This window comes from Pan troglodytes, chromosome X (genome assembly GCF_028858775.2).
Source record: "Pan troglodytes isolate AG18354 chromosome X, NHGRI_mPanTro3-v2.0_pri, whole genome shotgun sequence".
In the NCBI taxonomy this organism is placed as follows: domain Eukaryota; kingdom Metazoa; phylum Chordata; class Mammalia; order Primates; family Hominidae; genus Pan; species Pan troglodytes.
The window spans coordinates 39,692,523-39,760,527 of record NC_072421.2 but is presented as its reverse complement, the minus strand read 5'-3'; the positions used below and the strand labels follow the sequence as shown (position 1 = coordinate 39,760,527).

The 68,005-nt window shown below is 43.0% G+C and overlaps 1 long non-coding RNA gene across 1 annotated transcript; it reads left to right on the top strand.

The window, feature by feature from the left end:
* Positions 1 to 7,277: 7,277 nt before the first annotated feature.
* On the top strand, positions 7,278 to 29,675 carry LOC104003870 (uncharacterized). The gene is made up of 4 exons (XR_676650.2): positions 7,278 to 7,417; positions 12,710 to 12,871; positions 26,730 to 26,988; positions 28,464 to 29,675. It is a non-coding gene; the product is annotated as an uncharacterized LOC104003870 (long non-coding RNA).
* Positions 29,676 to 68,005: the final 38,330 nt, after the last annotated feature.

Sequence of the window (68,005 nt, the reverse complement as noted above, 5' to 3'; positions counted from 1 at the left end):
ACACAGAACTAGATGGCTCCGATTCTAAATAGAAAAATGTGTTAGAGGTCTTTGCCGATACAAAGAGCCAAAACGAAGGTTTCAGCTGGTGGTGTTCTAGTTTCAGGGGGCCAGGGCAGAAATACTTAGAACAGGAACTGGGATGGCATCCCAGCTTCCTGCCTGTTGTTCAAGCCCACCCTGACTTTCTGGGTGAGGGACCTGTTTGCCAATGCTATGCTTCACTTATGACCCTGAATAAAAATCTGGATACGCTGTTCTAAGGAAGTAAAGCAAAAAACTTTAATTTAGGAACTGTCATATACTAGTGTATGGAAATCCATTTCTGATGCCCTTTGAATTCTTGTTTTAATAGGACAAGATCAATGGCTAAGAATCAGATAGTCAAATGCTGGAGGACTCTTTACTGAGCTCTGCTACAGGCACAGTGCTATGTGAAGACATGGTCCTTCTTTTCTAGGATGTCTGTATGTATGCATAGTCTAGAGAAGCTGATATTACAAGAGGCCCAATCCCATTTTTCTGGACAGAAGGAAAGCAGTCGACAGTTATATAAATGGACAAATATAATTATATTGCTCTGGAGTGGGACTGCTCTATGATTTAATTAAATCAGACACGTTTAGCCCATTTCAATGGCTATTGAGGCTTCTCACTTTCAGAGTAGCTTCAGAGAGCCTTTTGCACTGAATTGTCTTGATGCAAAACACAGCTGAGTTTTGAAAATGGAACCCAGTGTCCCCAGTGTATTTCTGCCCCCTGACAGCCTAGGAGTATTTTTTTTTCAGAAAGTCGAGAATTCAATACATCATGATTCTTTTTTAAATCATAGAGCTTTCCGCAGCCAACCAATCTGGAGTCCCAGTGAGTTAACTGCATTCTTTATCCCAAGGCAGTTTGGTAGAAGAAATTCTATTAGTTCTGCTGGATGCTGGTCTGAGTCCCAATCAGAAGATGAAGCAAGAAGACGAGATTGGCTGAATATACATATGTTTGTTTTGGGGTGAGGGAGTATCTTATGAAAAGAGAGTTGGATCAGAAATAGAGCTAAACTCAAAGAACACTGCAGGCGACAGAAGGCCAGCACACTATCTTTCCACATGGAAAAAGAATGCCTGAGAATGAAGCTAATGCCAAGGAAAGCAAAATGAGATGGAGAAAAGGAGACAGAGTTGGAATCTGAACTCTTAGCTACAAGCAAAGCTTTATATTTCTGATATATGTAAACCAACAAACTCCTCTTTTTATTAAGAATAATAAAAAGCCAAGCGTACCACAGATTTGGTCCAAAAAGTCTAGCTTCTTCAGCAGGAAGGCAGGTAGCAAGGAAAGTCCTCAAATTTTCAGAAACGTAAAGAAAGAATTAAAAAATGGGATCAGAGACTGTGAAAAAATAAAGGTGATAATAAAAGTGCTTTGGAGGTATGGAGTGCTTCATAGTTTCTAAAACAACATCAGTTCTGAAGACCTACAATAGATACTTCAACTTGTCTCAATGCTGCAGAGCACTGTGGGACTATTGGAGCTTTGATATGAGTACTGTATGTTTATGAATGCAATCTAGGGTAGCATTAGCTTTTGGGGGAATTTCATTCCAAATAACTTCATTGCCACAAGGTTCCTATGGGATTGGCAAGTCAAGTATTGTTATTTATTATTATTCCCATTTCAATAATAAAGAAATATTCAAGGTCACAAAACTAAGAAGCGGCAATATTGGGAATTAAATGCAAAATATCTGACTCCAAGCTCAGTGCTCTTTCCACCACAGTATCATCCAATTATCTATTCAGTTATCCATCCATCCATCCATCTACTCTTCCTTCCTTCTGCTTACTTATTCATCCATCTATCTGTTCATCTATTCAACAAACACTAATTAGACTACTTTTATGTGATAATGCTTCAGGTTCTGGATATAAAAAATGTAACTTTAGTATTTAGACCTCCACAGGCTTTGAGGGCAAATGAGGTGCTATGGTTTGGTTATTTGACCTTCTAAAACTTATGTTGAAATGTGATCCCCAATGTTGGAGGTGGGACCTGGTGAGAGGTGTTTGGGTCACAGGGACAGATCCCTCATGGTAATGAGTGAGTTCTTGTTCTAGTTCCTGTGAGAGCTGATTGTTAAAAAAAAAAAAAAAAAAAAAGCCTGATTCCTCCTCCTCCTCTCTCTCTCTCTTGCCTCCTCTCTCACAGTTGATCTGCACACACCAGCTCCCCTTTTCCTTCTGCCATTAGTGGAAGCTTCCTGAAGCCCTCACCAGAAACACATGCTGGTGCCATGCTTCTTGTACAGCATGAATAACTGTGAGCCAAATAAACTTATTTTCTTTATACATTGCCCAGCCTCGGGTATTCCTTTTATAGCAGTACTATTGGACAAGACATAAGTCATACTAGAATTTATATCTGTGTTAGGGTTATCTAGAGAACCAGAATCAATGGGATGTGTGTGGGTGTGGGTGGGTGTGTGTTGGCGGGGGGAGAGAGGGAGACAGAGATACAGAGACAGAGATAGAGAGAGATTTATTTTAAGGCATTAGCTCACACAATTATGGAAGCTGGAAAGTCCAAAATCTGCAGGATAGGTTAGCAGAGGCTGAAGGCCCAGGAAAAAGCTAGTGTTCTGACAGAATTCCCTCTTGGTCAGAGAAGGTCAGATTTTTGTTCTATTCAAACTATCAGCTGATTGGATAAGGCCCACCCATATGAGGGAGGGTCATCTGCTTTATTCAAAGCCCACCCATTCAAATGTTAATCTCATCCAAAAACACCCTCACAGAAGCAACCAGAATAATGTTTGACCAAATATCTGGGCACTGTGATCCAGCCAAGTTGACACATACAATTAACCATCATAGTATTTAAGTTGCAACAGCATGTTGTTTCTACCGAAAAGGCTACAGGATGATAAAGTTTCCTCCAGGTGCTTCTGAGACTGCTCAGAGAAAGCTTTGACTGTGAGAAGAAGTCCACTCAGGTTTTGTAACTTTGGCATCTTAGAGGAGAACCACAACCAGTCAACCATTCAGGAGATGACTCCTCTTCATGGACCCTGCTCCAACGCTGCTGAGAAGATGTGGTTCCCCTGGGGGCTATGGTCTTACTCACAGTTCCACCACACATCAGTTCTTTCTGGCAGTGCCAACCCTGAAGTGCTAGAGTGCCAAAGTTGCATTGAGATCTAGAGTGAAAAGATATGGGGAAAGAATGACTTCCTCTCCAAACTTGGGTGGCTTTTTATCCCTTGGGTCCTGGAAAGTTCCACTTGTCTCTGTCTCACATGCTTTTATAATGAAATCAGCCTTTTCCATGTTGACCTTTACCGAAATGGTCTAACTGATTGCACTTTAAATATATAACCACAAACCTCGAAATAGCATTCTAACCACATGGCAAGCCTTCTTAGGAAGCTTGTTAAATTTGCCCTCTGATAAACCTACTTCACACTTTCTTCTCTTTCTTCAAACGTACATTTCGCCAACTCCTTACTCAAAAGCTTATGCTCTCATGTCATTCTTTGTTAACAAAGTGGAAATAATGACATGAAGCCTCCATATTTTCAACACTAACCCAACAAATTTACATGCTCTGATTTCCAAGTTACCAAGTTACCAAATCCAATGGACACTCTCCTTATCCCTCATTGTGTTGGTTCTCGCAGAAGCAATTGACACAGTTGGCCCTCCCTGCTTCTTCTTCTCTTTTAAATTTAAAATTTTTTTGAGACAGGGTCTTGCTCTGTCACCCAGGCTGGGGTATGGTGGCACAATCACAGGTCACAGCAACCACCTCAATCTCCTGGGTTCCAGCAATCCTCCCACCTCAGTCTCCCAAGTAGCAGGGACTACTGGTGCAAATCACCACACCCGGCTAATTAATTTTGTTTTTGTTTTTTGTAAAGACAGGGTCTCACTGTTTCCCAGGCTGGTATTGAACTCTTGGCCTCAAGCGATCTTCCTGCCTCAGCCTCCCAAGTAGCTTGGATTACAGGCACCAGCCACCATGCCTGGCCCTCCCTGCTTCTTAAAATACTTCCATACCTCATTTTTCATGACACAAATTTTGCTCCTTGTCTTCTACTCAACTTCTACAAAGATAACTCCAAGGTTTAGTCTCACAGTCATCTTTTCTTTATCTATACCTACAGTCCTAGGTGATCGCATACAGTCTCATGACTTTGAATACTGAAGCATCTATATTCCAGATTTACATTTCCAGCACAGACCCCTCCAAGCTTATAGATAACCTGCTTAGTTTTGTTTATTTGGGTCCTCCAAAAAACAGACTGGATTACATGTGCAAGAGAATTATTGGAGGAAAATCCTGTCAAGTAAAACAGCAGGTAGGGAGCTAGAGCAGGTGGAGCCTCCAGAGAGCAATGCAGGTCTGACACCTGTGGAAGGAGAGTGAAGGAAGGGGACTTGGGTAGAAAAAGTCTTGGACTGTAGCAGAATTCCAGAAAATGTCCAGCCAGGCTGATGGAGAGTCCTTGAGCCAAGGTTGCCTGTCAGAGGAGTCCCCATGTCCTGCAGGAGTGGACCTGCTTTAGTATCCCTGGTGTCTTCAGTCACTGCCTGGGAGCAGCCTGTGGCAAATGTGGCCTCAGTGTGCAATGTAGAAGGTGGGACCATCAATCAACTTTGCTTCATGCAGCAAGAGATCTAAGTGACACATTTTCACCACCCCAATATCAGTTAACATCTCTTCTTTAATTTCTAACAGACATCTCAAACTTAGCATAGAAAAAAAATGGAATTCTTAATTCTTAATTGTCCTCATCACATATGTATTCCCTTTAAATTTTTGTCATCTTGGTAAATGGCCTCACTTTCTTCCAGATGCTAAAGCCAAAAATCTAGAAATCATTTTTTAATCTTTTGCCCCATTCCCTACATCCAGTCCAGAAGTAAGTCCTTTTGGACTTACCTCCAAAATCTCAAATCCATCTACTTCTTTCCATTTCCACTGCTACAGTCTTATTCCAAACCTCCGTCCTCCCTCACCTGTTTTCCTAAATGGCCTCTCCACTGCTACTCTTGCCACCACTATAGCCGATTCTTCACAGCAGCCAAAATGGAACATCTCGCAGGCTGTTGCTTCAGCGGTGCACCATTATAATTGTACTGGAATTTGAGCACACTGCCTTGCTCTGCAATGCCCTATGTGATCTACGCCTGTGTACTTCCTTGTGCTTACCAAGACTGAGGCACACCTTGCTCCTATCTGTTCTTCAGACACTGGTCCACTCTCCCCAGTGCCTTTCTGTTCTCTTCCCCTATCTTCACACCTCTCCCTTCTTCTCAGTCTTTAAAGATCATGTCGCCTTTGCTTTCTCAGATAGCCTTTCTCTGACCACCTTTTTAAAAGCAGACCCTTACCCCCACCCAAGTTATACATTAGCAAAAAACAGTGATTATTTCCTTCATAGCCTGTATCACTTTCTGCAATTACCTTGTCTATTCATTTTGTTTACATATTTCTCTGTCTCTCTTTATGCAAATTTAAACTCTGTGAGAGCAGGGACCTTGCCTGTCTTGTTTAATGCTATTTCCCCAATGCTTGGCACAGAGCTGAAGATAATAGAAGAGACATATTGACTATTTGTTGACTACTAAGCGAGTGACTCTCTCTTTAACAAGGGCTCAAAACTGTCCTTCAGGTGCTATTGGTGGCTGTTTCAGGTAGAAATAGGTTTTGTTGCATATAACAGTGGCTTAGTCAAATTGTGATTTGCTTCTATTTTTCACAGACCATGAAATTCAGAGGTAGTCAGTCAGTCTAGGACTGTACCATGGTTCTACAATGCCACCAAGACAGGGGGATTCTTCATGCTTTCATTTGGCTGTCCTGAATGGGTGGCTTTCAACTTTATGCTTGTTGTTTCATGGTCACAAGATGGCTCTCTGCCCTCTTTATAATGTTTTGTACAAGGTAGGAAAAAGAAGGTCAAAGATCAATAAATATCAATTGGCTGAGTCTCCCTTTTTAAGGAGCTGTCATGGGCTGGGCTGCCCAGAATTCAGACTCTTAGATGGACATTAGCATGTGGGAGATTTATCACGGAGACCTTTTCGGATCAACAAGAGAGATCTGGGTCGTGCTCAAAAGATTCTACCATGCAAGCTTTCTTGAAAGCCCATATACTAACTTCTACTTATATTTCAGTGGCCAGAGCTGTAGCATGTAGCTACCTTTAGCTGAAGGTAGCTGCAAAATATAGACTTCTAGTTGGGCCACCATGAACAAAATGAAGGTTCCATTAATAAAAAAGAAGGGGAAAATATTTAGGGTATTTAAGCAGGTGACCAGTGGCCTCTGCCATGGTGCCCCTTCTCCACTCTCTTGTCTCTCTTCTCTCTCTTCTCCTAGTGTTTTAGCATTAAAAATGAACAAACAAGCAAACAAACCAAACATATAAACAAAGCAAACAAACATGAATAAATCTCCTTCTTCCTTCATTAGCTAATAAACAAAAACTTATTAAAAGTCTCACAAAAACTGTGTAAAAATTTATGTGTATAGATCTTGCAAGGAAGATGGTTGCCACTATGCTAAAGATATTTTGATCTTCACTGGGGCCGACTGAGCCAAGATGAAGAGATGTAGATTCATCCCCAGGAAATACAATATAATGTGGAAACAAACTAATATATGACAACCTGATATAAGACAATACCCTAAGTGGGAGGGGAGGAATGTTCTAAAGGCAAAGGAAACTGAAAAGAGGAGCACCCTGGTCTATGTCAAAGAGACAAGGAAGGCTCCAGAAATGCAGAGATACTGAAGACATCATCATAAGGAAAGAGGAGCATATATTTTGCAGGGGCCAGAGGGGCAGGGAGCTGGATGACAGGCAATATACAACCCAAGCTGGAGGAACTGAGCACTGGGAAGCCAGAATCTAAGCATGGTGGAGACAGAGTGTGGGACAAGCTCAGGCACCTGCAGCAAAAATAGTGCTGGCCAAGGAGCCATAGTCCTTTCCCTGGCTTTTCACTCTTGCCGCCTAGGTCCAGAGATGCTCCTCTGGGCAGATCTCCAAGCTAGGGCAAGTGTGGCCTCTTGACAATATTGCTGGAGAAGGAGGGAGGAATGAGGTTTGTAGCCCGTGGCAGGTAGGTAATGCCTATGAGTGAATTAAATTCACACAAGCAGCCCTTTCACAATCGTCTAGACAGGAAATAGAGAAGGGAGCTCAGTGGAAAACATCAGTTGTGCCCACGCACCCAACTGTTCCAGTAACATAAAAGCAACAGCAGTTGGAGATACTTAAGGCAGCCATGGTATTGACAGAAAAAGACTCTGGATTTGGATTGCAGCTGTAGCATTTATTAAATGCACGTCACAACCTCTCTGAGCTTCATTTTCCCCACGTTTCAAATGGGATGCAGTGGACCCTGTTGCCTACCCGGTAACTTTTTACCTTCTTTGTCCTTTTTTACAAAACCTCAATGTCATTCAGGAATCCTCCTTGTTCAGTGAGGCCACATGCTTCAAAGGAAGCAGGCTGTAGTCCTGGCCTCACGAGCCAGAGAACTGGAGTCTATGCCCTAATTCTCAAATTTACAAGAAATGATTCGCCTAAGTTAAGTATGATGGTCCCACTCCCTTTGGTAGTGATTGGTTACTCATGGGTGTGTAATTTAATTCTGGCCAGTGCTCTGGGAGGGGAAGGCTTTGGAAGGCTTCTGGGAAATATTTGGATGATGAAGAGAGATGTATCGAGATAAAAACTCTACTTTTTCTATTACACCTTATAATATCTGCAAATGAATTCCAGAACTCCAGCAGCCGTCTTGCGACCATGAGGCGATTTTGCCAAGGACAAAATAATATACCAAGAATGCAGAGGGAAAGATGGAAAGAGCATAAGACCTAGATGACTGAGGTGAATCACTGAATTAACCAATCCTAGAGCATCCACATTTTAGACCTCCTTATTACATGAGGGAGTAAATCCTTTGTTTGAATCAGTTGCACTGAGATTTTTTGTCATTTGCAGTTAAAGGTTATCCAACTGATACAAAAGTTATCTGCTGCAGTAAGGACTAAACACAGTGGCATGTGAAAGTGTCAGTCCAAAGCCAGTACACTAGGTCCATAATATATATTTATTCATTTATTTGAATTCTATTTCATTATAATATCTCTCAAAATCCCAACTACTTATGTGATTTTTTTTATTTGAAAATTTTTCTATCTTTGGCTGTCTGGGAGTCACTACCAATCTGGGCCATTGTCTGGCCTATTAACTATTTGACCTGCTTCCCAACCACTTCTAACTATTGGCCCAGGAGTGGTCCCCAGAGTATGTCTCCTAGCAAGAACCCACAGCATGGGGCTCAGGGCATAAAGACAGGGCCTTTGATTTTTAGCCTAAGGATAATTTCTCCTAGAAAGAATCAGGACATCTTAAAAAGCAGTGTACATTTTTAGAAAATATGATTTAGAAAAATCAGAATTAACTTTGTTTTGAAATTAGTCTCACAACCAAGTTAGGTAACTCCAAATGGAGCTCTGAATTTACAATTTCAGGATTCTTGTATTGCATGTCCAATTTGGGAATTAGTGCATAGACTCCAGATGAAACAATTTGACAGCACAAAACCAATGTACAGTATAAATATTCTTATTTCCTAACTACTTGTCAGCTATTTCCAGTGAGTAAATATTTACACGTTTTCCTCTCCCCCTGCGGAAAGCAGTACTCACATATATGAACATAAATATTTTGGTGTATGTAAATATTTACTCACATGAGCAATATATTTCTTTTTCTAGTCTCTGTTGTAAGTTTTTTAATAGCAGAACAATTCCTGATTACAAATAAGTTCTGATCTTGCAACTCTCCTAAAATATTCTGCAAATGAGAGGCATTTTATGGTAGTGGTTAATTGCTGATTAGTTAGAGCAGCTGGGGATAAATCTGAACTCAGCACCCTACTAGCTGTGTGACCTTGGGTAAGTTCCTTAGTCTTTCTGTGCCCTGAGTTTCCTCATCTGTAAGATGAGAGTAATAATAGTATCTAACTTATAGGATTTTTCAGAATATTAAATAATTTAGTGCATATAAGGTGCTTCACAACACTTGGCATATTGTAAACCTTTAATAATTAAATATTAAAATGAATATTTTATCATTGTCAGTTACAGAAAATGTCATTTTTTCTATTTAGTATTATATTATGAATATAAATATATTTATAAATAATATCTTAATTTTATGTCTCATTTTTATCATTCAAAGAATTTTCAAATGCTAACAATAGATTCCATGTGAGTAAATTACCCTAGACTGGCTTTTGATTATTTCTCACAATCCACTGGGTTAGTGGCCATCATTTTTTAAGCACTTACTGTTTGCCAGGCATTGTGTTATGTGCTTTCAAAGGCAACATTTAATTTAATCATCACAGCAACATATGAGGGTTTTCAAACTAAAAAATAGGGCCTCAGTGAGGATAATTAACTCATTTTACATTAAACAACTGGAAAGTGATAGAGTTGAGACTCAAACCCGGGTCTTCTTGATGTGAAAGTCCTTGCTCCAAACCATTATGCGATCTTGTTTCCATCATTTACATAGAGATGTCCCTTGCAGGAAGGGTTCGGTGTTTTAAAATTTTCTTTTGTCAGGAAAGTGGAGTAAATTTTAATTTATGTTCTGGCCTCTGGGAAAATATACATCATTGACAAATCAACATTGCCTCACTCAGAGCCTTATCAACACCTTGTTATAAAATGTGGTTGACTGTATGGTGTTGAGACTCACCCCACAGTACCCCATCTTTTGAGTTTTAGCTTGGATTCTTTTCACAGACTCTAGACAAGATACAGAATCTCCCTGCCCCCGATGCTGATCTTGTATTCATGTTGCCCAGCTCCTCCAGATGGTATGTTGAATCGAAATGTTGGATTTCAGCCATGTGGTCCCTGTTCTCAGGAAGCTCCCAGAGACATCCTCTGATTGGGTATCCTTGGCACATGAGGGAATAATGCCTCCCAATTATTGGAATCTTCTCTTGCTCTTGACCACCAGGCCTGTCAGCAATCATTGGACCAAAGCCAATGGTATTTTCCAGTGTCCCATGCCCTTGCAGCACTTTTTCCATACAGCTATAACCCAGATGTCAGGAAACTTACTCTCACTGCCTTCACAGCCACCTGCATCCATAAAGCTGCTGACCACACAGCAGACTATGGTGTCCAGTTACTGACAGGATTCATGTGGCCAGAGCCTACTTGGCCACCTGAATTGCCTTGGAAAGATGACCTACACCTCCCTTTCACCTTCCAAATCTCTCAGAATTATATCAAATGGGCAGAACTCTAGTTCTAAAGTAATGTTCAAAATATGGTTTATTTTGTTTCACATTTTTAATTGACACATAATAATTGTACAAATTTATGGGGTATTGTGTGATGTTTTGATAAATGTATGCATCTTGTAATGAGCAAATCAGAACAATTAGCATATCCATTACCTCAAACATTTATCATTTCTTTGTGGTGGAAACATATAAAACTGCTCTTCTACCTATTTTGAGGTATACAATACCTTATTGTTGACTATAGTCACCCTACTGTATAATAGGACACTAGCACTTATTGTTTCTTTCTAGATGCATCTTTTTACCCATTGATCAGCCTCTTCCTATCCCCTCTTCCCCCATACTCTTCAACCTCTGGTAACCACTGTTCTATTCACTGTTTCTATGAGATCAAAAAATTTTAAGATTGTTCGTATAAGTGAGATCGTGTATTGTCTTTCTGTGCCTGGTTTATTTCACTTAACATATGGCTTCCAGGTTCATCCATTCACATTGTTGAAAATGACAATTTTATTCTTTTTTTATGACTGAATAGTATTCCATTGTGAATATATACCACATTTCCTTTATCCATTCATCTGTTGTTGGACACTTGGGCTGATTCCATATATGGCTATTGTGAATAGCACTGCAATGAACATGGAAATGCAGACATCTCTTTGATATACTGATTTCATTTCCTTTGGATATATACCCAGCAGTGGGATTGCTGGATCATATGGCAATTATAGTTTTAATTTTTTGAGGAACCTCCATACTGTTTTCCATAATACTGTACTAATTTACATTTCCACCAACAGTGTGTAAGGATTCGCTTTTCTCCCAATATGTAGTTTTTAGCTTTCCAATATACCCAAATAGAAAGTGGTTCAACTGGAGTTTGAGAAAAGTGAATCCAGTTATCCAGCACAATTCTCTCACACGGACCCGTTCTGAATTTCCTTTATGAATTTTTGGGTTGAAGGCACACCTTCTTATTCCCTTGGTCTCTCTTTCTCTTAGACACCACTTATATTCAAGTTCATGAACAAATTAAGAAACAATGATTTATTATTTAAGAATCACTTTTGAGCACCTACTTGTCTGAGAAGACACTGTATTAGGCACAAACAACACAGAAAGGAATAAGATTTGGTTCCAGTTTTCAAAAAGTGCACAGCTCTTAAAGGTAGAGGGACAAGAAAGTAAATTATATGATACTGAGTGAGAAACGGTAGAAGAGATATGTGTGTAGGATTCTGTGGAAGTGCATCTAAAAAGTCAGATTCTTAACCATGCTAAGAGGGAAGTGTTAGAGAAAGTAGAGAGAGAAATAAGGAAAATGCATCTAAGAAGAGGCAGAGGCTGGCATGAAACTTGATAGACATTGCACCAGGTATCCAGCAGGTATCCAGTGCTGCCTAAAACCACTCCAGTACTTATCTTCAAACAACATTTTATTTTGCTCGTGATTCTGCAATCTGGGCTGGGATCAGCTAGGTGACTCTTCTGCTAGCTTTGCTGGTAATCACTTTTATGATTGAATTCAGCAGGCAGTTTGGCTGATGGCTGAATTCAGCTGAGATTTTCTTTCTCTCCAAGTAGTCTTGGGCCTCTGTCCACATAGTTTTTTTCACATGTTTTCTCTTACAGAGGCAGCTGGATTTCTTAGACAGTGAATCAGGCTCCCAAGAACAGAAAAACAAAAGCTGCCAAGTCTTCTTAAATATTAGGCCTGTAGCTATTCAAGTGTCACTTAAAGGTAATCATAGGAGACCAGCCCAGATTCAAGGGGAGATTACAGAAGGGCATTAATGCCAGAAGTAAGTGCATTAATATGGTTCCTTGATGCTATCATATGATTGATCAGCTAGATGAAGTTGAAAGAGGCTCCAGTCAGGAGATGAAATAAGAGCAAAGACCTGGAAGTTTGTAGTGTTTTGAGGAAAATTAAGCATTTCTGGGTGGTAAGTTGGTGGGTATATAGGCACCAATGAGTAAGATAAAGCTACAGTGCTGGCTTCTTCAACCATGATCTCTGCTTGGCTCTCATCACTTGCCTCATCTGACTTCCCTGGACTTGACTTGCTTCCTGGCAATGACTCCTGGTCTGCTGAACTCCCACCTGATCTAGCTCTTTTTTGATCAGATAAATATCAAAGCTATGTTGGCAATTGTTATCTGACCACTGAAACCATTTTCTCTTCTTTCTGGGCACTCGGGTAGACCATAATTCTCAGCTTCTCTTGCGGTTAGTTTTGGCCATGTTAACTGAGTTCAGGCCGAAGGAACATGGGTGCAAGTGGTGACGTGCAATACTTCCAGACTTGGATTGTTGAAAACCTTCCATTCCATCTTCCGTTTTTTTTCCCTCTCCAATTGGCTGCAAATAGAGAACAACTTCAAAGCAACTTTGAGAGCCTTGTATGGAAGATGGCAACTTTGAGAGCCTTGTGTTGAAGATGGCAAAGCCACAAGATGGAAAGTGCTTGGGTTCTTGGATGATTGTATGGAGGGGCTCTGCCCAACTAGGATCACCCAGGCTGGATTGTCATGTGAGTGATAGTAAAACAATTTTTGTTGTCATAAGCCCTTGAGTTTGTGGATGTTCATAAGTTATAACAGTCAGCATTGCCTCAACTAATATAACGGGGAACCAAGGAGGCAGAGAAGTTCTTAGCATCACCCTGAGAAACAGGAGAATTTGTGGGGAAGGAGATTGCATGAAGGGGAGGATAATAACTCAAGCTGAAGCAGGGCCAGCCAAATCTGGGAAGAATTCTTTGAATGAGGTAATGACAGTCTTCCTTTCCATGTGGCCAAATGTATATAGAGGAATATCTGGAACCCACTGCAGATTGACTCATTGACACATTCTTATCTGAAACTGAATTTTACCCTCAGTTTCTTAAAGTATCTTTGACAACTCGTATCCTTGGAAACTCTTCATATTTAACCTACTGACAGGTGAACAATATAGCTTTTTGGGTAAGTTAATTAAAGGAAGAGGATTTTATGTTAATGAAATAATTCATATTTGATTCTCTGGTTTAATTTGGTTCCCATAACAGTCCCTCAAAGTTAGATGGACAAAATCTAATATATATGTATTTCTGGATGGAATAGTCAAGGCTGAGGGGGAGCTTACTTGGCTAAGACCTCTCAGCTACATGGAAGAGGCCTGGAACCCATGTTTTCTAGCTCTAGAACATTTGTAAGCAAAATATGCAGACCCTGGTGATAGCCCACCCATACTGTCTAGACCTACCTGACTTCATTGCAGTTGAGGTGGACAATTCTAGAGCACACTACAGCTCTCCCTCTGCAAGGACCTGTACCTCTCAGCTTCTCTGCCTGATGATTTGTTCCAGCACCCTGGGAGTCTTCTTAGCTCAGCACAGGCACGACTTTGGAAATGTAAGGGAGTTAATGTCCCAGAGGTCAATCCTCAAGCAATGGGGTGCAGGAAGTTGTTGGATAAATACCCAGCCTCCCATTCCCTGAGGTGTACTCCACCTGGTTTCTCAGAGGATTCTCAGCAGGACCGATCTCCAGCAAGTATCCACAGCTCATTAGCACACACTAAACTGGCTTTCCTCCCTTCCCTGCTCCCTCATCCATGCTTTGTGGGATCATCTCCCAAATAAACTGCCTGCACCCATTCCTTATCTTAGAGTCTGCTTTCAGGGTAACCCACACTTAAGCAGTATACGTGGACTAGAGAAATTAGAAGCACGCAGGGGAAAACAGGATTTTTTTTTTCTCTTGCTCCCTCTGAACTGAACTCAGGCATGAGTGAGGATAACCTCTCATGGCAGTGAGTGAGGATAAAGGCCACATGAACACCTCATCAGACACTTCCTGTCAGACTCTCCTCCTTTTCATAGGCAGTTGGTGGCACCTGCCAGTCTGGACTCCTCTATGCATGGTGACTTTGCTCTGCTGCCCAGCTGGCACCAGGCACTAGATGAACAGCCTTGGTCCCAGACAGCAGCAGATGCTGCCAGCTCACCATCTCCTGGCAGCGGATTCAGGGTTGGGACTGGGCAGCAGAGTTTGATCACTTGCCCCGGCTGCCACAGTTTCCATCCTCTTCCCTGTATCCTCTAGTCATGAGAGGCCTGTTTGATAGAGATGTCAGCTCAGCAGTGACTGATGTGTTGAGACAAGCTTAGTGTGGCATGGTGCCATAGGGAGCAGCAGAGGGGCCTCAACCAGATGCCAAAGGGCCCACGGGCCCAGGTCTGACATGCTGAACTGTGGCAGGCTGGGTGTGCAAAGATGTCATCTGTGGGTTATCACCAGAACAGCTGTGTTCATTTGTTCAAGCATTCATTCATTCACTTGTATAATATTTACTGATGCTCCTTATGTGCCTGGTACTGTGATATGAACTAGGTATACGAGAGAATGAGAGAGATGTAATCTCTCCCTTCCTTGAACTTATAACATAGAATGGAGGAAGATATTGATAGAATATCAGACATATAATTATATGGAATCCTGAGATTTTCTTTTCCCCATTTCTCATACCCACCCTCCATCTGGAGCCAAAGCCCATATCAAGACAGAGTGCTTTAAAGATGGTGAAAAGAAAGAGTCCTTTAGTATGATAAAAGCTCCAGAGTTATGCCAGGAAGCAAGCAGCTATGCAGCCACTGGTAAGAAAATGTAACACACAGAAGTTCTGCCAGCCACTCTAATTATGACCGGTATTTCTTCTCTGCAGGCCAAGGTGAGACAGGTCAGTAGGTGGTAACTCCTGGAAAATGGGGTGGGATCATTATTTGCAGGGAGGTATAAATGGCTAATATAAGAGCAAGTGTGACTTTTCTTCTCTAAGTGCATGCCATCACATACTAGCATCTCAGGGCTAATGAGCATAAGGAAATAAAGTTCTAAACATGGGATTTCAACATTTGTAGGGAAAGAGTTGGGATGTGGGGACAGCTTACCTTTCTAGGGTCTTCCTTGTGTTTCTCACATAGGCTGGCCTGGGTCTGGGAGTGCTGAGGTTGGGGCTTGGGCTTCCTGCTTGTCTAGAAAAGGGCCAAATCTCAGCTCCAGTCATTGTTGGTCTCCAGGGCTGCTCAAGATCTGGTTCTTGCAGATGCTATTTGGAGCAGCTCCCAAGCCATTAAACCCTTCCTCCTGGGGAGCTCCACAGCTGTCAGAGACGAGGAGGAGACAGGGTGGAACAGCCAGTTCAGATTCACTTCAAACCAGAAGTGGAACAATCCCTGTTACATTATTAATCCCTGGAGCCATGTAAAGTTTCATCTGTTTTCTCTCAACGATTTGTTACAAACTACATTTTCTAAAAGCTGCAAGACCTACGACCAAACAGCATCTTTCACATGTGTGTGAAAATCCTGGGGTAACTCCTACAGGGCTAAGAGCAGAGGGCATGGGTTCTAATCTTGCCTTTGACACAAGCCAGCTGTGTGACAATGACAGGGCCACCTTTCCCCTCTGAACTTCAGTGTCTGTATTGGTTAGCTATTGCATGTAAAAATACCCACAGTCTTAGTAGCATACAACAATAACAATTAGTATCACAGATCTGCGGGTCGGCTGGGGTTTGGCCAATCTAGTCTGGGCTCAGCTTAGCAGCAATGCTTCAGACTGTAGTGGTTCTGCTTCATATCACAGGACTGGGGCTTGGCTGGGCTAACTCTGCTCCACATGCTAGTGGGCTAGACAGCTGCTATGGTTTGAATGGTTTTGTCTCCTCCAAAATTCATATGTTTGAAATTTAATCTCCAATGCAACAGTGTTGGGAGGTGGGGCCTCTTGGAAGGTGCTTAGATTATGAAGGCTCTGCCCTCATGAATGAATTAATACTGATAATGCTTGTAGGAGTGGGTTCACTCTCTTCTGCTCTTCTGCCATGTGAGGGCAGAGTTCATCTGTCTTGCCCTCCCACCTTCTGCCACATGAAGAAGCAGCAAGAAGGCCCTCACCCAGGTGTCAGTGCCTTGATCTTGGACTTCCAGCCTCCAGAACTATGAAATAAATAAATTTCTGAGGTATTCTGTTATAGCAGTACAAATGGACTAAGACAACAGGCATGTTCTCTGCAACAGCAGAGGTATCAGGAGGAAGTGGAAATATGTGAGACCTCTTAAGGCCTAGGCTTAGAACTAGCATAAGTCCCACTCCACTGGCCAAAGCAAGTCAGTTGGCCCCAAATCAAGAGGTAGAAAGTATGCTCCACCCATGATATGCCATGACCATGATGCGACTGCAGGTTGGGGTGAAGAAGCATCAGGACCATTTATTCGATCTACCATAGTCTCCTCACTTATAACATGAGAAGATCAGCAGATCACATGGTTCCTTGGGCCCCTCATAACCTAAACATTCTGTAGGTCTAAATAATGATGTAGAAGCAGAACAGTGTAAAAGGATATAAACCAGTGAAAAAAAGCAAGAAATAAATCTGGTATGTCTTAATAAAATTTCTCTGAATGTATGAGCAAATTACAACCAGGTACAAAGACATGGCTTTTGAAACCTGCCCACCTCACTCAAATCGGGCAACTAATTTTCACAAGCTCAGCATATGTGAGCATCTATATAAAAATGCAGGAGGGCCCTGCTCCAAGTTTCCCCACCTGTCCTCGCCTCCCTAATACCAGTAAGGTGATTTAACCTGAAGAAGAGGTCAAGAGCTGAGCACCTCCCAATGTGTACATGTTTTCTGCTTTAGAGGCAAAAGAAGCAGCTTCCTGCTAGAGAATATGCAATAAAAAAATTATATCAGCAGGACTCTCTTTGCTGGAAGTGTGAACTTGATAGAAATCAGAAATGCAAATGGTATTCAAGTGCGGTTAAAACTTCCGCTTTCCAAAGGGGGAAAAATTAATTGCTTTTATACTTACTGTAGTGATAAGCCGGAGGCACATGCTATACACAAGGAACAGCATCCAGAAACCTTCCAAGAGGTGGAGGGAAGGGAGGCAATAAATCTCCCCTAGAAAGCCTCACGTTCCTCACTGCAGATGTGCATGGCATGTAATTTTTTAGCTGTGTGGTTCAGGGACCTGCTAAGAGTTTCAGATTCAACCGACTTCTGTGAAGGCTTGAGAAGGAGATGTTTGGGAAATGCTCATAAATGATAAAAGAAGAGCTTAAGCAGTGAGTAGGTGTCCAGAACCTCTTAGTTGCTGAGGAAAAGGTGTTAGTTTATGGATTTTTATTGCAAGGACATCTGCAGCTTCTCAGCTTTATGGAGCACATATGTTTGCAAGAAAGTACCACAAGCCTCAAATCATGTCCACCTTTTTCAGAGGGTGGGCCCTGGAGGGAATGTCCACGGTGTATGGATTGATAGGACTTCCATGAATGGGGTGACTATTTTGTCCAGTTTTCCTGGGACAGTGCCAGTTTATTTCTGTTACTTCAGTACCTTATCTAGTTAGCAACCTCATTCACTCTCAAAAGTCTCAGTGGCACAATAACTTTGAAAAACTGTTGGCCTGAAAGACCAGGCTGTGCATTAGACCCATTCATCCATTCAGTTAGCATTCCACTATGAGGACCTGGGCAAACACCTGTTATTTCCCTAGAGTTTATGAATTCCTAAAGACAAGGGCTGTGTTTCATCCATTTTTTTTTTAACTTTAAGTTCTAGGGTACATGTGCACAATGTGCAGGTTTGATACATAGGTATACATGTGCCATGTTGGTGTGCTGCACCCATCAACTCCTCATTTACATTAGGTATTTCTCCTAATGCTATCCCTCCCCCAGCCCCCCACCCCCCGATAGGCCCCGGTGTGTGGTGTTCCCTGCCCTGTGTCCAAGTGTACTCACTGTTCAATTCCCACCTATGAGTGAGAACATGCAGTGTTTGGTTTTCTGTCCTTGTGATAGTTTGCCGAGAATGATGGTTTTCAGCTTCATCCATGTCCCTGCAAAGGACATGAACTCATCCTTTTTATGGCTGCATAGTATTCCACAGTGTATATGGTTTCACCCATTTTTGAGGCTATGGCCCTTCTCCTCTTCTCTCTTCCAGTTGTTTCTCCCTGCTCCCCCAGGTTCTGTTCTGCCATTCACAGCCTTGACTTTCACATTATTTTCTAGAAGACTCTTGTCTCCCCAGTCCTCACCATAACCCCCTCCAACAGCCATTAGTTCTGTGGCTACATCCCTGGATCAGCCCAAAGGTTAATGAACATTGCATCATTCACAATCTCCAAGTCAGACTACGTCAATAGAGGGCCATGCCATTAACTCCCCCAGGAACTTCTAGAACTCATAACTCCCTCAGTCTCCATATCATTTTTGTCATACAAAACAAACAAAACCGAGATGTATTCTCTAAATTTAAGATCATATTTCAGAGACAGCAATAATCTTGGATATGTGGAGACTAGCTACATGTCCCTCAAAAACATTTTGCTTTGTTCCTGGGTACTCAACTGGACTATGTTTCCCAGTGGTCCTTGGGGTAAATTGTGGCCATGTGACTGACTTCTGGCCCATTACATGTAGACAGAAGTGATGTATATTACTTCCTGGTCCAATCCATAAATACAGATGCTCCTTGACTTATGATGGGGTTATGCTGTGAAAAACTCACTGTAATTGGAAAATATTATAAGTTGAAAATGCATTTAATGCACCCAACCTACACAACCTCATAGCCTACCTTAAACGTGCTCAGAACACGTTTGCCTATGATTGGGCAAAATTACCTAATACAAAGCATGTTTTATAATAAAATGTTAAATATCTCATGTAATTTACTGAACACTGTACTGAAAGTGACAAAGAGAATTGTTGTATGGATACTTGAATTATAATTTCTACTGAGTGCGTATCACTTTCACACCATTGTAAAGTCATAAAATTGTAAGCCTAATCATAGTAAGTTGAACCACTGTAAGTCAAAAACTATCTGTATTTCCCACATGGTCCTTTGATGTGTTTCTTCCATTTCCCATATCTGGGGGTTGGATATTGATGCCCACAATGGTGTTGGAAGACAGGATGAGATTCTCAGCCCTGGCTGCCCAAGAGAGACACCGGGATACTTAAAACAAAATTCTGTGCACACATCCCACCCTGAACTAATGGAATTAGAATTTCTACTGTCAGAGAGGCAGAGCTCTCCATAGGTTTGAACACCTCAGTGACTGTGTGAAGAAAAGTCCCTGCTTCTTCCACCAAGTGTACTTTACCTGAAAAAAAAAAAAAACAAAAAAAAACCACTTCCATTGTGTTAGGCTCGTTCTGGCTTTACTTTAACTAATACAATGAGCAACTGCATTTCTACAAATGGATTCACCAGTCATATTCTTACCAATTCCTGGATGAAAGGAGGCTGTTGGTAGGAGGTGAGTAAAGAGATTCACATCAAGGAAAGGGGCACAGGCCTCCCACTGATCATCTAGGAAATACTTGAGAACCTAGGGTTGTGAAAGGAGAATTGTGGTATGGTGAGGAGTGGACAGATGGAGAAAGGAAGCTGAGGCCTGCAGGCCCTATTTTTATATGGTCTGAGAAAGCAGGTATGAGTGTGTGTGATAAGGGAGTGTGTTTTGTGAGTTGATGATATTAGGCTGAACTTGAAGTCCTCCTAACTTTGGAAATAAATTACTTGGATTACAACACTTTTCAATTGGATGACAAATCTCCTTGTACTTATGTGGCCATGCTCCTCTACATGGAGGCATGCCTCCCTGGCTAAGAGAAATTGGCTTGCTACAAAGGTTTTGCATTCTTGCTGGTTCAACATGGGTCTTTGGCTTAAGGCTAACCATCCTGGAAGCCCATGAACTGGATGCTCTTGCTTAACTAAATGACTTTTCCTGGCTCTTACCAAGAGCTTCATTCTCTTTCTCCTTTTCCTTTTCTTCTCCTCCTCCTTCTCCTCCTCTTTTCTTCCTTTTCCTCTCCCTTCCCCTCCCTCTGTCCTTCCTTTGCCCCCTGCACTTTCCCCAACCTCTCCCCTCCCTTCTCTTTCTTCCTCTCTTCCTCTTTCTCTCCCTCTACCTTTGACCTTCCTTTCCCTTTCCCCTCCTTAGCCTCCCTTTCCCTCTCTTCCTTCTTCTCCCTCTGTCCTTCCCCTTCACCTCCTCTCCAGGTTTTTTAACAAAAAGGTAGCTTTCCACTCCAGTCACATCCCTTGAAATCCTGACCAGCCAGGCTATGGAGGTGATTGTTAATTGGCTCATTATTCACTTATTCTTTCAATCAACACTGTTGGTTGGGCGGGGCTTTGTTTGGTAAGGATGGGTCTTGCCAGGGTTACCACTGTGCTACAAGTGGACATACAGAGACAAAAGAGATTATCTTTGTTGTAGAAATAGTCAGTCTTATGAACAGCAAAAGTGGGCAGTTACATGGTCAGGAACCAAGGAAGCAGTTAAGCAAATCATTAAGAGTTAAAGGCTGCCTCATATCTAGCAGAAGAGACCTCAAATCCCCAAGGAGCAGACGATTCTGTTTATGAAGAGCCCATCACTGATGCTGGACGTTTTTGTTTTGTGGGTATAAGGCAAGTAGAACCCTCGCTATGGAGAAGGATTGTCAAAGACTGTCCCTCCATGAAGCTCAGGGAGGAGGAACTTGATATTTTCTAGGGAAGGTTAGGGCAAATGTACATAGGAGCAAGAGATCTTGTAAGAAAAATGGGATAGTAATCTTGACACCTTCTTTCTGGGGGTTTTAGACCATCCCTGAGGGACTGAGGAGCATGATGTTGCCAAGCAAGAAGCCTGGTGTTCATGCATGAAGAGGAAAAGAGAGGGTGCATTGCTGAGCTGGTGTGTCCTTGGAAAGTTGCCTAGGAGGGCATCTAGAAAACAGATGTCTAGAAACAAAAGAAAACCCAGAAGCCCAGTTCTACTGTGGTCTGGGACTACCACAGACAAGTGTAAACCTTGGAGTTGCATGCCTAGTTCCACAGCGTGGAACAAAGTTGGACTTAGACTGTGTACCACCAGCATTTCCCTGTTTCCTGGGTGATGGCATTATGGACTTTAAACTTTTTTATTATGAATTAAAACACACATATGCAGAAGCTCACTTAATGACCACACAAGCCCCATCTGTGTCAAGCACCACCTGGGTCAAGACATAAAGCAAAACAAGCACCCTAGAAGCCTCCTTCATGCCCTCTTCTTATTACGCCCATTTCTTCCACTGTACACATCTTAATTTCTAACACCACACCTTCCTCTTGCCTGCTTTTGAAATAGACACGTAAATGAACTTATGTGATCTGGACTCTTGTATCTGGCTTCTTTTGCTCAATATTACATTTGTGAGATCCATCCATGTTGCTGTTCATTTTCCTTGCTGTGTAGTACTTCATTGTATGAATATATGCTGATCCATCTATCCATGCCCTTTTTGATGTATATTGGGCAGCTTCCAGTCTGGCTGTTCCAAACCAAGCTTCTGTTAAGATTCTGGAACATGTTGCCTAGGAACACAAGGACCATTTGGTGAATGATGATAATGAGACCATGGCTGGAAAAGATTTTCTCAATTTTTTTGACTCCTTGAGCAAGTGTGCTCTGGCAGCACTTGGACTCATTATGGGATGCAGAGAGAGAAGGAAGGGTAGCAGCAGGTGCTAGAGAAGAGACATTGCAAGATGGGGAGTTCTAATCAAAGTAAGTTGAACATTAAAAAAAGACATACCTCAGACTGAGGAAACTGAATAAACTGAGTTTCTCAAATAATCTATTTTTTCCCCCCATCATGCTGGAGTGTGAATAAGAAAAGGCCCCAGTAACAGTACCAAGAATAGTCACTGGCTCTGGTTACCTCAGTGAAATTTCTGGAACTCTGGCTTGAAGTTCTCTCCTTGGCCGCAACAGGATGGTCCTATGTGAGCCTGCCCTAGCCCCCCTCCTCAGTTCCTGTTCAGATGTGACTGTCCTTCATCCACTCATCTCATGCATAGCTTGCTCCTCTCGGCTCAGTTCTCCATCTCTCCAGAGTCAGAGCCTTGTATCCATCAGGGGCCCCACATTCTTCCTTCTTAGGTCAGTTACTCACTGTTACAGGGTGGCACACTCACTGTGCTGTGCTCCTAGCTACCCCTCTGCTCTCATCCAGCATCCATTCGTTCGTTGAACAAATGCTTATTGGCCAGGTGCGGTGGCTCATGCCTGTAATCCCAGCACTTTGGGTGAGACAGGAGGATGGCATGGGGCCAGGAGTCCGAGACCAGCCTGAGCAACATATTGAGACCTCCATCTTTACCAAAAAGAAAAAAAAAGTGCCTATTGACAGATACTTGGTGCCAGGATGGGCACCTTTCTTTCATGTCAGAGCCACTGCCTAAGAGCTTAATGAAACAACTGCCTAAGAACCTCCAACCCTGGGCTGCCATGATCTCTCTCATGGTACAACGGGTTCTTAGGTAAACATTTCTTCTACCAGGCTTCCTACCCATGCCCTCACCCCATTCTGGGCCTTGCTCTGCAACCAGCACAGTACAATGTAGTTCAGAGGCACTCGACCCACCCTATGTATGCTGAAGTGCTCACAGGCCTTCCTGTGGGGGTTGTAGGTAGCCCAGGAGTAGCAGAGCCTCCTGTATTTGCCCTTTACCATCCAGTAGAAGAGAGAATCTCTTCTTGTAGCTCCAGAAAAAGAAAGGAGCATTCTCACCTTTCCTTCATCCCCATGCAGGGTGGGGCATGGAGAGAAGTGGGGAGGGGACAGCAAGCTTGTTTGATGAGTCCCTCTCCTGGGGATACTAACTCATCTTCTCTTTTCCTTCTTTTGGGACAAGCAGATAGCCCGTGGATTGTGCTTTTTCATTTATGATAGGCTATTCAGCAGAAGAAAGAACAACAAAGGCAACAGCCTTTCAGTTCTCTTTGGACTGCACATGAAATCAAACCTGGAACAGCCATCCCCTGTGTTCTTCTCTCTGCTGCCCTGCCTGTTGCCTTTCTCTGCTCTAATTAATTCTGTTTATTCTCACATCCCCACTCCTGGGCTCCTCTATATAGCTGTGTAGGTCGTGCTGTGTATAAACTCTCCCATCCCCAATCCCCTCTGTGTTTTGCCTGCCATGCCTCCCCAGTCCCTTTAACCCCATAGAGCCCTTCTTACTTCATTTCCTGCAAGTTCCTCTTCCCTAACTGCCTCAAGAGAGAAGAAGCCTGACCTCTGTAGGGTCTGACCCACATTTATCACCCTTGGCAGGGTAGGGCGGGCCAAAGACAGGTGTCTACTGCTCAAGAGAGTCAAGGGGCCTCCTTTCTCAGGGAGCTGCCCCAAACAGCTCACAAAGCCCAGAATCTTTTTCTCATCACAGTTTTGCCTTGCCAGAAGTAAATTGTTCTCTAGGTTCACCAAAAGGCCAAAGAAGCTGTTTCATAAATAAGCTTAGCATCTACTTTTGCGTATTCCCTTTAACCTGGCAGGCTGCTCCTCCCCGAGCACCAAATTTGTGGAACTACATACATACATCCTTACAGCACCCTGCACAGTTCACAGCCTCAAGCATGTTAAAAAAAAAAAGGTGACCTTGTTTTCTCTCCATAACAATCCCATGATAGAGATATTGACCAGTTTTATGGAAAATAAAACTGAGGCTTGGATCACATCCCTGTGGCAGAGTCAGATTTGAACTGAAGTCTGCTAGTCCCAAAGAGATCCGAGGTCTGCCTGTGTTCTTAGTCACCCTAGATCTTTGCTCCCTTGAGCTGTCCCACGCCCGTCTCCCACCTTCCCTGTTCCTCTCAGTGCCTGTGCTCATGACCCATGGCCTTTCACCCTCCCATCAGACCTATGTGTCCAATTCCAATGCCTGCCTTCCCTCCTTGGTCCCATCTCACATTTGTCCTCCTGGGGTGCTTTCAGCCACTCTCCACATAATACTGCTGTCTGAGCCAGCCCAGTCTGGGGATCTAGCACTTAGGAATATGCCCACAGGACTGGCATTCTAGCTGGGTGTGTCCCATCCAAATACACAAGATTTTTCTTTTCCCTCCAGCCCCTGACAGTGCCGGTCATCCAGTTCTACAGTATAAACTGGCCATAGGCCCACAACGACACCTCTAGCTTGAGCACTGCCTTAACAAAACAACAATAACAACAACATCAACATCATCAACATCATACACAACAACACAAGTCTGAATGGCTATCTGCCTCCTCTCCATCCCAAGCGTCATCTCTCCTCCCTCTCTTCCCCCAGCCCTCAGGGACCAAGATGGGGAAATTGTCCTGTAATCGCATTTTACATGCACGTGCACAGGATCGAGGCATTTCTCTCATCTGGTTATCTTTGGAAACACTGGAAGGGAAGGGGATATTAAAGAAATCCTCCTCTGCTTCCATCTTGAAAAAAAAGCGGCACATTTTGATTCACTACCTTATCTTTAAAGAAACCCGACATGGAAAAGGCAAGGAGATAAGATCTATGACTTCATCAGCTTGTTCTCTGAAGTTGTTTCAAGCTTCACCATCCCCCGACAGGCCCCTTCATTTCCTGTTTTCAATATCTAATGGCAAAGAATACACAGCCGCTCAGAGCTAAGTGACCCTGGGGGTCAGCACAGGAAGCTGGCCAGGGAGGAAGCTTTTAAGATCCAAACTGGAATCTGGCCACAAGTCAGGAGCACATCTTCTTAATTCGAATTTTATTTTTACCTTCACTTTGTGGTCAGCAGCTCTCAGAACAGCTGCTGGTTTGAAATACCTTAAATGTAATTTGAAAACTCATAAGGTTTAAAATTAAAAGAAAAAAATACTTTAGGATCTTATAACAGGAATTCTTGACAACCTCTTTCTTTCAAGATGCTCCAAATGCCTCCCAGACGTGATTGCGTCAGTTCTTGCTGCCTCCCACGGTGGAGGCCAAGGAACCAGTACCATCTGAATCATTTTATGGAGGGGAAAACACAGACACCCACTTGTTCCTGCTTACCCAGCAAGTCGGCACAACATTATGACAGGTGTTTTCCAGTGCCCAACCAGTCTAGAGTAGGCAGTGTGTGTGCATAATATGGGTCACAATCACAATGTCAAGAGCAAGGAAAACTAACTATCTTGGTTCTGGCCACCTGCCATAGAGGTGCACTTCCTGGCAATGGCCGTTTCTGTTCCATCTCTTCTGTCACCAGCAGCGTCCTTGGGTGGGCTCTTGTTGGTTGACATGACAATACTGCCAGCTACTCTCTTGACAGTCAGGGAATAGCATTCCTTGCAGGGGGCATCACACAGAAACATCCCTATCTGCCAGGATCGTCCACTATCTGAGGGGCTGAGCACAAGGTGCTTCTATGGCAAACTGAACTGCATGGACCACTAAGCTTTGTCTCTCTTAGATGGGTTTCCTTTTCCTGGTTCCTGTCTCTAATACTTCCCAAAGGCCAGAGGCCTGACCACACAGGTGTAGACCTTGGATCAGGGAGCAGATCTGTCACTTGCAACCGAGGGGTGGCCCACTATGATGTGGGTCTGGAGCATAAGCTCAAGGCCTTCTCCCTGCAAGGCTGATCTGGGGCAGTGTTGCATATTCTGGAGGTTGTAGTAGATGGTGTCAGAATCCAACCCATATCTTCTTGCCGCTAATATTTTAAAGAATACCACCCAATTCCCAGCCAGCAATTCCTTTATTCCCTTGCTTCAGGGCTTTCTTAGGACAAGAAGCATACTTTACCTGTTGCTGCTGACAGCCAGAAGTACCAAGGATTAACATCCCTCCTAATTCTGCAGAGCAACCCTCAGCCATTGACAGACAGGACTGGGTATATAAATACCCCAGCTTCATCACCCTCAGGTGGGCTAACTCTGAGGCACACATTCTATGCTGACTTTCAGTGGTTTCTAGCAGGATTAAGTTCCAGTTGCCCACAGTGGCAACTGACTTGGTGATGCCTTCTTTTATTTCTCCGCTCGCTTTACTAGTGTTTTTTTGGATTAGTTCCAAAATAAACTATTTTCACTTGGGTTCTTATCTCACTCTGCTTCTGGAGAACCTAACTGAGTCATGGGAAGAACTCTTCTGCCACCCCAGCCACTGATGGGGCTGTCACTTCCAAGCCTGAAGCAAAGATTTCTGGAAACTTTCCCATGTCTGGAGGCTAAGTCTGGGAGCTTCTCTGACCTCTTCCTAGGCCTTTTTAAATCTCCTTTTCCATGATTCCATGATTCTCAAAGTCTTGCTCCCAACATTATCCTTAGCTACAAGATATCATCCAGGTCTAGTACACTGTTCTCATTTTTACATTTTATAGAACACAGAACTGAGGCTCAGAGGGGTAAAAAACTTACCCAAATTTACTTACTTTGCAAATGTCAGGCAAAGAAGAGACCAAAACTCAAGCATCTAGATTTATGGTCCACAGTATTTGTCAAGTAAAGCTATTTATGTGTAAACTTGGCTCATGAGTTTTTGTTCTGAATCCTTCTTCTTTTTCATTACAGCAAAGAATTGGGTCCTGAAAGTAGCATACTCAATGGGGACTGTGAGCATGCATCACTTAATCAGTACATGGGCACTGCACTCCCTCCTGGGCCAGATTGTATGTAGGTCAGCACCTCCAGTGGCTGAACCTCCAGAAAGGCTATCACAAAGGTCTGAGAATCTGTCTCCCTTAAGGCAGCGAGAAGTGGTCACAGACACGGCTTGGCTGCTAGCATGGCAGAAGGTCTAGTGGGGGCAGCTGGGACTCCACCAGCCCAGGTACAAGGTCTTTGTATTTACTCTTTTTTTTTGGCCTAGAATGCTGTTCCCAGATGGCCACATGGATTAGCCCCTCACTTGCTTCCAGAATTTGCTCAAATGCCATCCTCAGAGAGACCTTTCCTGACCACTGTCTAAAATACAGCCTCTTGTCCCACAACGTTTTAAACCCACTTCATTTTCTCTCTTAGCATTTGTCACCCACTACATGATATTGTGTGTTATCTTTGTTTATTTCTGCCCCCGCACCTTGACCCCAGCCATGAGCATGTGCGTTCCACAAGGACAGATACTTGTTTTTATTGTTTTTTCTTCTGCTTTATTCTCATCACCTTGAACAATGTTAGTGCATCCTAGAAGCTCAAGAAATACCTGTTGAATGAATTAATTAAACACTAAAAGCAAACTATGGCTCAGATAGGACAGGTTAGTTACCTGGGCCCAGGTAGCACATTCAGCTAAGTGGAGCAGAGGCATTATGGGGCCCCAAGCCAGCTTGACTCCATGGCCTCTGGCCCATTTCTCTACCTTGTGCTGGGCTCGTTAAGTTTCCAAAGAACATGGGACTCATAAAGCAGAAAACAAGAAGAAGAGAGATGGATTCTCAGTGGAGATAGGACATATTCCCCTCCCTCTCTCCTTCTCAACCTGCCTCCTCCCTCCTCTGTCTTATCCCAAGGAGCTCCTTAGGAAGAAACCCATCCCCAGTATCTCCCAGAAACTGCTCTCTGAACACTCAGATGCACAATCAACCATTGTTAAGTCCTCAACAATACCTCATCAGCAAGCACAGCACTATAATTAAAAGTAAATCCAGCTCAAGCTCTTTAAAATAGGATCTAATTTAATTGGTGCATTTAATCTATCACTGTCACTCCAAGCCAACCGGGGGAGAATCTCATCGTAGTGGTAGGTGATGGGAAGACTTAAGTGGCCCCACTTCAGGGTCTCCCTGTTGCCCCAGGTCTTGTGAACTACTGGGAACGTAAGGCAGCAGCAAGTCTGGGAACCACATGGGTGCCAACTGAAACTTGGTTGTGGCTGCCGTGGGGCTCTGCCCTGACATCCAGCCACACTCCCATGAAAGGCTTTCAACAGGGGGTCTGGGCAGGGGTCTCTCCCTCCTATCCACATATCCTCAAAAATGAATCTCAGGGCACCATGCAGAGAAACTTCAAGAGAACTAAGCTCATCTTCACAAGGCTGGCATTGGGGCGTAACCTTTCTACAGAGTCACTGTGTGTCTCTACTTTGAGTCACTATTAGTTTAAGACCCAGTTCAGAAAAAAAAATTCTGTCTCTTCAGAGTAAGATAACACAAAACACCGATCAGTTGGGAAGTCATAAAGTTTGATGCTTCAGGATATTGGCCCCAAAATAATATAGAAATGAGTTATGATCCTGGGTAAGCTACTTACTAAATTATGACTTTTGGGATAATTTTAACCCCCCAACCTTCATTTCCTTGTTTGCAGAGTGAAGATAAGAATACCTATTTTAAAGTTCTGTTGTGAGGTTCAAGTGCCACATATGGGGCCACCAGAAGCTGTTGGCGCCCCTCCCACATCCCTGTGGTCCACTCAGGAGGTTAACTGCAGTCAGCTGTCATTCTGCTGGTGGCTTCCTGCGTCTTTCTGCCTGAGCTTGTTCTTTGGCCCTGGAGGAACCCTCCACCAATGAGAGATGGGAATTGTTGGATAAAAGTCCCAGCTTCCACTCCATGGCATGTTCATGATCCATGCAGCCTCTGAGAGGCCTCCCATGGGCCTGAGCCCCAGTTGCCCACACTGGTAATACACACATCTGCTCACTCTCCACTGGCTTTCCTCTCTCCCTTTCTCACTGCTTCACCTTCCCATGGTGCCTCCTGGACCACTTCCCAAATAAATGATTGCACTCAAATCCTCGTCTTGGGGTCTGCTAAGGGGAAATCCAAGTCCAGACATTGGTATGACTCAAGTGCTTAATAAATAGACCATGTCACTATTGTAGTTTCTAGATACCCAAAATTCAAATGTGGGTCTCTCTGCCTACATTTTGTATTTTCTATGTAAAAAATTCCCTAAAGCCCTCCAGGAAGGACTCCTCTCCCTGTGGCTCCATGCCAGCCCTATGCTCTGCAGCCATAGGGAGGATTGCTGTGCCAATGCTCACAAACCTTGGGGCTGCCATCCCCAAGACTCCTTGGACTCCATACAAAGATTGACCTTAGGAGGAGTGAGTCACAACAACTCCATGTGAGCATTGGGAGACTTTATAGGTTGAATTATGACTTTCCAAAGAGATTTGTCTTAAACCACAATTCCTTAAAATGTGATCTTATTAGGCAACAGGGTCTTTGCAAATGAAAGTTAAGATGAAGTCATTAGTGTGGTCCCCAATTCAATATGACTGGTGTCCTTATTAAAAGTGGAGATTTGGACACAGAAAGACACAAACAAGGAGAACACCATGTGAAGATTGGGATCATGTGACCAAAAGCCAAGGAACTACCAGAAGGTAAGAGAGAAGACCAGGAACAAATCCTTTCCTAGTGCCTTCAGAGGGAGTGTGACCTAGTTGACACCTTGATTTTGGACTTCTAGCCTCTGAAATTGTGAGACAATAAATACCTGTTGTTTAAGCCACCCAGCTTGTGGCACTTTGTTACATCAGCCCTACCAGACTAATAAAGGGGAATTGTCTTTATGTACTGCCTATGTGTGGCTGCAGGAACCATGTATATGTATAACAATGGGGTTTTCATGAAGCTGGCTTTTTTTTCTGTGTAATTCTACAGATTCCTAGATAATATCAGGCCTTGACACTGGCTGCCCAAGCTAAGCTTTTCTCCGATGTCTTCCAGCACTCTATTTTCTTAGCCCTTTGTCTCCAGAGTTGTGTTGTCTCCCTTCCCCTCCTGTTGGCCTGTGGTTACCAAAGTTCCAACATGGCTTCATGGAGACATATGGGGGCCCCCTCTCCACACGGCCCTTTTTTCTCAAAGATTCATTCAGGCTTTGTCCTTACTTGTCATCAATGCTCCATTTTACACTGAAGTTAAAGGCAGATGGGAAACAAAGTCTTGCCCCTCTCAGAAGTAGGTACTCATTAGAAAAGCTCAGCATCCAAGAAATGATCCTCTAGCAGTAGGAATTTCAGCCTGGTGTCTCCAGATCACTCACCACCGCCACTAGAGAGTGCCTCAGGCTATTCAAACTCCATGGTCTCAAAAGTAACTTCACCTGCTTCCACCTCTGGCCTGGCCAACTTCAGGGACCTCCTGGACTGGATATTCTGTTTGCCACTCTAGACCCAGTCTTTGTGCTTCTCCACTGTATTAGTCCATTCTCACATTGCTATAAAGAAATACCAGAGACTGGGTAATTTATAAAGAAAATAGGTTTAATTGGCTCACAGTTCTGCAGGCTGTGCAAGAAGCATAGCACTTCTGTTTCTGGGAAGGCCTCAGGAATCTTCCAATAATGGCAGAAAGCAAAGGGGGGAGTGAGGCATCTCACATGGCAGAAACAGGAGTATGAGAGAGTGAGGGGGGAGGTGCCATAGATTTTTAAACAACCAGATCTCATGAGAAGTCATTATCATGAGAACAGCAACAAGGCGATGGTGCTAAACCATTCTTAAGAAACCCACTTCCATAATCCAATTGCCTCTCACCAGGCCCTACCTCCAACATTGGGAATTACAATTTGACATGAGATTTGGGCAGGGACTCAGATCGAAACTATATCATTCCACCCCACCCCCTCCCAAATCTCATGTCCTTCTTCTATTGCAAAATACAACCATGCCTTCCCAATAATTCCCAAAGTCTTATTCCAGCATGAACTCAAAAGTCCAAAGTCTCATCTGAGACAAGGCTAGAGTGCCCTACATCTATGAGCCTATAAAATAAAAAAACAAATTAGTTACTTCCAAGATACAATGGGGGTATAGGCATTGGGTAAATACCCCCATTCCAACAGGGAGAAATTGGCCAAAAGAATATGGCTATAGGCTCCATGCAAGTTCTAAACCCAGCAGGGCAGTCATTAAATCTTAAAGCTCTAAAATAATTTCCTTTGACTCAGTGTCCCATATCCAGGGTACATTGATGCAAGAGGTGGGCTCCTAATGCCTTGGGCAACTCTGCCCTTGCAGCTTTTCAGGGTTCAGCCCCCATGGCCTCACTCATGGGCTGGTGGTGAGTGCCTGTAGCTTTTCCAGGCACAGTGTTCTGCAAGCTGCTGGTGGATCTACCATTCCAGGGTCTGGAGGATCATGACCTTTTTCTCACAGCTCCACTAGACAGTGCCCCAGTTGGGATTGTTTGTGTGGAATTCAGCACCACATTTCCCCTTCACACTGCCCTAGTAAAGGTTCTCAATGAGGGCCCTGCCCCTGCAACAGGCTTCTGCCTGGACATCCAGGCTTTTCCATACATCCTCTGAAATTGAGGCGGAGGCTCCCCAGCCTCAACTCTTACACTCTGTGCATCTGCAGGTTTAATACCACTTGGAAGCTGCCTAGGCTTATGGTCTGTCTAAAGCAGTGGCCCAAGCTGTACCTTGGCCCTTTTGAGCCATGAGTGGAACTGGAGCAGTCCAGATGCAGGGAGCAGTGTCTCAAGGCTGTGCAGGGCAGCAGGGCCCACAAAACCATTCAGTCCTCCTATGCCTCCAGGCCTGTAATGGGAGGGGCTGCCAAGAAAGTCACCAAAAAGCTTTTGAGGCCTTCTCCCCATTGTTTTGGGTCTTAACACTTGGCTCCTTTTTTACTTATGCAAATTTCTGCAGCCTGCTTGAATTCCTCCCCTGAAAATGGGCTTTTCTCTTCTACCACATGGGCAGGCTGCATACTCTCCAAACTTTTATGCTCTGCTTCCCCTTTAAATATAAGTTCCAACTTTAGGTTATTTCTTTGGTCACACACATGAGCATAGGTTGTTAGAAGAAGCGAAATTTTGAATGCTTTACTGCTTAGAAATTTCTTCTGCCAGATACCCTAAATCATTTTGGCACTAGGGACCACTTTCATGGAAAACAATTTTTCCATGGACAGGGTGGAGGGGGTTGGTTTCAGGAGGAAACTGTTCCATCTCAGATCATCAGGCATTAGTTAGAGTCTCATAAGGAGCATGCCATCTAGATCCCTTGCATGCGCAGTCCACAATAGGGTTCATGCTCCTGTGAGAATCTAATGCTGCCACTGATCTGGCAGGAGGCAGAGTTCAGGTGGTAATGCTCACTCGCCTGCTGCTCACCTCTTGCTGTGCAGCCCAGTTCCTAACAGGTTATGGACTGGCACCAGTTGGTAGCCTGGAGGTTGAGGACCCCTGCTCTAAATAATCATTCTCAAGTTCAAAGTTCCACAGATCCCTAGAGCAGGGTCACAATGCAGCCAATTTCTTTGCTAAGGCATAACAAAAGGGACTTTTGCTCCAGTTCCCAAGAAGTTCCTCATTTCTGTCTGAGACCTCCTCAGCCTGGCCTTCACTGTCTATATCACTATCAGCATTTTGCTCACAACCATTTAACTGGTTTCTAGGAAGTTCCAAACATTCCTTCATCTTCCTGTCTTTTTCTGAGCCTTCCAAAATCTTCCAACCTCTGCCTGTTTTCCAGTTCCAAAGTCACTTCCACACTTTTAGATATCTTTATACAGGTATCTTTTATACCTAAACATGTGGAAGTGGTATCAATTTTCTGTATTATTCATTCTCGCATTGCTATAAATAAATACCTGAGACCGGGTAATATATTTTTTTAAAAAGAGGTGTAATTGGTTTATAGTTCTGCAGGCTACAGAAGAAGCATAGTGGCTTCTGCTGCTAGGGAGGCCTCAGGAAGCTTCCAATCATGGCAGAAGGCAAAGGGGGTGTGAGATATCTCACATGGCAGGAACAGGAGCAAGAGAGACATGGGGGAAGTGCTACATACTTTTAAATGGCCAGGTCTCATGAGAATTCACTCACTGTTAGAAGGACAGTACCAAGGAAGATGGTGCTAAACCATGCATGAGAAACCCACCGCCATGATCAAATTACCTCTCACCAGGCCCTACCTCCAATATTGGGATTACAATTTGACATGAGATTTGAACAGGGACACAGATCCAAACTATATCATCCACCCTCCTCTGAACCCCAGAAAGGCTGGCTTTTGTGGGGTACATCAACTGGGAAGCCCCACCATCTGGCTTATGGTTGGATTTTACCAAGGAGAGTTTCTGGCAGAAGCTAAGAGGGTGGGCAAGCAGACAAGTGGGAGTATTTGTTCCCCTGGCTCCTCCACCCTCCCTACCAGGTTGAGGTTGATTCTGGCTGCTTTCCTCTACCTAAGGCCCCAGCTCCTGTTGAGTGGCCCTCTCTTATAGCCATGGGACTCTCTGATGTCTGGGAACTCTTCCACTCCTTTTGAGAGTGCCATCTGTTTCCTGCCCAGAGCCTGGCTGGCAAAACTCCTAATCATGATCCTTGGGCTCAAATTTCACCTGTCACCATCCAACCCACCCTCAAAGCTGCTCTCTGAGAGAGCTTGCTAAAGCTCAGAACATGTCACTATTTAAACACTGATGGGCCCTCATTGCCTCATGGGGGCTGAAATGTAAACGCCTTCTTCAGGTAGATTCAAGTTCCTGCACAATCTGGCCCCTGTTTACATTCTGGCCAACCTCCTACTGCTCCCTATAATGAAGCCAATGCTTTGGCAAGGCCAGGAAGCCTGCACTTCACACTGCACATGCCTTGCACACTCAGGGCTCACTGCCTGTGCACCCTAAAGCTCATTGCTCCTCCTTCTGTGCCTGAAGAATGTGCATCCTTCAAGGATTGGCCGGCCCAACTATTGTGTCTTCTAGAAGATATCACTGATCTTTCACTTCTCCCAGCCCAGGGTGAATTACATGCCCCCATGCAGGTTGTATTGATCACCAAGCCAAGACTTATCCCAGCATCTGGTGGTTAGATTGCTTGTTTGTCTTTACCATAAGCTAATGAGTTCTTTGAGGGCAGAGGTAACGTGTCTAATTCATCTCTCCATCTGTAGCAGACCCTGTTGGTGTCTAATCCTCAGCCTGTATCACCTTGGCCGACCCAAGTTACCTGCAGCCACAGTGTATGGTTCAAAGTACACTGATAACTTCCAACCTCAAGAGCCTTCCTTTTTTTACTTCTGTGTCTCAGGGTTTCCCCTGAACCTTGGGAGCATGATCTGCTGCAGTAGGCATAACCCTGTAATGTAAGGAAATTAATACCTCTGGGGCCAAAGTTAACACCCTAGGGATGGGAGTTGGTGGATTGATGCCCCAGGCTTTCGGTCCTCTTTTAAGAGTATTCCCAGGATGTTCTACATGGTGCCTCAGAGAGTCCTCAGGGAGATGGCGCCTAAGTTGCCCAGTGGTAACCTGCTTATTAAAGTCAGTAGCTTTTCTTCCTTCCCTGCCACACTTTTCTCATTCCCTTGATTGTGCCTCCTAGGTATTCTCTTGAATAAACAATCTATATCTTAGACCTTGTCTCAGGCTTACTTTTGGGGGAACCCAAACTAGGACAGCATCATCAACACCCACACAGTGCCTGGCACATAGTAGCAGACTAATAAATCAAACAAGAATACATGATTAAGAACACAAAATCTGCTGACCCAATTTGGCTATATGAAGACCTCTCTGGCATTCAGAAACTGTGCTGTTTTGAGCAGTCAGGGGTCCTCTTAGCCAGGAAGATGCCACCCACATTTTAGGGGGCAGCCTGAGCCTTTTCCCAAGCAAGATGCCTCCTGGGGAGACTAGTGCAGACAGGCAGTTCTGATTATGTATGCAAATACAGGTCTGGCCCTGAAGCTTATTTGAGAGCCACACAGCTCAGCTAAGCCACCCTGGAGAAAGAATCTTACAAAGAATACTAAAGAGCATCCAAGTGTGAAGAATGAAACACACGTGAGTTTTCTTTTTTAAAAAATGGAAATCAAATTGTACTTTCATCTTGGCTTTCTTACAAGTCGGAAGTCCCCAAATAAGCCCTAAAAAGTCAGAAAAAAATATTTTATCCAGCTTTCTGACCTGGATTTAGACCAGCCATTAACCTTATTAGAGCGAACCTCATGAAATATTATGTGTCTTTTCCCAGAGATGAGCCCCAAGAGGATGAGGAAGGGACAGGCTGGTGGGGGTCTGATTCTCATCTCCACCTTAACAGAATGCACATGAAGTCCAGGCATGGTGTAGCCAAGGAGACCCACTAAGACCACCAAAAGCTTGGAAATGAGGATGCAGGGGCAAAGGACGGCATTATAGGCGGTAAGAATAGCATGCACAAAGTCATGCTACTGTGTGGGGTGTCGGGGATGGAGGGAAAAGAAATAAGAATGAGAAAGTAAGCATGGGCTTTATCACAAAAGGCCCTGTGCATCTTTCCTGGGAAATTCCATGAGGGATCCCTGAAGTGGGTCCAGGAAGCCAGTTTTGAGACTATTGCAATAATCCACATGGGTGCTGAAACCAAAGAGGTTGCATATGAATGCAATAAGCAGAGAATGATTTAAGGGGTTTGAAGGAGATAGAATGAAAAGGACTGGGTTGGGACAGTGTTAACCAGATGGAAAATGTGGTCCTTTAGTAAGTCAGTGTATCCAAGAGAGAAAAATGAAAGAGGCTATTTTGATGGTGGTAGTGATAGTGTGGGCTGGTGAGCTCATTTTGGATCTAATAGATTTGAAGCACAGGTGAGAGCCTCCAGATGGATGTGTCCTGTGAGCAGTTCAATGGATAGTCTCAGAGGAGACATGAATTTTGCAATTATCGGCATGTAGATGGTAATTGAAGCCATGCGAGCAGATGAGTTTATCCAGGGAAAGTGAGCAGAAGGAGGAACAAAGAAGGTTGAAGACAAAATCCAGGAAAGATAAACATTAAAGGAGTGGAGCCAGAAAAGGAGATTGAGGAATAGTTGAAGAGTTCAGAGAACAGGAGATGGTTTAAGGGAAGTCAAGGGAGTAGGGAGATTCTGTAAATTGGCAAACAGTGTCAAATGCTACATAGACGCCTAGAAAAGTGAAGACTGAAAACTATTCTCTGTATCCTATTATTGTCTCAGTAAGTTCTTGACTTGGTGCTTGGCATTCCATATGTACCTCTCAATTGTTGGGGGAGGAGGGTTTATTGACCAGTTTATGGGCTACCCAGGCCCTTTGTCTGCTCTCTTTTGAGTCATTTCACAGTTTATCAGCCCTTCAACAAAAGGCTGGACAAGGGAAATAAACTTTCCCCAGTGAATTTTATGACATAATCTATCAGTTCTTTGGAAAGATTTAGCTGAGGAATAATGTGAAATGATTAGTTGGTTTCCATTTGTTGTTGTTGGATTGTCTACGAATTTCATTGTTCAAGGAAGGGCTGGTGGTCTTCTTTGGAGTCAGCCATCCTCTTTCACTACATACACAAAATAAATATCACATGGATTAAAGAGAGACATATAATTTTTAAAATATCTAGTAGAAAAACCAGAAGGAAATAGAAGTGTACATTTAGCAAACCTCTGGGGGAAGAAGAACTTTCTATGTGTTGAAATGACAGAAGACACCAGAAAGGAAAGAGACTAACCAGTTTAACTTTATAGTTATTCTTAGTTAAAAATATTTGTTTATATATATAACATACATGCACACAACATTTATAAAATACTGCAGCAAATTTATTTTTATATAGAAATCAGAAAATGGAGAGAAAACAAAAGCATTCAGTTGTTAATATTTCAATGGGCAAAGAACAAGAGTAGATAATTTGCCAAAGAGAAAATACAACTAGTTCACAAACATTTAGAAGAATGTCGTGCCTCATTAGTAAGAAAATAATTGCAAATTAAAATAATGAGGTGCCATTTTTTCCTATAAAATTGCCTAAAATCTTACCTAGTGCTGCTGAGGGTGTGGCGAAATTATTGCTGACAATGATGTCAATTAATAAAACTATGTTGGGAAGGCATTTGGTAAACACAAATTAAGATCCATAAAAATGTTCATATGGCTAGACTTAGCAATTCCACTTCTATCCAAAGGAATCTAGTCTAAAGACAAGATCATAAATCTGAAAAACACTGTATGCATGGGAATACTATAACAGCAGCAACACAAATACCAAATCTAAACTTTCAGCTACAAGGGACTGATAGAATAAATTGTGGTGCATTTACCAGATGAAACGTTATGAATATATTTAAAATGATGGCTAGGATGACTGGATAGTACCATGGGCGAAGGAACGTTGTATAATGTTGACTTGGAAGGGGAAGAAAATTTGCTTAAAGCAGTATGTGATAATTACATAGATTCATACTCACAAACACACACAAATTAAAACATGAAAAGAGGCAAGGCGAAAATACACCCAAACACTATGTCACAATGCTGCTTTTGAGTGAATTTTTTTTTCTTTTCCATATTTTCCATATAGTGAAGTGACTAAACCTGGATTCAGGGGATCAAATACTCTCGGATTCAAATCCAGTTTTATCATTGGCTGTGTTATATTGGGTAAATTACTTAATTGAAGCTTTAAGTTTCCTTTTCTGTAAATGGAAAATTATAACATCTGCCTCATAGGAGTGTTACGAGGATTAAATGGGAAAATGTAGGAAAAGTGCTTGTCATTGTGACCAGAACATAGTAAGCTATCAATAAATAAGAAGTTTTATTATTGTAGTTATTATTACTTAGATAATGCAAAGAATCCTACAGTTTTAGAAACTTGCTGAACCCCATGGACTAGGAAGTATGCCCTAAATCTAAATAATACTGTCTTTTATTTCATGCCCTCCCTCTGTCACAGTCAACCACCAAGATAGAGTTTCAGAGTTAATTTTAGGAGGGAAATGTTTGATTTGCTTAACGAATGTGAACTTCTTCATTTTTCTGGTTTGTTTTTCTTTCAAGTTGTTTTTACATCAACACCACCCGGGCAGGATGCGCCAGGTGACAAGACTGTGGGAAATTTCACATAAAAATAACTTTCGCATTTCACACACTGAGATGCCAGGCCTCAGGGCACTAACAGGCTGGGTCACTCAACATGCCCAACATTTCTTATTATCTCAAGTCTGGGTGACTCCTTTTTTGTTCTCCACACTCTCAAGCCTTTCTTTCTCTTTTGGTGAGCATTAGCAACCGCCAGGGATTTTGTGGGATGTCCTAGCAAGAAACCTTAGCAACACAGGGATCAGAGGACCTGAGTAAGACTGTGTGTGAGTATGTGGGTGTGTGTGTATGTTGGGTGAGCTTCATGAGAAAGGCCAGTGCTATGATTTGAATGTCCCCTCCAAACTCATGTTGAAATGTAATTGCTATTATAACAGTGTTGAGAGGTGGGCCCTTTAAGAGGTTATTAGGTCATGAGAGCTTTGCTCTCATGAATGGATTAATCCCATTATTGCAGGAGTGGGCTAGGCATTGTGGGAGTTTGGCTCCCTTTTTCTTCCTGTCTCATATGCTCATTTTCCCTTTTGCCATGGAATGATGAAGCATGAAGGCTTTCACCAGATGACTGTGCCATGTTCTTAGACTTCCCAGCCTCTACAAACATGAGCCAAATAAAGTTATATTCTTTATTCTAAAGTTCTAAATTACCCAGCCTGTAGTATGCTGTTATAGCAGCAGAAAGGAAGACAACCAGGTAGGAAGTAGGTAAAGGCAGAATCCTAGTGGGTAGAAAAGGGCCAAAGCAAATAATGTGTGTACACTTCTTTTCTGGCCATGATCTGTGTACATGTGAAAGCTGCCAGCTCAGAAATTTTCTTCCTTAACCACCATTTCCTATCCTCTCACTCTCTCATTTCTTTGATCTAACCCTCCTGTGTCCACCAGGCCCCCAGGCTCTCCTCTTCTCCCATTCCTCAGTAAACACTCTCTTCTCTCTTTCCCAGACTGGCTTGGACATCCCCCACTGCCAGTCATTAGCATCATGACCATATCAGCATCCTCAGTATCCTCCCACCTTGGTCTTTCTACCATAGTACCAAACCTTTGTTTTTCCCCTCCAATACCAGTCACCCTGTTGGAAAGAATCTTACAACTGTGTCTCAGAAGGAGATTGTAAACTGATCTTTTTCCACTTCAGCAGAACTACTGACAAAGGGTGGTCATCTTTTACCCAACCTAGGTAATCCCCACCCAGCCCCACTGTCCCCACTCACCATTTCCCATTAAGGTGGCTGCTCCTAACTTTTTCTTCTCTCCTCAAGCTCACAACCCAGTTACAGCTCCCTCAGTCTTGTTAGGTGCCCTAATTTCCTAATTGGAAGACAAATCAAAGGCAAGTTGAGGCATAAATTCTCCAGATTCCATCTCCCCTGCCTTCAAACTTTACTTTTTTCTGCTTTTCATTCTTTTCTGAAGAAAAGCATCCCCTTTCCTTGTCAAGAATAACTCCTTTTCCTTGTTCAGAATGACACCTCCCTTGTCCTGATTCTTAGCTATGTGTAGCTAACATGCTATGAGCAATTCACTCTGTTCCAGCCACACTTTCAATATTTTATCTTCTACTGAGAACAACTCTAAAAGGTTTGCTCTATTATTTTCTTCATTTTAAAGGTGGGAAAACTGAGGTGCAAAGAGGAGAAGCAACTTACTCAAGGCTACCCAGTAGTGATTAGGAGAGTGAGGACTTGAACACAGACCATCTGGCTCCAGGGTCCATTTTCTTGGCAACTGCATGATGCTATCCCTCTTGGTTTTCTCAGGAAATTTGTTCCACCAATTATTTCTTTAATCTCTGCAATCTAGTCCTCTCTACACATTCAATTTATCTCTTTTCCTAAAATAAATGCTTGCTTCCTACACTTCCTCTTCAAGGTGCCCTGTGCCCTTAAAATACCAAATTACCTATGAAAATATACAACATGCTCTCTCTACCTCCTTATTGCTATTTTACCCCATGCTCCTCTCAACCTAACTTTTTGTCCCACCACACCCCTGAAAACTGAAAGCCTTATTGAGACTACATTTTCCAAGATGGCCATAAAACGCTTTCCCATACCATGTGATCACCTTATAATGTGACATTGCCAGTCCTTTCATCAAGACATGGGGTTTATGTTCCCCCCAACCCTGAATCTGAGCATGTCTATGACTGTAGTGGAAGTGACAGTGTGTGATTTCTTCAGCTTTCATCTTTTGAGGTACTCACTCTTAGAATCTAGCCACCATGCTGTAAGGAAGCCTGCCCAGCAGCCACACAGAGTGGCCACATGTTGGTGCTCTGGCTGATAGCTCAGCTAAGGTTCCAGCCAGCAGCCCGTATCTACTATCAGACATGTGTGTGAAGATGCTTCCAGATGATTCCAGCCCCCAGACTTTGAGTCTCCTTAGTGAGGCCCTGACATCGTGGGGTAAAGACAAGCTATCTCTGCTGTGCCCTGTTTGAAACTGAGAGATAATAAAATGATTGCTATTGTTTTAAGGGACTAAGCTTTGGGATAATATATCATGCAGCAATAGAAACTGGAGCAGACTCCAACAATTACCAAGACTAATAGTATCTTTATAATACTCATCCCACCAGGCTTATCTTCAGTATTTAACTTGGGCCATTTCTTTCTCCTCAAATTCCTCTCCTCAATGACTAGAAGACACTAAAAAGACACAACTAAATGTAGAACATGATATCATGGATTGGATCCTGGAACATAAAAAAATGACACTAGTGGAAAAACTGGTGAACATGCATGAAATCAGTAGTTTAGTTAATAGTATTGTGCTTATGTTAATTTTCTGATTTTGATATGTGTACTATAGTTAGGCAAGTCATTAAAATTATGGAAAACAGAGTGAAGGGTATATGAGAATGCTGCACTATTTTCACAACTTTTCAGTAAGTCTAAAATGATTCGAAAATATAAAGTTAAATAATAACAAGAATAGCACACAAAATAATGATAATATTTATGAAAAAATCTCTTCTCACTTGGCATCTGGTTTCTCAGTTTCCTTGTTTCCCATTGGTAAGCATTCTTTGTTGCCACCCTAAGGTCTCATGCTACCCAGCATTCTATTTTGCCCTTCTGGTCTCTCTATGCACCCCTTATGCCCCAGCCACACCTACCACCTGAAGGGTACCTTTTCTGAGTTCTGGACTGAATACCACCTGCCTCTATATTCCAGATTCACCTGTTTCTCAGGCAAAATCGAGATTATTGCTTCTTGCATCCTCTTCCTCTGGCTGCACAATCTGGTTCCTCTTGCTCCATCTTAGCAAGTAACCTCACTGTCAACTCTGTGGCCCCTGGTAGAAACCTCAGTTACACTAATGCAAATGACTCAACCACCTAAATTGTTTTTAAATTTTGTCATCTCCACTCCACTCCTACAGCCAGATGCCTGCCCTCTCTTATTTAGAATAATGAAATCGTCTTCTAACTGGTTCTTCTGCCTCTTGTTTCTTTCCTCTCTCTCAGCTTAATGAGTATCACCAGAGATTATTCTGTAGTACAAATCATGGTCATGGCACTTTGATGATTCTGGCTTTTTGGAATGAAGTTCAACCTCCATAGCATGGGATGCAAAATCTTTCTCAAGACTGGTCCCAGATAACCTATCCAACCTTACCTCCTAGCAGCCTTTTTCCCATTTCCACCATCTTAAGTATCAGCTGTTCACAACAATTCACAAAACTTCAGAGTGTTTCTTCACACCTGCAAATCCTTGTTTAGGCTGCTTCCTCTGCCAGGAATGACTGGTGAAATCCATAATATCTTCCAGGCCCAGCTCAAATGCCCTCTCATCTAGGCACTGTTTTCTGATGCTTCCAGTCAGTTCATCATTAATTCTTCCTGTTCTATTTCCCTAGTAAACTTTTTATCAAATGATATTATCTTTATATGCTAAATTGTGAATGTCCAGAGGATATAGAGTGGGACTTACTCACCACTATATCTCTCAATAAATGTTGAATGAATAAAGAATCAGATAGATATGTAAATGGATGAATGGATTCTGGGAGGGTGGTGTGTGGGTGGAAGGATGAGTGAATGGAGAGGTGGTGGGTAGGATAGATAAGTAGGTGGGAGATGGGTGGGTTTGTGAATGAATAGCTAGGTGGATGGTGGATAGAAGGAGACATGGATAGGTGGTGGCTGATAGTGAGATAGAGGGCATGTGATTGGATGGATGGTCGGTGGATGCATGGATATAGAATGGGAGGCAAGTTGGTGGAGCAGTAGGTGGATGGGTGGTGAATATGTGGATTGGATATGGGAGTGGTTGTAAGACACTGGATGGATGACAGATGAGTGGTGGGTGAGGGAATGCATGAGTGGAGAGTGGAATTTTGGGTTGATATCAAGAAAAATCTTAGCGGAAATAAAAAAGCCTTACCAAAGAGTTATGTGTCCTGAAGTCATGTGGTTCAGGGTGGGCTCAATGTCAACTCAAGTCCACCCTACCAACCTAACTCAAACTTAGGGCTCTTGGGGCAGAAACCTGTGCTGGTCATCCCTACCTTCCAGAGTCAACCACAGTTTCTGCCTTCCTCAAAACAGAGGCTTAATCAAGACTTGTTAAGTGGAACTAATTTCTTCCCAATTATCTTCCTCTAACATCTAGAAACAGAGGGCTTAAAGAACTGTCCCTTGTTTGGTTCAGGGGAGAGGTCTGGCCTGCCCTTAGTCCTGCCTAGCCTGCCACTGCTTTGTTCTTCCTTTTTCAACAGGGACCAAGGGTCTTCTTTTACCTTTTCTGGGCACAAACTTTGTCATCTCTAATATGAGTCTTGGGCTAGGTCAGTTTGGCTAGCTTGACATCTCTTGACCCAGGATACAAAGGAGGTAAGTAATGAGAAGGCATCCACTGTTGTCAGTATTTCCAAAATCCAGATGGGGAACCATGTGCTTGTCTTTGAGAAGCCCACCAGGCAACTCACAAGTCAAATACTTTTGCTTTGGGCTTGCATTACATCTTTTCTGGAAGAAACATGGGCAAACTTCAGATTATGCTAATCAGAAGCCCTGTTTTATAATTTTATTGCTTTTTATTTTAAAAACTGGAAATGAGTGAATTATTACATAATAGTTGTAGCTAAGTTGCAAAATCCTTCCAAATGTGATGATCATATGATCATGGGGGGAATGTCTATCTCCTCATGGTCCTGAAATTCAGCTGGCCCACCCACATTGCCCAGACCACTGGCCTATTACTGGTAATTTGGGCCTGCTCTCCCAGACCCCCAGCTCTGCCCCAAATTCCAGATATGCCACAGTGGCTTGCAGATTCATGGCTCCCCTGGGTCTACACCTGCTTTTGGTCCACATGGTTTGCGGAAGCTTCCATAGTCTCCTTCCTTTGAAATACTGGTTACTTTCTTATTAAATACTCTCTACAACCTCCTCAAATGAGAGATCCTGTCCTTTTTCCTGTGCCGTTGCTCCCCTCTGCCCAAATTCACCTTTCCTCCCTGCCCAAGACTGCACTGAAGAAGAATGTGGACTGGGATCCATAGAAGCCGGGGCCTCTGAGGTCCCTTCTCTCCAGAAACCTCCCTCAGCATTGTGAGAGGGACCTTCATGATTCAAAGCCAGAGCTGTTGTAGCCACTGAGGGCTGAACCATAGGTGACATCCCAAATTCCAAACATGTGGTCTAGGCCTTTGCTTCTCAAAGTGTGGCACCTCGACCAGCAGCATCAGCAGCAGCTGGGAGCTGGTTAGAAATGCAGAATGTCAGGCTCCACCCAGACATCCTGAATCAGAATCTGAATTTTAACAAGATCCCCAGGGGATTCCTGTGCACCGTTAACTCTGTGAAGCCCCGGGCTAGATGACAAAATCTCAGTGTGATTTAGCCAATAAGTCCAAATTCTCACCAGCTCCAAAATGTCTTACCATTCACCCGTCAACAAAAGTCACCCACACCCCCATGAAATTGCCACCCCAAGAAGTATCTTTATTGTAAAAATACTATCAAAACCCTGGGTAGCATACTCAGCCTTTTATACCTTAGTATAATTTGGTTTTCAGCCACAAGCAATGGAGTCACCCAGCATAGCTCTGAGGAAATGGGATGATAAACAGGTAAGCTTTGGCAGGAAAGACAAAGGGAGCTAGAAGGGTTAGAGCACAGCCAGATGAGCATTTGGTGGTGGGGAGGGGGAGGAGTAGGGGCATGGAATGAGGTAAGGAAGTGCAGCTGGAGGGGGTGAGCAGACCTCAATTGAGGAAATAGGGGAATGACTGTGATCCCCCCTACCAAATTCATATGTTGAAGCCTTAATCCCCAGTACCTCAGAATGTGACCATATTTGGAGACAGGGCCTTTAATGATACGATTAAGTTAAATGAGGCTATTAGATTGGGTCCTTTATCCAGTAGGGCTGATGTCCTTATAAGAAGAGGAAATTTGGACACAGAGAAAGACATCAGGGGTGCACATGCAGGACACAGGATGCCAGGTGATGGGCAGCCCTCTGCAAGGCAAGGAGAGAGGCCTCAGAAAAAAACTCTGCCAACACCTTGATCTTGGACTTCCAGCCTATTGAATTGTGAGAAAATGCATTTCTGTTGTTTAAACCACCCAGCCTGTGGCACTTTGTTATGGCAGCCCACCCAAACGAATACATCACCTTGGCCTGTTTCGTTGTTTTACCCAGAACTAGTAGAGGAAAGAAGCGTGTCATCTCTGTTAGGGGTGTCCCCTCCACACACAGAGCCTGCTTCTCCTCACAATGAGTTTTGGGAATAAATGTAGGCCAGCTGAACCCAGAACAAAAGCTTGTTGCTCCTTAATGTTTCCTCTCATACTCTTATGCACACTCCCCATAAAAGTGCCTGCACTGTTATAGCCAATTGCGTGGGTTCTTTAAATGGGAAGAGGTCTGAGCACCTTATAATAAAAATAGCTAACACTTCCTTCCATAGCACCTACTTTGTTCCAGGCACTGCTGTCATCAGCATTGTATGCATATTAAGCCACCTAACTTTGTGAAGTAGGTTATTGTATTTATTGTCTGCAGTGAAAACTGTATGCCTCCCTCAAATCCCCCAACCTCTTTAGGAACAACAGTTTCTTTTTCTCTACCCCTCTCCCCACCCTCTTGCTGGGATGGCTGTCTGCAGATGGTCCTAAGCTATCAGTCTCTTCAAGAATGCCTCAGTTCAAAAGAGTCAGCAAACCTCATGCAACTACTGATCAATACAGGAGTATAAAAGCTCAACCCTGCACCCCCAACCCTGGATCATCCCAATGTCAGATCCCCCCAAGAGGGAGTCTGCTGAAGCGTTCATTGATGTGACTCCTTTACATCTGTACTTCTCCCTCGGCCCACACTGCTTCCTTCCCTACCCTTTCACAAGTGTTGGTGTGGAGAGTGTGCCCTAATTACCTTCTTGCATGCCAGTCTCCATCTTAGGATTGGCTTCCTGGACAATTGAATCTTCCACATCTCACTTTTACAATTCAAGAAACTGAGGCCCAGAGAGAGGTTACACAATTGTTCCAAGGCCACACCATTAGCAAGTGATAAAGCCAGGTCTTGAGCCCAGGCAGTCTGGCTCCAGAATTCAAACTTTGAATCACACAATCCCATCCAGTGGATAGCTGATTGCTAACCCTCTCTTTGATGGCAGATGATCAAGAGAAGGTGGCAATCTGGGCTCTCTTATCCTGTCTCCCTGAAAGTCTATTAGGAGTCAAGTGGAATGGATTTCCTCAGGGCTCCGTTCTCCTAAGAGGCAGCCAGCAGACCACCTATGGAGCCTCTCCCAACACCTGCAGCCAGAGTGGCTCTTTCCAGGCCAGGAGTTATGAAGACAGCCTTCTTTCTCTGACCTGTCCCTCCCTGCTGCTGCCCTGCTCATGTAGGAACACAGCATAATTGCTTGCCTTGTGGAAGCGAACCAAATCAGTGTCCCTCTGCTGACAGTGTTAGTGACAGGTGATTGCATCAGGACACTGGAACAGCAGCCAGGGCCCTAATGCCTGTGTTATTTACTGGCCCATCATGTATAATTTCAGAATTTAATTTTATCTTCACAAACTTACAGGTGCAAAATGCAGGATAAAGTTCTTTAAGGGGCCCCTGTGAGAAACCAGGCTACACTTGTCCTCCCTCCCCTCATCCGCAAGAGCTCTCAGGGTGGCTCACTCAAATTAAATCATTATTGAGGAGGAATAATCCTGGTAGGTTCAGAAAATCAGTTTTAAATTCAGCCTGCTAGCAAAATTCTGAATGTATTTACTTTCTAGATTTCATTTCTCCATCCATATTAAAGCTCCGTGGCATTATCAATTATGGGTTTATTGCAAAGCACAATAGGATTCAATCTGGAGGATGCCTCAGGGTATGTCTTAGGAGGACGATAAAGCTAATAGTAATGGGTCTACAACTTCTAAGGCTAATTTCCACAGTTACAAATTTCATAAATAAATAGAAGGCATGTCAGCTTCCAGTCACCCAGCTTGAGGTCTCTCAGACTGATAAAACAGGACCTTCTAGAGATCAGGGGGCTTCTGTCTGAGTCTTGGTGGGCTTGCCTGAAGTTTCTCAGATCCCCAGAGGAAGAGAAATGATGATCACTTCAGATGGAACCCTTTAGGACCCTTGTGCTGCTCCTCCGACCAGGCCATGAGTTGCTTTTGATGAAAATGGACACAAAAGCACAGCCAACCCTGAAATCTGGGAGGCTGGTGGTACAGCGTCAGCTCAGAATCCAACCAAACTTTGCAACTTGGTAGGATGGGCTGTTAAGCCCTAGTGCTGCCATGCTTAGCCAGGCTTCAGGACTCCAGACTGGTTGGAGCTGTGTTTGATGCAGTCTGGGGCCCCTGTTGTCCTCCAAAAAAGAACAGGCAGCAAGGACAAGGAGGTGGTGGTGTAAGGGGACAATTTCTACCCTCCTGTCTATTCTCAGCTAGGTGCCTCTTATACAGAGAGGATGGGCCCTATCTACTGCCTCTCTGATGCTTGTACTCACATACCTTCCACCTGGCCTGCAATGTGGTCTCAGACACTCTGTTGTGCAGAGCCGCATCTTCTGGCAAGCCTCAGCTAGAGGTGGTCAGTTTCTTGTGAGCTCAGACTCATCTCCAACTGGCAGCATTCCACCTCATGTACAGACCTCTAGTCTTTCCATTTTCTACGCTAGGCTGCAATAGCACTCTTGGCTAGTGCACACGTAAAACCCAGAAGTGCAAGGTTAACACCTGCAGGGGCAATCTTCAATCAATGCAGGACAGGAATTGGGGATAAATGCTCCTGCCTCCTTTCTTTCAGGTGGGCAAGTCCAGAAGCATTCCATATACTTCCCAGGATGTCCTAGCAGGGTCGAATCCTGATTCCCTGTGGAAGGAACCCTAAAACACACTTCTATTGTATTGGCTTTTCCCCCTTTTTTAATCTCCTTCTTCGTGCTGCCTTTCCCTGAGATCACCTCTCAAATGAATGCCCTGCACACAAGTCTAGGACTCAGGTTCTGCTTCCAGAAGAAACAAACTAAGACAGATGCACATCATTGGGTTCATTCCTTTGAATAAGATAAAGGCAGGGCATCTTCCCATAGCTCTTGTAAAAATGCACACATGTAACTTGGCAGGGGGAAGAAAAGTCCTCTCCTCTTTCTTATTCATGTGGAAGTTCCACCAAAGGAGTTATTTGTCACCTGTGAAGGCAGAGAGAGGAGAATCAAGAGATGCAAGATTATTAATGGGAGGCTGGAGGGGTGGAAGGGAACAGGACAAAAGAGGCCCTGGAGAACCAGGACTCAGCAAGAGTGACAAGAGCAAGGGCAGGCAGCAGGTCATGTGCTCCAGGTTGTGTGTGTGTGCACATGTGTGTGTGTGTGTGTGCATGTGCCTATGTAGAGGGGACTTCACAGTTTCCAGACAATATGAAGGTGCATCCTTAGGTGAGAAAGGGCCTGGGTCCTAAGACAGTGTGCTAGGGTCAAGACCCAGTGACAAAACTTTGCCTGAAACTCAATTCTGACTGGACACAGCTTCTGTCCTCAACAGTGACCTCTAGATGCCAGTAGGGTCCATGAGGTTGTACAGTCACAGCTGTCCCAAATGAGGCAGATAAACAACAATGCCAATGCAGAGATCAGTCAAAAGATGTCTCAGGAGTCTTTGGAAAGTCAACTCAGTCTAAAAACAACACCAATCAGCAGTGGCTGACATTGATTACAAGATTACTATTGTGCCAGGAACTGTTCTAAATTATTTGCCACATATTAGCTATTTAATCCTCATGACAAGCTTATGAGGTAGGTACTATTATTATCCATTATCTACAGATGAGGAAATTGAGGTGGAGTGGCTAAAGTTACATAACCAGTAGTGCTAGACTAGGATTTGAAGCCAGGCAAATATATGAGCAAGACAAGGTATTTGGTGCTTTAAGTACATAGATGTCATGTGGGACACATTTCTGGCTTTCAAGGAGTCTAACATTTATTGGGGGAGACAGACATTCAGACATTTACGCAAATAACAAAGATATGAAGCAAAAGGAAATAAGCCTTATAATAGCCTCTAGGGTACTATCCTCTGTTAAATAGTCTCTGATTCTATGGCTTATGTCTCATTCTAGCTTTTACAAGAACAGGTGCTTGGAAGTTTTGGGGTGGATGTGCTTAGGGTCCCAAGAGTGGATGAGGTTAAGTTGATGTTTTAATTCAGATGAAGTCATGCCTCATTGACGCTGCTTGGGAACAGGGCTATGATTTTCCTTTAGGGATACTTGCTGAATCACCCCCATATGCACCTTCATTCATTGAATCATTCATTTATTCTGTAAACCCATATTAACCCCTCTAGCTCCTGTGTGTATATCCCAACTTGTTTCAGGTAGCATAAATATTCTGGGAAATCACACTAGACAGGCTCTCCCTATGCCTGTACCCTGCTGAGTAGGCAGCAGGCCAGGGAACCCAACACACTTCCTGCCCCAGAGTTGACTAGAACAAAAATGGTCACCTGACTTACGGTGGTAGAGCAGAATCGGTAGGTCTTCCATAAGCTATGTTGAGCCAATTAAACTGTGACTCTACAAAACTTGAAGCAAAAGAAGTCTTGTTCTCATCTGTAGTTGATACTGAAACTTGCAAGGGCTTATAGATTCAGGACTTGGTTGGCTGTGATAGGGTAGGCATATTGAGTAAGTGAAGGTATCCTCTCGATGGGAGAGGGAGCCTGAGGAAGGCTCGTGGAGAGAGTCCTGGATGAAAGATATCATATGGCCCCTCAGATAGAGTGAGTCCCTCAGTTCCTGAATTTTTATTCCTGGTTCCAGTTTATAGCAGACTTGCTGGTCTCCATTTTCTGCTCTTGAGATTTTGTGAGATCTGTGTATTGACAAGTAAACCTCCTTCTTATTGGAGCTAGCTGGAGTGGGTTTTTTCCCCCTTACATACAGAAGTTTTTATTATTATTTACTCTTTAGACTAAATGGAATTAACTGTTATATTGTTGTATACTAACAAATAGTAAGAAAACACATAAGATAAAGCAAGGGAATGTAAATAATAAATGTTTTCTTCTAAAATATAGAAAAATGTTTTCTTTTAAAACATAGAAAGAACAGATGCAAACATATGAAGCCGACATCCAGAGTCTACAATACAATGGGTCAAAGTGGAACAATGATAAACTTTCACAAAAGGGAATATTAATTGTAGATTCATGCCTAGGAAAACATTAAACTTCATAATTACAATTGAATTTATTCATTCAGATATTAAAAATACATTTATTGAATACCCATTATCTGCCAGGAACTTTGTAAAACTTGGGGAATATGGGGTTGAATCTGTCATAGATGATGCCCTCAAAGTGCTTACAGCCTAGACAGGAAGACAGCAAATTAGACAGAGAATAACAGTAATGCCTAGAAAGTTCAGGGAATTACAGTAATATAATAATACAAAAATTAGTACAGGCTGGAAATGAAAGAAATGAAACTCCTGAGGTGCCAGGCTCAAATTAAAAGAGAAGTTTGAATAATAAATGTAGGAATTGATGCTGCAGCATCCAGACTTCTATCAGAAAGAATATAGATAGGCCTTAGTAGTTAGGGGTTAGAGTTTGAGTGTGGATGTGAAGTCAGAAAAGATGATCTTGGGCCCTCATAAAATAAGAGAACTGAAACAGATCTTTGCATAAAGCTGATACCTTGTAAGAATGAAAAAGGGTAGTGGACAATTTTGCCATCAGTCCAGGATAGTGGCAAGTATCCTCTTCTCTTTTCCCAGAGCTCTGGGTAGTAAATAAAAAGTGCTTTATAAGAATTCAAAGCCATCTGGAGTGTAAATTTACACTATATGTATGATATAGGAATTCCTCAAGGCAAAAAATTACATAAAAGCTGGCCCTAGAAAACAAAGGCAAAACTCCTCTATAGCAATACTGCCACACTCCAGGGTGAAAAAGCCTCCCATACAACCACCTAAGAAAGACTGCTGAAGATGACTTCACAAAACAAACAAACAAACAAACAAAAACATTACAAGCCATATGAGGACATGATTCACCATGAGGAAGAGTCAGCAAAAAAAACACATAAATAAAATAATAAATAAGCACCCTAAGAACATGAAGTAATAGGACAACTGAGTAAGACTGTTAACAAATTTAAAATAATTAAATCAATAAAAGAAGTGTAAGTCATAATTAAAGAATGTGACAGTATATAAAAACAAAGCAGATACATTCAAAAAACAAATAGAATTTCTGAAAATGAAAAATAAAGTGTTACTGAAATTACAAATCTAATAGATTAGTTGAACAGAATAAGAGACAGAGCCAAAGAAAGGATTTGTGAACCTCAAGATAGAGCAGAAGAAAGCACCTATGATGTATAGTGAGATGAAATGACAGGAAAATAAAAGAGAGAACAAGGAAGATATAATGAGAAGGTTCAGTGAATATCTAATAATGTCTCCAGGAATACAGAATAGAGAATGTAAGGGTGTGGCTAAAAGGTATACAAAATGGCAGAGAACTTTTCAGAATGAATGAAATACATGAATCCTCAGATTCAAAAGCACAATGAGTCCTGAGGTAAGTGAAAATTAATCTACAATTAAATGCATCATAGTGAATAGCAATGACAAAGAGGAAATCTCAAAGACAGATCAAGAGAAAAGGAAAAGCATTTACAAGGAGCAACAATCAAATGACAGCAGCAGGTTTTGCAGCAGCATCAATAGAGGCCAGAAGAAAAAATGGCTGAAGAGCAGAGGGAAAAAGAGTTATTAATTCAGAATTTTATACCCATCTCAACTATCACTCAAGAGTGAGAATGGCAGTGATCAAACTTAGCATTACTAATAGTGAGTCCCACATGTGCCTCCTGATATGGTGCAATATGAAATAGGTAGTGTCACCTATGAACTATTCTTGTAAAAAATGTTTAACCTAAAAAGAAAGGAAAAAGGGGGCTCTTCTGGATTAAAAGGGATTTAAGAGACATAACAACTAAATGCCATATGTGATCCTTGGGTTGAGTTTTGATTTGAATGAATCAGCTATAAAAGCCATTTTTGGAACAATTGGAGAAATGTGAATATAGACTGGATGTAAGATGATATTAGAGAATTACCCATAATTTTATTTAGTTTGTATGATAATAATATTATGTTCATGTTTGAAAACTTTGTGTGTGTGTGTGTCTTAACTCTTCTAACTTTTTTCTAAACTATTATTTTAGGTTAAAGGGTACATGTGCAGGTTTGTTATATAGGTAAACTGTGTGTCATGGGGGTTTGGTGTACAGATTATTTTGTCACTCAGATAAGCATAGTACCCAATAGGTAGTTTTTCAATCCTCACCTTCCTCCCATCTTCCACCTTCAAGTAGGCCTTGGTGTCTGCTACTCCCTTCTTTGTGTCAATGTATACTCAATGTTTAACTCCCATTTATAAGTGAGAACATGTAGTATTTGGTTTTCTGTTTCTGTGTTAGTTCATTTAGGATAATGACCTGCAGCTCCATCTATGTTGCTGCAAAGGACATAATCTTATTCTTTTTTAAGGCTGCATGGTATTCCATGGTGTATATGTACCACATCTTTTTTATCCAGTCTACCATTGATAGGCACTTAGATTGATTCCGTGTTTTTGCTATTATGAATACTGCTGCAAAGAATATACCCATGCATGTGTCTTTACGGCAGAACAATTTATATTCCTTTGTGCATACACAGAATCATGGGGCTGCTGGGTCAAATGGTAGTTCTAAGTTCTTTGAGAAATCACCAAATTGCTTTTCACAACGGCTGAAATAATTTACATTCCCAACAGTAGTGTATAAATGTTCCCTTTTCTCTGCCACTTCTCCAACATCTGTTATTTATTTTTTTTTACTTTTAATAGTCATTCTGACTGGTGTGAGATAGCCATATCATTGTGGTTTTGATTTGCATTTCTCTAATGATCAGTGATGTTGAGCATTTTTTCATATGCTTGTTGGCCACATGTATGTCTTCTTTTGAAAAGTGCCTATTTGTGTCCTTTGTCCACTTTTTAAATGAAGTTGTTTGCTTTTTCCTTGTTAATTTGTTTAAGTTTCTTATAGTTACTGGATATTTAACCTTTGTCAGATGCATAGTTTGCAAGTATTTTCTCCCATTCTGTAGGTTGTTTGTTTACTCTGTTGATAGTTTCTTTTGCTGTGCAGAAGCTCTTTAGTTTAAGTCTCATTGCTCAAATTTTGTTTTAATTTCAATTGCTTTTGGTGTCTTCAACATGAAATCTTTGCCAGGGTCTATGTACAGAATGGTATTGCCTAGGTTATCTTCCAGGTTTTTTATAGTTTTGGGTTTTACATTTAAGTCTTTAGTCCACCTTGAGTTGATTTTTGTATATGATATAAGGAAGGAGTCCAGTTTCAATCTTTTGCATATGGCTAGCCAGTTATCCTAACACTACGTATTGAATAGGGAGCCCTTTCCCCATTGCATGCTTTTATCCACTTTGTTGAAGGTCTGATGGTTGCAGGTGTACAGCTTTATTTCTGGACTCTATTCCATTACATTGGTCTATGTGTTTGTTTTTGTATCAGTATCATGCTATTTTGGTTACTGTAGCCTTGTAGTATTGTTTGAAGTTGAGTAATGTGATGCCTCCAGCTTCGTTCTTTTTGTTTGGGATTGCTTTGGCTATTCAGGCCCTTTTTTGGTTCCACATGAATTTTAAAATAGTTTTATTCTAATTCTGTGAAGAATGCCATTGGTAGTTTGATAGGAATAACACTGAATCTGTAAATTGCTTTGGGCAGTATGGACATTTTAACAGTATTGATTCTTCTTATCCACAAGAAGGGAATGTTTGGCCATTTGTTGGTATCATGACTGACTTCTTTCAACAGTGTTTTGCAATTCTCATTGTAGAGATCTTTCACCTTCCTGGTTAGCTGTATCCCTAGGTATTTTATTCTTTTTGTGTCTATTGTGAATAGGATTGCATTCTTCATTTGGCTCTCAGCTTGGATGTTATTGGTGTACAAAAATGCTACTGATTTTTGGTGGCTGGCAAGATGGCTGAATAGGAACAGCTCTGGTCTGCAGCTCCCAGTGAGATCAACACAGAAAGCAGGTGGTTTTTGCATTGCCAACTGAGGTACTTGGCTCAGCTCATTTGGATTGGTTAGACAGTGGATGCAGCCCACGGAGGGCTAGCTGAAGCAGCATGGGGCATCACCTCACCCGGGAAGTGCAAGGGGTTGGGGAAATCCCTCCTCTAGCCAAGGGAAGCTGTGAGGGACTGTGCCATTAGGAATGGTGCACTCTGGCCCAGATACTATGATTTTCCCACAGTCTTCACAATCCAAAGACCAGGAGATTCCCTTGGGTGCCTACACCACCAGGGCCCTGGGTTTCAAGCACAAAACTAGGCAGGCGTTTGGGCAGACACTGAGCTAGCTGCAGGAGATTTTTTTCATACCCCGGTGGCGCCTGGAATGCCAGCAAGACAGAACTATTCATTCCCCTGGAAAGGGGGCTGAAGTCAGGGAGCCAAGTGGTCTAGCTCAGCGGATCCCATCCTCACAGAGCCCAGCAAGCTAAGATCCACTGGCTGGAAATTCTCACTGCCAGCACAGCAGTCTGAAGTCCACCGGGACACTCAAACTTGGTTGGGTGAGGGGCGTCTGCCATTACTGAGGCTTGAGTAGGCAGTTTTCCCCTCACAGTGTAAACAAAGCCACTGGGATGTTCTAACTGAGTGGAGCCCACCACAGCTCGGCAAAGCCGATGTAGCCAGATTGCCTCTCTAGATTCCTCCTCTCTGAGCAGGGCATCTCTGAAAGAAAGGCAGCAGCCCCAGTCAGGGGCTTATAGATAAAACTCCCATCTCCCTGGGACAGAGCACCTGGGGAAAGCGCTGGCTGTGGGCACAGCTTCAGCAGAGTTCAATGTTCCTGCCTTCCAGGTCTGAAGACAGCAGCGGATCTCCCAGTGCAGCACTGGAGATCTGCTAAGGGACAGACTGCCTCCTCAAGTGGGTCCCTGAATCCCATGCCTCCTGACTGGAAGACACCTCCCAGCAGGGGTCGACAGACACCTCATACAGGAGAGCTCCAACTAGTATCTGGTGGGTGCCCCTCTGGGACGAGGCTTCCAGAGGAAGGAACAGGCAACAATCTTTGCTGTTATGCAGCCTCTGCTGGTGATACCCAGGCAAACAGGGTCCAAAGTGGACCTCCAGCAAACTCTAGCAGACCTGCAGCAGAGGGGCCTGATTGTTAGAAGGAAAACTAACAAACAGAAAGGAATAGCATCAATATCAACAAAAAGGACATCCACACAGAAACCCCATCTGAAGGTCACCAACATCAAAGACCAAAGGTAGATAAATCCACAAAGATGAGGAAAAACCAGTGCAAAAAGACTGAAAATTCCCAAAACCAGAATGCCTCTTCTCCTACAAAGGATCATAACTCCTCGCCAGCAAGGGAACAAAACTGGGTGGAGAATGAGTTTGACAAATTGACAGAAGTAGGCTTCAGAAGGTAGGTAATAACAAACTCCTCTGAGCTAAAGGAGCATGTTCTAACTCAATGCAAGGAAGCTAAGAACCTTGAAAGAAGCTTAGAGGAATTGCTAACTAGAATAATCAATTTGGAGAAGAACATAAATGACCTGATGGAGCTGAAAAACACAGCATGAAAACTTTGTGAAGCATACACAAGTATCAATAGCCTAATCGATCAAACAGAAGAAAGGATATCAGAGATTGAAGATCAACTTAATGAAATAAAGCATGAAGACAAGATTAGAGAAAAAGAATGAAAAGAAATGAACAAAGCCTCCAAGAAATATGGGACTATGTGAAAAGACCAAACCTATGTTTGACTGGTGTACCTGAAAGTGACAGGAAGAATGGAACCAAGTTGGAAATACTCTTCAGGATGTTATCCAGGAGAACTTCCCCAACCTAGTAAGACAGGCCAACATTCAAATTCAGGAAATAGAGCACCACAAAGATACTCCTTGAGAAAAGCAACCCCAAGACACATAATCATCAGATTTACCAAGGGTAAAATGAAGGAAAAAATGTTAAGGGCAGCCAGAGAGAAAGGTTGGGTTACCCATGAAGGGAAGCCCATCAGACTAACAGCAGATATTGTTTTTTTTTTTCTTTATTTATTTTTTCTTTTTTTTTCTTTTATTTTATTTTATTTATTTATTTTTTTTATTGATCATTCTTGGGTGTTTCTCGCAGAGGGGGATTTGGCAGGGTCATAGGACAATAGTGGAGGGAAGGTCAGCAGATAAACAAGTGAACAAAGGTCTCTGGTTTTCCTAGGCAGAGGACCCTGTGGCCTTCCGCAGTGTTTGTGTCCCTGGGTACTTGAGATTAGGGAGTGGTGATGACTCTTAACGAGCATGCTGCCTTCAAGCATCTGTTTAACAAAGCACATCTTGCACCACCCTTAATCCATTTAACCCTGAGTGGACACAGCACATGCTTCAGAGAGCACAGGGTTGGCGGTAAGGTCACAGATCAACAGGATCACAAGGCAGAAGAATTTTTCTTAGTACAGAACAAAATGAAAAGTGTCCCATGTCTACCTCTTTCTACACAGACACGGCAACCATCCGATTTCTCAATCTTTTCCCCACCTTTCCCCGCTTTCTATTCCACAAAACCGCCACTGTCATCATGGCCCGTTCTCAATGAGCTGTTGGGTACACCTCCCAGACCCGGTGGTGGCCAGGCAGAGGGGCTCCTCACTTCCCAGTAGGGGTGGCCGGGCAGAGGCATCCCTCACCTCCCGGACGGGGCGGCTGGCCGGGCCGGGGGCTGACCCCCCCACCTCCCTCCCAGACGGGGTGGCTGGCCGGGCAGAGGGGCTCCTCACTTCCCAGTAGGGGCGGCCGGGCAGAGGCGCCCCTCACCTCCCGGACGGGGCGGCTGGCCGGGTGGGGGGCTGACCCCGCCACCTCCCTCCCGGATGGGGCGGCTGGCTGGGCCGGGGGCTGACCCCCCCGCCTCCCTCCCGGACGGGGCGGCTGGCCGGGTGGGGGGCTGACCCCCCCGCCTCCCTCCCGGATAGGGCAGCTGGCCAGGCAGAGGGGCTCCTCACTTCCCAGTAGGGGCGGCCGGGCAGAGGCACCCCTCACCTCCCGGATGGGGCGGCTGGCCGGGCGGGGGGCTGATACCCCCACCTCCCTCCCGGACGGGGAGGCTGGCCAGGCAGAGGGGCTCCTCACTTCCCAGTAGGGGCAGCTGGGCAGAGGCGCTCCTCACATCCCAGATGGGGCGGCGGGGCAGAGATGCTCCTCACTTCCTAGATGGGATGGTGGCTGGGAAGAGGCGCTCCTCACTTCCTAGGTGGGATGGCAGCCGGGCAGAGACGCTCCTCACTTTCCAGACTGGGCGGCCAGGCAGAGGGGCTCCTCACGTCCCAGATGATGGGCGGCCAGGCAGAGACGCTCCTCACTTTCCAGACGGGGTGGCGGCTGGGCAGAGGCTGCAATCTCGGCACTTTGGGAGGCCAAGGCAGGCGGCTGGGAGGTGGAGGTTGTAGCGAGCCGAGATCACGCCACTGCACTCCAGCCTGGGCACCATTGAGCACTGAGTGAACCAGACTCCATCTGCAATCCCGGCACCTCGGGAGGCCGAGGCTGGTGGATCACTCGCGGTTAGGAGCTGGAGACCAGTCCGGCCAACACAGCGAAACCCCGTCTCCACCAAAAAAATATGAAAACCAGTCAGGCGTGGCGGCGCGCACCTGCAATCGCAGGCACTTGGCAGGCTGAGGCAGGAGAATCAGGCAGGGAGGTTGCAGTGAGCCGAGATGGCAGCAGTACAGTCCAGCTTTGGCTCGGCATCAGAGGGAGACCGTGGAAAGAGAGGGAGAGGGAGACCGTGGGGAGAGGGAGAGGGACAGGGAGAGGGAGAGGGACAGGGAGAGGGAGAGGCTAACAGCAGATATTGTGTCCGGAATTGGTGGGTTCTTGGTCTTACTGACTTCAAGAATGAAGCCACGGACCCTCCCAGTGAGCATTACAGTTCTTAAAGGTGGCGTCTCCGGAGTTTGTTCCTTCTGATGTTCAGATGTGTTTGGAGTTTCTTCCTTCTGGTGGGTTTGTGGTCTCACTGGCTCAGGAGTGAAGCTGCAGACCTTCGCGGTGAGTGTTACAGCTCTTAAGGTGGCACGTCTGGAGTTGTTCGTTCCTCTTGGTGGGTTGGTGGTCTCGCTGGCTTCAGGAGTGAAGCTGCAGACCGTCGCAGTGAGTGTTATGGCTCATAAAGGCAGTGTGGACCCAAAGAGTGAGCAGCAGCAGGATTTATTGCAAAGAACGAAAGAACAAAGCTTCCACAGTGTGGAAGGGGACCCAAGCGGGTTGCCACTGCTAGCTCGGGCAGCCTGCTTTTATTCTGATATCTGGCCCCATCCACATCCTGCTGATTGGTCCATTTTGCAGAGAGCCGAGTGGTCTGTTTTGACAGGGTGCTGATTGGTGTGTTTACAATCCCTGAGCTAGACACAGAAGTTCTCCGTGTCCCCACTAGATTAGCTAGATACAGAGTGTCAACACAAAGGTTCTCCAAGTCCCCACCAGAGTAGCTAGATACAGAGTGTTGATTGGTGCATTGACAAACCCTGAGCTAGACACAGGGTGCTGATTGGTGTGTTTACAAACCTTGAGCTAGATACAGAGTGCCGATTGGTGTATTTACAATCCCCCAGCTAGACATAAAGGTTCTCCAAGTCCCCACCAGACTCAGAAGCCCGGCTGGCTTCACCCAGTGGATCCCGCACCAGGGCCGCAGGTGGAGCTGCCCACCAGTCCCATGCTGTGCGCCCGCACTCCTCAGCCCCTGGGTGGTCAATGGGACTGGGTGCAGTGGAGCAGGGGGTGGCGCTCATTGGGGAGGTTTGGGCCATGCAGAAGCCCACAGCAGGGGGGTGGAGGGGGAGGCTCAGGCATGGCGGGCTGCAGGTCCCGAGCCCTGCCCTATGGGAAGGCAGCTAAGGCCCGGCGAGAAATTGAGTACAGCAGCTTCTGGCCCAGGTGCTAAGCCCCTCACTGCCCGGGGCCGGCGGGGCTGGCTGGCCACTCCAAGTGCAGGGCCTGCCAAGCCCACACCCACCTGGAACTTGCACTGGCCTGCAAGCACCGCGCACAGCCCCGGTTCCCACCCACTCCTCTCCCTCCACACCTCCCCGCAAGCTGAGGGAGCCAGCTCCAGCCTCGGCCAGCCCAGGAAGAGGCTCCCACAGTGCAGCGGTGGGCTGAAGGGCTCCTCAAGTGCCACCAAAGGGGGAACCCAGGCAGAGGAGGCGCCAAGAGCAAGCGAGGGCTGTGAGGACTGCCAGCACGCTGTCACCTCTCAATATCTCTTCAGAAACCCTATAAGTCACAGGAGAGTGGGGGCCAATATTCAACATTCTTAAAGAAAATAATTTTCAACACAGAATTTCATATCCAGCCAAACCAAGCCTCATAAGCGAAGGAAAAATAAAATTCTTTACAGACAAGCAAATGCTAAGAGATTTTATCACCACCAGGCCTGCCTTACAAGAGCTCCTGAAGGAAGCACTAAATATGGAAAGGAAAAACCAGTACCAGCCACTACAAAAACATACCAAATTGTAAAGACCATTGACACTATGAAGAAACTACATCAACTAACAGGCAAAATAACCAGCTAGCGTCATAATGACAAGATCAAATTCACACATAAAAATATTAACCTTATATGTAAACAGGCTAAATGCCCCAATTAAAAGACGCAGACTGGCAAATTGGATAAAGAGTCAAAACTCATCAGTGTGCTGTATTCAGGAGACCCATCTCATGTGCAAAGACACACATAGGCTCAAAATAAAGAGATGGAGGAATATTTACCAAGCAAATGGAAAGCAAAAAAAAAAAAAAGCAGGGGTTGCAATCCCAGTTTCTGATAAAACAGACTTTAAACCAACAAAGATCAAAAAAGACAAAGAAGGGCATTACATAATGGTAAAGGAATCAATGCAACAAGAAGAGCTAACTATTCTAAATATATATGCACCCAATACAGGAGCACCCAGATTCATAAAGCAAGTTCTTAGAGACCTACAAGAAGACTTAGACCCCCACACAATAATAGTGGGAGACTTTGACACCCCACTGTCAATATTAGACAGATCAATGAGACAGAAAATTAACAAGGATATTCAGGACTTGAACTCAGCTCTGGACCAAGTGGACCTAATAGACATCTACAGAACTCTCCACCCCAAATCAATGGAATATACATTCTTCTCAGCACCAGATTGCACTAATTCTAAAATTGATCACCTAATTAGAAGTAAAACACTCCTCAACAAATGCAAAGGAATGGAAATCATAACAGTCTCTTAGACCATAGTGCAATCAAATTAGAACTCAGAGGTAAGAAACTCACTCAAAATCGCACAACTAAATGGAAACTGAACAACCTGCTACTGATTGAGTACTGGGTAAATAACAAAATTAAAGCAGAAATAAATAAGTTATTTGAAACCAATGAGAACAAAGACACAACCTATGAGAATCTCTGGGACATAGCTAAAGCAATGTTTAGAGGGAAATTTATAGAACTAAATGCCCACAGGAGAAGGCAGGAAAGATCTAAATTCAACACCCTAACATCACAATTAAAAGAAGTAGAGAGGCAAGAGCAAACAAATTCAAAAGCTAGCAGACGACAGGAAATAACTAAGATCAGAGCAGAACTGAAGGAGATAGAGACACAAAAAACACTTCAAAAAATCAATAAATCCAGGAGCTGGGTTTTTTTGAAAAGATTAACAAAAATAGATAGATGGCTAGCCAGACCAATAAAGAAGAAAAGAGAGAAGAATCAAATAGACACAATAAAAAATGATAAAGGGGATATCACCACTGATCCCACAGAAATACAAACTACCATTGGAGAATACTATAAACACCTCTATGCAAATAAACTAGAAAATCTAGAAGAAATGCATAAATCCCTGGACACATACACTCTCCCAAGACTAAACCAGGAAGAAGTCGAATCCCTGAATTGACCAATAACAAGTTCTTCCAGATGGTTTCACAGCCGAATTATACCAGCGGTACAAAGAGGAGCTGGTACCATTCCTTCTGAAACTATTTCCAACAATAGAAAAAGAGGGACTCCTCCCTAACTCATTTTATGAGGCCAGCATCATCCTGATACCAAAACCTGGCAGAGACACAACAACAAAAAAAGAAAATTTCAGGCCAATATCCCTGATGAACATCAATGTGAAAATCCTCAATAAAATACTACAAACTGAATCCAGCAGCACATCAAAAAGCTTATCCACCACAATCAAGTCATTCTCATCCCCGGGATGCAAGGCTGGTTCAACATACCCAAATCAATAAACATAATCCATCACATAAACAGAACCAATGACAAAAACTACATGATTATCTCAATAGATGCAGAAAAGGCCTTTGATAAATTTAACACCCCTTCATGCTAAAAACTCTCAATAAACTAGGTATTGATGGAACATTTCTCAAAATAATAAGAGCTATTTATGACAAACCCACAGCCAATATCATACTGAATGGGCAAAAGCTGGAAGCATTCTCTTTGAAAACTGGCGGAAGACAAGAATGTCCTCCCTCACCACTCTTATTCAACATAGTATTGGAAGTTCTGACCAGGGCAATCAGGCAAGAGAAAGAAATAAAGGGTATTCAAGTAGGAAGAGAGGAAGTCAAATTGTCTCTACTTGCAGATGACATGAGTATATGTTTAGAAAACCCCATTGTCTCAGCCCAAAATCTCCTTAAGCTGATAAGCAACTTCAGTAAAATCTCAGGACACAAAACCAATGTGCAAAAATCACAAGCATTCCTATACACCGATAATAGACAGAGAGCCAAATCATGAGCGAATTCCCATTCACAATAGCTACAAAGAGAATAAAATACCTAGGAATACGACTCACAAGGGATGTGAAGGACCTCTTCAAGGAGAACTACAAACCACTGCTCAATGAAATAAAAGAGGACCCAAACAAATGGAAAAACATTCCATGCTCATGGATAGGAATAATCAGTATTATGAAAATGGCCATACACCCAAAGTAATTCATAGAATTCATAGATTCAATGCTATCCCCATCAAGCTACCATTGACTTTCTTCACAGAATTGAAAAAACTACTTTAAATTTCTTTTTTTAAAAAATTTATTTATTTATTTATTTTTTTAATTATACTTTAAGTTTTAGGGTACATGTGCACATTGTGCAGGTTAGTTACATATGTATACATGTGCCATGCTGGTGCGCTGCACCCACTAACTCGTCATCTAGCATTAGGTATATCTCCCAATGCTATCCCTCCCCCCTCCCCCCTCCCCACCACAGTCCCCAGAGTGTGATATTCCCCTTTCTGTGTCCATGTGATCTCATTGTTCAATTCCCACCTATGAGTGAGAATATGCGGTGTTTGGTTTTTTGTTCTTGCGATAGTTTACTGAGAATGATGGTTTCCAATTTCATCCATGTCCCTACAAAGGACATGAACTCATCATTTTTTATGGCTACATAGTATTCCATGGTGTATATGTGCCACATTTTCTTAATCCAGTCTATCATTGTTGGACATTTGGGTTGGTTCCAAGTCTTTGCTATTGTGAATAATGCCGCAATAAACATACGTGTGCATGTGTCTTTATAGCAGCATGATTTATAGTCATTTGGGTATATACCCAGTAATGGGATGGCTGGGTCAAATGGTATTTCTAGTTCTAGATCCCTGTGGAATCGCCACACTGACTTCCACAATGGTTGAACTAGTTTACAGTCCCACCAACAGTGTAAAAGTGTTCCTATTGCTCCACATCCTCTCCAGCACCTGTTGTTTCCTGACTTTTTAATGATCGCCATTCTAACTGGTGTGAGATGATATCTCATAGTGGTTTTGATTTGCATTTCTCTGATGGCCAGTGATGATGAGCATTTTTTCATGTGTTTTTTGGCTGCATAAATGTCTTCTTTTGAGAAGTGTCTGTTCATGTCCTTCGCCCACTTTTTGATGTGGTTGTTTGTTTTTTTCTTGTAAATTTGTTTGAGTTCATTGTAGATTCTGGATATTAGCCCTTTGTCAGCTGAGTAGGTTGCGAAAATTTTCTCCCATTTTGTAGGTTGCCTGTTCACTCTGATGGTAGTTTCTTTTGCTGTGCAGAAGCTCTTTAGTTTAATTAGATCCCATTTGTCAATTTTGGCTTTTGTTGCCATTGCTTTTGGTGTTTTGGACATGAAGTCCTTGCCCACGCCTATGTCCTGAATGGTAATGCCTAGGTTTTCTTCTAGGGTTCTTATGGTTTTAGGTCTAATGTTTAAATCTTTAATCCATCTTGAATTGATTTTTGTATAAGGTGTAAGGAAGGGATCCAGTTTCAGCTTTCTACATATGGCTAGCCAGTTTTCCCAGCACCATTTATTAAATAGGGAATCCTTTCCCCATTGCTTGTTTTTCTCAGGTTTGTCAAAGATCAGATAGTTGTAGGTAAGCGGCGTTATTTCTGAGGGCTCTGTTCTGTTCCATTGATCTATATCTCTGTTTTGGTACCAGTACCATGCTGTTTTGGTTACTGTAGCCTTGTAGTATAGTTTGAAGTCAGGTAGTGTGATGCCTCCAGCTTTGTTCTTTTGGCTTAGGATTGACTTGGTGATGCGGGCTCTTTTTTGGTTCCATATGAACTTTAAAGTAGAAAAAACTACTTTAAATTTCATGTGGAACCAAAAAAGAGCCTGTGTAGCCAAGACAATCCTAAGCAAAAGAACAAAACTGGAGGTATCACACTACCTGACTTCAAACTATACTACAAGGCTACAGTAACCAAAACAGCTTGGTACTGGCACCAAGACAGATATATAGACCAATGGAACAGAACAGAAGCCTCAGAAATAATGCCACACATCTATAACCATCTGATCTTTGGCAAACCTGACAGAAACAAACAATGGGGAAAGGATTTCCTATTTAATAAATGGTGTTGGGAAAACTGGCTAGCCATATGCAAAAAACTGAAACTGGACCCCTTCCTTACACCTTATAAAAAATTAACCCAAGATGGATTAAAGACTAAAACATAAGACCAAAAACCATAAAACCCCTAGAAGAAAACCTAGGCAATACCATTCAGGAAATAGGCATGGGCAAAGTCGTCATGACTAAAACACCAAAAGCAATGGCAACAAAAGCCGAAATTGACAAATGGGATCTAATTAAACTAAAGATCTTCTGCACAGCAAAACAAACTATCATCAGAGCAAACAGGCAATCTACAGAATGGGAGAAAAGTTTTTCAATCTATCCATCTGACAAAGGGCTAATATCCAGAATCTACAAAGAAATCAAACAAATTTACAAGAAAAAAGAAACCATCAAAAACTGGGCAAAGGATCTGAACAGACGCTTCTCAAAAGAAGACATTTATGTGGCCAAGAAACATATGAAGAAAGCTCATTAGAGAAATGCAAATCAAAACCACAATGAGATACCATCTCACGCCAGTTAGAATGGTAATCATTAAAAAATCAGGAAACAACAGATGCTGGAGAGGATGTGGAGAAATAGGAATACTTTTACACTGTTGGTGGGAGTGAAAATTGGTTCATTTTCCAATGGTTCATTGTTTCCATTGTGGAAGACAGTGCGGTGATTCCTTAAGGATCTAAAACCAGAAATACCATTTGACCCAGCAATACCATTATTGGGTATATACTCGAAGGATTATAAATCATTCTACTATAAAGACACATGCACATGTATGTTTATTGCAGCACTGTTCACAATAGTAAAGACTTGGAACCAACCCAGATGCCCATCAATGATAGACTGGATAAAGAAAATGTGGCACATAGACACCATGGAATACTATGCAGCCATAAAAAAGAATGAGTTCATGTCCTTTTCAGGGACATGGATGAAGCTGGAAACCGTCATTCTCAGCAAACTAACACAGCAACAGAAAACCAAACACCACATGTTCTCATTCATAAGTGGAGTTGATCAATGAGAACACATGGACACAGGGAGGGGAACATCACATACCAGGGCCTGTTGCGGGGTAGGGGGCTAGAGGAGGGATAGCATTAGAAGAAATACCTAATGTAGATGACAGATTGATGGGTGCAGCAAACCACCGTAGCATGTGTATACTTATGTAACAAACCTGCACTTTCTGCACATGTATCCCAGAACTTAAAGTATAATTTTTAAAAAGATAGAAAAAAGAAGAAATGCTACTGATTTTTGTAACATTGATTTTGTATCCTGCAACTTTGCTGAAATTGTTTATCAGATATAGGAGCTTTTGGGCAGAGACTGTGGGGTTTTCTAGGTATAGAATCATATTGTCTTCAAACAGAGATAGTTTGACTTTCTCTTTTCCTATTTGGATGCCCTTTACTTCTTTCTTTTGCCTGATTGCCCTGATGAGGACTTCCGATAATATGTTGAATAACATTCATTGTTTACCCCCAAATCATTCCGAAGCAGGTTTTTAAATTTCCATGTAATTGTATGGTTTGAATGATCTCCTTAGTATTGATTTCTATTTTTATTATGCTGTGGTCCAAGAGAGTGGTTGGTAAGATTTTTTTTTTAATTTGCTGAGAATTGTTTTATGGCTGAGCATGTGGTCAACTTTAGAGTATGTGCCATATGCAGATGAGAAGAATGAATATTCTCTTATTTCTGGATGGAGAGTTCTGTAGATGTCTGTTAGGTCCATTTGGTCAAGTGTCAAGTTCAGTTCCTGAATATCTTTGTTAGTATTCTGCCTCAATGCTTTGTCTAACACTGTCAGTGGGATGTTGAAATCTATCACTATTATTGTGTGCTTATCTAAGTCTCTTTGTAAGTCTCTAAGAATTTGTTTTGAGTCTGGGTGCTCCTGTGGTGAGTGCATATATATTTAGGATAGTTAGGTGTTCTTGTTGAATTGAACCCTTTACCATTATGTAATGCCCTTCTTTGTCTTTTTGATCATTGCTGGTTTAAAGTCTGGCTAGTCTGAAATTAGAATAGCAAACCCTGATTTTTTTCTGTTATCTGTTTGCTTGGTAGCTTTTTCTTCATTCCTTTACTTTGAGATTATAGGTGACACTGCATGTGAGATGGTTCTCTTGAAGAAAAGATACAGTTGAGTCTTCCTTCTTAATCCAATTTGACATTATGTGCCTTTTAATTGGGGCATTTTGCCTGTTTACATTGAAAGTTTGTATTGATATCTGTGTGGATTTGATCCTGTCATCATGTTGTTATCTGGTTATTATGCAGACTTAATTGTGTAGTTCTTTTATAGCATCGATGGTTTACATACTTAAGTGTGTTTTCGTGGTGGCCAGTAATGGTCTTTCATTTCCATATTTAGCACTTTCTGAAGGACTTCTTGTAAGGCAGGTCTGGTGGTAATGAATTACCTTGGAATTTTCTGGTCTGAAAAATGTCTTATTTCTCCTTCTCTTATGAAGCTTAGTTTGGCTGGATATGAAATTTTTCGTCATAGTTTCTTTTCTTTAAGAATGCTGAACATAGGACCCCAATCTCTTCTGGCTTACAAGGTTTCTACTGAAAGGTCTGCTATTAGCCTGATGGGGTTCCCTTTGTAGATGACCTGCCCCCTCTCTCTAGTTGTCTTTAGCACTTTTTCTTTTGAGAATCTGATGACTATGTGTCTTGGAGGTGGTCATCTTGTATAATATCTCTCAGGGGTTCTGGTTCTCTGCATTTCCTAAATTTGAATGTTGGCCTCTCTAGCAAGGTTGGAGAAGTTTTCGCGGATGATCTCCTCAAATATGTTATACAAGTTGCTTGCTCTCTCTCCCTTTGTTTCAAGAATGCCAATGAGTTGTGGATTTGGTTTCTTTACATAATCCCACATTTTGCGGAGGTTTTGTTCATTTTTAATTGTTTTTTCTTTATTTTTGGCTGATGGAGTTAATTCAGAGAACTGGTCTTCAAGCTCTGAGATTCTTTCCTCAGCTTGGCCTATTCTGCTTTTAATACTTGCAATTGTATTATACAATTATTGACGTAAGTTTTTCAACTGTATCACATTAATTTGGTTCTTTCTTAAAATGGCCATTTCATCTTTCAGCTCCTGTATCATTTTACTGTATTCCTTAGATTCCTTGGATTGGGTTTCGACTTTCTCCTGAATCTTGAGAAAAGTTTTTTTTTAAGAGATGCTTATTTTTTAGGAGCTCCACACTTAGAAGTGTAGATCAAGTGGAATAATAGAGAAAGATTTAATAAAAAGACTACCTATACAGTATAGTCATGAGATAGGAAACCAACAAAATATGTTGAAGCACCCCAGAGCTATAGGAGTTCCCAATCACAGGTCTTAAGAGACAGGAGGGAGCAGTTACTGGGACCTAAAAAACGAGCTATGGCTATAGTGCTAGACAATTTACTGACAGAAGCTGTGGACTCTAGTGGGAACACACAACCACTGCTCACTCTTGGCCCACCTTCTGATCTTCTGTCTGATCCTCCCATTGGCCAAGCCCAACTAAGAGCAAGAGGGCAAGGGAGTGTGAGGAGAGGATGCAGTCCAGAGAGGTCAGTTTCTCAAGAAAAAAGCAGGATGGAGAAAGTGATAGGGCAAAATAAAAGTCTTCTGCACCAGGGAAAATGTGAAGATGCCTGTAATAGATGAAGTAATATGGCATATGTTAACAATTGTTAAATCCATATGGAGAATATGCATGTTTGCTATATTATTTTTCCTACTTTTCTGTATATTTGAAGTTTTTCATAACAAAAAGTGGAAAGAAAGTGAGGGCAAAATAAATGTAGACATTTTAAAACAAAGTCTGAAAGAACATACTCTTATGATCTAAACTGGAAGAATTACTAAAGTATTGACTTCAGAAATGAAACCCAGAAAGAAGCTGTAGGAGGTGAAAAGCAATGATGAGTGATGAGCTTGGTAAATAGATGAGTGCATCTAAATGAGCATTAGCTCTTAAAAAATAGCTGGAAATTACAGATCCATGTGTAAAGTGATATTATAGATATAGAACAGAAAAGAGGACATCTAAAGTAGACAGAAAAGGAGAGTTGAGGAAGGCTTCTTGAGAAAGGAAGGAATGACAAATTGACCAGGTTAAAAAGTCAAATAGGATTTATCAAAGAAGAGTTAGAGGGAATGAAAAATCCAGGTAGAAGGAACAGCATGAGAGACAGCAGAGATGATTCCAAGGATACTTTCCATTTGAGACACTTGAATGGTAAGAGATCCCTTTGGGGGGTCTTTTAAAAGTTAGATCTTTAGGGACCTAAGCTAAAGCCTGGGGAATAAATGAAGAATTTTATGCAGAGAAATAATCTGATCAGATTTGTATTTTAGCAATGAAACTCAAGCTCACTTTTGGAGGACTGATTTGAGAGTTTAGAGGGGAGGCAGATAGCAGTTCCAGCAATCAAGGCCATCGAAGCAATCAAGGTGAGGCAGAATGAATGTCTGAACTAAGGAAGTGACAGTGGTGATGGAGAAGAAGCTGATTCAAGAGATAGTCTAGAAGTCAAACGAATAAGACTTGGTGA